Source organism: Drosophila guanche, unplaced genomic scaffold (assembly GCF_900245975.1).
Source record: "Drosophila guanche unplaced genomic scaffold, DGUA_6, whole genome shotgun sequence".
NCBI classification, from domain to species: Eukaryota; Metazoa; Arthropoda; class Insecta; order Diptera; family Drosophilidae; genus Drosophila; species Drosophila guanche.
Window position 1 is genome coordinate 2152090 of NW_022995745.1, and position 72089 is coordinate 2224178.

A 72089-nucleotide genomic window follows, 5' to 3' on the forward strand; every position below is an offset into this window, starting at 1 on the left:
GCCAAAAAGAAATGATACCGCCTTGCCGCCCTCATCGCCATGTCCACTGTTCTGTATATTAATTTGATTTTATACTCCCAGATGTTTCGCTTCGCCTAAAGGCCCAGCAGAACCCAAACCCCGCATGATCATGCCTTAGAATGATGCATTTTGAATTTCTATTTGTACGCCACGTAAACCACTATTGACAAACTCAACCCAACGTTGTTCTTGTTACTGGTGCAGCCAGGGATCGTCGTCGAACGAAGGATTTATAGCTTGTGGTACTTTCCGTAACTCATCGCCACACTGCGCACACGAGCATGTCGCAAATATCGCAAATTCTATTTTTAAACTGTTCTGATTTGATCTGTTAAAACGACCTTGATTGTCCGGGCGGGCAGGCAGATATTTTTGGTCATTAGCTATGGCATGATGACTCGGTCATGGCTCCTCGTGGAGCGTGCGAAAGTGTCTCCTGAGCTGTTAGAAATCTTGCAAATATTTGAAACTTTTGTAGAACATTTTCAACACAAAAGCTGTGGAAGTGTTTAAGCTGTGAGTTGCGATTGTAATTCAATGGTTTATGGACGAAATGATGTATATTTATATGAGATCCAGCCACAGGTTCAGTAGACCAATCGTTGGCCAGTGTTCGGGCATAGTTAATTTAGTTTTAGCCTCAATGTATCGCTTCCCATCATTAGCTGCTGTCAAAGGTGGCGGGCATTGACAATTTGGCGACTGAGGTTTCTGGACCTCAACTGAATGCAGGCTCTGCCTTTTCTTCTTAGAGGAAAACTTTTTAATCATCTTGCCACGGCGCTCACAAAGTTTTTGGATGGAACACCTGTGCAAAGAGCGCCGGCCAGCAGCAGTGCAAGCAGACAAGGCACAAAGGCAAAGGGCCAAAAGGGGAGAGCGTTGTGGAGCAGCTCTTTTTGCTGTGTAAATGCAGCTGCAAGACGCACACAAAGCGGCAAAAAGCGGGTGGTTGGTGGTTGTGGGTTGGGTGGGGCTGGGACTGGGACTGGGGCTTCGGTGGTTGTGTGGTTTCTCGCCCCATCACCGACTCTGGTCGCAGCGGCAAGTTCCTAAGCACATAATTTGGTTTACCGCATTGCCAAACATGCGCCTGGCAGCAACACGCACCAGGCTCCTTAGCGCCCTCCGACCACCACACTCCTTGCCCCAGTACTGGGCTCCGTCTCTGTTAATCTTTGCCGTAAGAAACTTTCCTTGTGCACTGTGGGACAGATGCTTGGCATTTCAACTTGGATCTCCAAAAAGGAATGAAATACTCAGCTTATTTATTTGATTAAACACAAACTGTTCAAATATTAATTACACTGTGCAACAAAATGGCAACTTTTGAATGTAAGAACTTAGGTTGTAGTACTTGATAAGCACATCATGAATAACTTAATTTAATTTAATTTTAGAAGAGAATTGCTTGGGTGTTTCCTTTTTCGGGTCAATAGAATGGAAACTTACTAGGATAAAGCCACAAATGGTTGAAGTTTTCTACAATTGTTAATGTTTTGAATGTTTTTTTGTAATATTTGTTTATGTTTATTTATTTTTGTAACTTTCTTATATTTGTTTGAGTCTGTACATAACTGAGAATGTATCAGAATTAACCAACCAAAAGAAATACAACGGCAGACTTAAAGCTAGGAAAATTCCTGCTTTAGCTTCAAGGGCTTGTTATTTATTTTAACTTTATTATGCATTTGGTTTTGTTAATTTAGTGCTTTGTTTTTAGACGAAACATTCCACAAATCTCGCATGTGATGCGTCCCACTGTGCGTGCCGTGCCGTTCTGCACTCTCCTGCATCCTTTTGGTTGGCCAAAAAGTTCCGGCGTGGCTGCCAACTTTTCATATGAAATGTGCAAAATTACACACTACCAGGACCAGTCCTTGCGACCCTCCCAAGAAACGAGCCGACAAAAATATTTGAAATGTTTTATTAGCTCAGAGAACGAGGAGCCAAAGGAGAGGTGGAGCGTAGAAGGGGAATGTAAATGCAATTGCAGTGGATTTGTAGTTAATTAAAGTTTAATGTCTGCCCATGTATGACTGTGTGCTCCCCTCTCTGCTGCACCTCCTCCTGCTTGGATGGCACCCCAAAACGTTGACAAGCCCCATCAGTGGGGCATGAATTATTGCCACTCTAAGCCCGGCAAAATGGCTCTGACTCTGACTCTGACTCTGACTCGGGCTGGGACTCGAACTCGGACTCGGACTCTGGCCATGGCCCGTCAACAAAGAGGCCAAACACAAATCATTCAGAGCTACAACAAGTCCGGCATGGCAGGAGTCCTCCAGTTATTGGGGATACCCTTTCGTTATTGCCAGATATAACTCCCGGGTACTGCCGTTACTGGCCTTTCTTCGTAGCCAAGAGACTCTTTCCAAAAACACATTTCCAGCCTGTTGGAGCAAAGGTTTTTTCCTGTCTTGTTTGTTAGCTTGCCATTTGTCAGGGTGACGGTGGCAGCGGCGGCATTCGTGCACTCAATTCAAAAATTCATTCAATTCAATTGAAAAATGGCGTTGAATATTTGACGCATGCAACGGCAGATGGGCGAAGGGATGGGTGTGGATGCTGCATCAACTGTCAGTGGCAGAAGCCTGTGGGGGCAGCCTGGCCAGCAAAGCGTTAAAAATGGCTGTCATAAATTAATGAGCGACGAGCCGTTCGTTCGAGTGACGCATCCAAATTGAATTGAATATATATTTTTTGCTGAATTGCATTCATTATTCATTTACAGCTGCCTTGCCGTGTCTTCAGCGTGAATAGAGTTTGCCACAGCCACATTCCTGTCGCCCTCCTGCTGCCGCTGCCCCATTATCCTATTCATCTTCTCTGGCGCCGTTTGTGTGCGTGTGTGTGTGTGTGTCCAATTGGATGGCCACTTTAATTGCTTGTAAAAAGTGCAATGCACCGCAAGCAGAAACGTCGTTCAATCGGCCACTCACCCACTGACCCAACTGGCCCGCGCGCCCACGATTAACGCATCTGCAGACGCCTCGGCAGCCAGCCCCCACACTGCCAGCCGAGGCTCGTCTCAATTTCAATCCCAATCTGGCCATAAACGTGACAATAATATAAATCAGCAGATTGTGCCGCTCGCTCTCTTGGTGCAGCAGCAGTGCCACAGGGCATCATCCTCGGGACTTTATCATCATAATCATACTCAGCAGCATACCCATCAGCATCCCCAGCATCATCATCATCGGCATCGGTAGCATCATCATTGCTCTTGTCGTCTACGTTGGCATTTAACTTAATGCCCACATGCGGCGGCAGCGTAAAACGATCTGAGTCCGGGATTAGAGCACACTCCCTCCAGCAGCAGAAGGAGGAGCAGCAAGAGGAGGAGCACTGGGGAGGCAGGCAACAGGGAGGTGCACTGCTGGCTGGCTACAGGATGTGGGCTGGCTGCAACTAAGGTAAAACGTGCCGTTCCTGGAAATAAAGCGTGTAATTGTTTTGGCAGCTGCCGAAACGTTTTAACAGCTAATTAAGGAGCCATCAGAGACGCAGAGAGAAAGAGAGAGAGAGAGCAGAGCGAAGGCACTACTACCTGTAGTAAATCCATTTGAAGTTCAGAATCCTGGCATACTTGAATGGGTAACTAATTAAATCGTATTATTTGAGTACTTTGATCACACTTTTCCAACACTCCTGCTGGGCCAGCAGGCTCTGAGTCGGCTCTGAGCCGGCTTTGAGTCTGACTCAGAGTCGAAGTAATTACTTTAGCGCTTCCTCCCAGCTGCAGTCTTGGCATCCCAGCCTGAGACCGCGACCGAGACTCTCGACTACTCGCAGCGTCATATTTGAGGCTTCGGGACCCTCTTACTGCACTTAACCATATGAATGTTTGCGGCAATTCCCCTACCAAGGCGGGGCTTTGTGTGCTCAAGTTGATGCCGCAACGCACGAGAGTCAGAGCAGAGCAGAGCAGAGCAGACCAATCTCATTAACACCTCCACCGTCCAGGTGCTCTGCTCTGGCACTCTGCATTCTCTCTCTCTCTCTCTCTTACGCGGTGGGAGCGTGCGATGAAAGTAATTAAATTCGCACGAGTAGCAGCAGCAGAAGCAGCAGCAGCAGCAGGAGCAGGGCCATGGACTCGCTCTCTGCCATAATCTCTTTCACTCACAACTAATAAGCGGGCAGATCAGAGCAAGTGGCCAGCCACGAAGAAAGGTATTTCTGGTCAAAGAGCGCTGAGAAAGTCAACGCGCTGGCAAACAATACATTAAGCGACTTTCAATCTCTCAGTGCTGCCTGCTGCCTGCTTCCATTTTCCCGTGAGCAAACAGACACACACGCACACACACACACGTACACACACGTGCCACGTATGCCACCGGAAAATGTGTTCATTTCCGGTGTCAGTGTCAGAGGCAACAATGGGGCAGTGGCAGTGGCAGTGGCAGCGGCAGCTTCTCGCCGCCAACTTTTGCCCGTCGTGACTTTGATGAAAAATCGCGAAGCTGACGCCAACAGGCGACCCCAGCAGATACGTGAGTCAGAGAGTGTGCGAGTGTGTGCATCTAGACATGGAAGCGTGAGCAGCTGCACGGAGTTTCTGTTGCACATTCCGCAATTCTGCCACTCACGACACGAGCTTCGTGCATCCCTAGAGAGCTCTCCCTCTCTCTCTCTCTCTCTCTCTCTCTTATGTGCGCTGCACTTCATTCAGGCGAAAAGCGAGGAGACATCATAATAATGTGGCCCATGTGGAAAACAATGCAAACAGTCAAACAAAACCCGGGCCAACAAGTGAGCGAAGAGCGAGAACCTCAAACAAAGGGACCAGGAGAATATGCCAAAAAGTAGGCAACAAACAGCCACACACCCACACACACACACGCACACAGATAGACTCTCGCCCAAATGCAGCATTTACTACATATAAATATTTTTAATTTCCTGTTATACATCTGGCACAAAGGGAAGGAGCTGAGAGAGAACAGAGAGAGGGAGAAAAAAACCGCATTCTATACAGGAGCATTCATATGCAGCGCTTTTCCACCTTTTCTAACTTTTTTCTAACTGGGCAACCTCTGGGTCAGGCAACCCATAAGCCAGACCCAAACCAGAACACACAATAATGCAACTTGCACACGGAATGTGCAGAGGGCAGCTGATTTAATTAACAGCAGAATTTGGTGTAATGGATCTGCCAGAATTCAATCTTAAAGTTTTAATTCGATTTGGCTTCACTTTTCGTTGGAATTAAATGCGAGTGTCGCTGTACGATCTCAGGCATGACTAATAAGGAGCCAAGTGGGGGCTTTTCATGCTTGACTGGGCCATCGATGAAGCAATTCCAGTTCCCAGTTCCCAGTTCCCAGTCCCCAACCCAGCCTCAGTTCCAGCCCAAGCCCAAGCCCCAGTCTCAGCTACAGCTTCAGCATCTGCCTGGCTCAATCCTCCACTGCATTCTCTCTCTCTCTTTATCCTCTCTCTCTCTCTCTCTCTCTGTTTCTCCGGTCGTGTGTGGCTGTAAAGTAATTTATGGCATGCTCCCTGGGCATCCATATGCCTGATTTATGGCTGTTATTGAAAAATTCTTGTTGCAGCTTTTAATTATGAGGCGAGGTGCAAACAAACACAAAAAAATAAAAATAAAAACCAAACAGAACAGTACAGAACGAGCAGGAGCAGATATAAAAGGTTAAATAAATACTCGAACAAGGGAAAAAGTGCAACAGGGGCGACAGACAGACGGACAGACAACCCATTGAGATGATGATGACTGCAAATCCCCCGAACAAACAGCTGAAACTGAAACCAGAAATAATGTCACTCCGGGGAGAGCCGAAAAAAAACTGCGCGGTATTGTGGACTTAAATTAGCTGAAAGCGATGCCAATACATGCCCCAAAGAGTGCGCTCTGTATGCCGTATACGTTTTAATTTGCCGGAAATGAAGCAGCAATGCCAAAAAAAGAGAATTCCATTCCCAAAAAGAGAAAAAAAGAGCAAGAGATGGAGCTGAAGCTGAAGTCGTTGCTGGTGGTGCTGCTGCTGCTGCAGGATGCCAGAGAAGAAGCTGAAGACAAAACGAGTTACATGTCAAAACACGCGCCATTGCACAAAGGGAGGTGGCGTGGTGGCATGGTGGCATGGTGGCATGGGGGGGTGGCAGGTGCCGTGTGACATGCATGGCGCAAGTGTTTTAACACAATTTAATATGGCCCGACGACGACAGGGCGAAGGACAGGGACGAGGTCCGGGTACGGGTACAGGGGGACCAGCACTGGTACAACGTTGGCCGACGATGACTACGGGAGATGACAGAGAGATGGCGGAGACAACTTTTCCCAGCGATGACATGCACCAGAGCCCAAAATGGCAACGAGTCCCACGTCTCCCACTCCAAAAGGACCAGGCGAGGAGCGGTGGCAACCAGCAGGAGCAGGCATAAAGGAGTAGGGAGCACAGACACACGCCTCTGCAACGTTATTAAATCATAAAGCGCAAGCTGCCGCCGTCTGAAGCTCTCCCCACACATTAGAGGTACGGCTCGTGGACCCATGGAGCAGGCGCTGGAGCTGGAGCTGAAGCAGGAGCTGTAGGTGGAGCCATGGCAGAAGCAGTCCCAGGATATGGGCTCAAAAATAACAAATAACTCTGATACGCGTATGCTTATGGAGTGTCAACTGCATGCGACTAAAGGAATACCCTATAAAAACAGAGGCAAAAGAAAGAAATAATTTCAGACAGCCAGAGCTAAGGATAAGGGAATACAGCCAGATAAGCATTTCAATTTGAATTGTGGTAAAGAAATAAAGTCTAAAAATATTAAATAAAATATCTGAGCTGAAGAACCAATCAAAAATGCTGGAAACCTCAGCCTTAAATTCATTTTTCTTAACTTATTCTTCACAGTTCATTTTACACATTTATCGAGCACTGCAAATGCCGCTTGAAAATTATGAGCCAAAGTTCTGAGAGGCTGTACAAACCGAACCCAACCCAGCATGGAAGTATACTTTGTATAGGGTATCAAATCAGTACTATCTACACCTAAATCTATACTATATCTATATCTATATCTAAATCCATACTTATCTGTAATTGTAGCCTCTTGCTTGTCGTAGTTGTTGCAGTTGACGCTCATCGTTCATCGTGTTGCCGCTGCTGTGTCCCAATGTCCTGGAATTCTGGAATGGCTTATTGCTTAAGCGCCCGTCGTTCCCCCAAGGCTGGACAAACGCACCTGTGCGTCACGTTGAAACGGAAATGGCCCTCTGGCTGGCAGGGAAGAGCAGAGCATTGCCATGGTAGGATTAACGAGCAGAAGTTGCGCTCCAATCTGAACTGAAACACACACAGGGAGAGAGAGAGAGCGAGAGGGAGGCATTACAATCTTAATTAATTTGTTTTGTCTTCGCATCAGCGATGTGTGGGTATGAAAGTAAACACATCTCTTGGCTGTTCGAAGCCGGTTCGAAGCCCCCATCCCTATCCCCTTTGCCATTCCGATGTGCAGTGCTGTTGTTGCATGATTTGTGGCAATGCCCCATGCCTGCATTCCGCAGGGTGCATCGAAGATTATTGAAGATCCGCCAGTACGCCAGTCTGTTCAACGCCGCCACAATGGTCGCACGGATCACGCTTGCTCTCGCCTCGATGCTGATGCTGATGCTGGCTCAGAGTTCGTTCGGGCTGCCGCTGGGAGAGGCCTCCTCAGAGAGCGTGTTGAGCGTGGACCAGGCCTTCCACGAATGCTGTCTGCAGGTGAGGCTGTCACATCCCAGGAGTGCATGTGCAGCATGCTTACATTTGGTGGCACTCGCGACAACTGCCCCACCGCCCGACGGAACAAAGAGCACCCTGGACAGTAAATGCGCCCGGGGCCATGCTCGCTGCGTACATATTATCAGCAATGAGAAGGAATCGAAGGAGTCCACTTCATAGACATTTAAGAAACTCTGTACAAGTAAAAGTTAAAGGAAGTACAGTGAAGATTCATCAATTTTCAAGCGAATATTTCAGAGAATGTTTTTGCCTGGAAAGCATTCAGTCTGAGAGCGCAATCACGTCTTGTGCATGAACCTTCGACAATAATAAAGCAAATAATTAAAATAAAATAAAATATATAAAGAAATGAATGCTGATAAGCGGATAAGCCTTCCTCTCCACTCTGCTCTCTGTCGCTTTCAGTATTTAATTTCAGTTGGCTCCCGGCTTTCAAAATGAGCGAATCGTCGTGTTCGGTTCACCCTCTGGGATCTCTGGTCGTGCTGCTCGTGCTCGTGCAGATGCTGGCCTTCGCGACGGCTTCCAGCGAGACTGGCAGAGTGGATGTCCAAGGAGCTGCGAATGGTACGACGGCAGTGGATGAAGGAGACACTGCACCCAATGCCACAACCATGGATAAACAAGCCACTGAGACTGGTTCTGATACTGTAGCACAGCCGGTCTTCGTGGATCTGAGCGCTTGCGAAGCGATTACAGGGAACATCACCTTGTGCCAGCAGGCGGTGCAGCGCATCGATGCCAGGTTTTCCGAATGCTGTCGCATACTGAGAAGGATCCACGCGTCGAACCTCTGCCAGTGGTGCCTGCAACGAGATAATATCGCGCGGTCGAAGGGTGACCATTCCAAAATCGCTTGGGGTAACCTCTACTGCAGTCACTCCCCCTGTCCAAGAAAAGGACTGCGGAGCATCAAAGCTTAAATCGCAGTTTGTGCCTGGATACCTTTTGAAACGAAATTCAAGAGCAAGATCATGGCCCTCCGCTGCAGCGGAGAATCAGGATCAGTATCAGGACAGAAGTCATCAGCCAGCAGCAGTAGGTGCAATGGCAGCCATGGGCAGCAGCAGCCCTACAAGGAACCCAAAGATTTATACACCAATTTGCCAAGTTGTATTGTAAAACTAATAAATTGTCGCCGCTTACTTGAATAATGTGTGTCTTTCTCTCTCAAGAGGTGGTGTGTGTGTGTGTGTGTGTGTGTCTGTGTATGAGGATGTGGCAAGTATCTCTGTCTGGCGTTGGAGGCGGCACAATTATTATCCCCAACGTCCGTGGCCGTGGCTGGATGGTTGGCTGCTTGGCTGCTTGGATGGGCTTTCCAGCCCGGCCCTGCCCTGCCCTGTCCTGGCAAAAGCAAAAGGCAAAGGCAGCCAAAAGAGCGGGCCGTGGCATAACTTTTAAATAAACTTTCATAATTTTGCATACTTGAGATAACAAATTGCATGTTGCAAGTCGTTTCCTCTTTCCACTTGCCCACTTGCCACTTTCCACTCTGCCTCTGCCTCTGCCTCTGCCTCTGCCTCTGCCTCTGCCAGCCTGCCTCACTCTGTGCGACTCGACTCGTAACTTGTAAACTTTAAATTAGATTGTTTTCTTCTGGCAGGGCAGTGTTTCCATTACGATGTCTCTCTCTAAGTTCTCCCTGTGTGGCTCTCGGAATTGCAACTCCATTTGTGCCGTTGGCATTGATTGATCTCTGATCTCTCAGATAAGATGCCTCTTAATCTCGCTCTCTCGTGTGTCTCTGTGTGGATACCCAGCCCTTGCCCAGGTGGAAGTCCACTGATTTCTTTTGCAATTCTTTACGGACTCTCTTTTCTACAGCGGCAATCTACTGGGTATATTTAGCTCCTTTAACTTAAAATCATCAGCATTATTGTTAATTGACCGTCTGTCAATGTTCTACTTTTCTTTTTGTGCGTGAACTTGTGGCCTGGGCTAAAGCTGTTTTGATGTCTCCGATATAATCCAGAGAACATTCTTGCTTAAATGGCTGCAAGTACCGCAGTTAACCGCAATTTTTAGTGAGTGCTGCCCATGAAGCAACTATATAAGGGGGTCTCGTCGGCGGCAGAGTTACTCGTTGCATTTCCTAATTTTCAGTGCTCGCTTGCTTGCCGACGCGGAAGGTTGGGCGCTCACTCCATTGTCGTTTCACTCACACTTACAGCTAGAGCCCTTGCACTCGCAGCATTGACAGCATTGTCAGCCTCCCTAACTTTTGCCGACGAGACCTCCTTACATAGTTTCTTCATGGTGCTGCCCAAATAACTGAGTTCCGACTCTCTGGCCCTGTCTCTCTGCCTTTGTCTCTTCCTCTCTGTCTTTGTCTCTTCCTCTCTGTCTTTGAATCAAGTGCTTTTGTGTGTCTGTGCATTTTGTGGGTGGCTAATTCATAGTTGCTGCTGCTGAAGAGTAATTAAATTTATCAAATAACAGTTTAGACACCATTCGATTGTATTAATTACGTATCATGCATCACAAACAGAGCGCACAATCGGAACAATTAGTAGCCTATGCAATCAGAGGCACACGCACACACATGGGCATGCCTTGAGGCCAGACAAAAAGGCAATTAACAAAGATTTTGTGGCCAATAGATGTCAACAGATTGTTTAATTTGCCGGGCAAACAAAACAGACAGAAGCACACACCCCACTGGCAAAACACACACACACAGAATATCATGTTACATTCTTATTCCACAAAAAGATTAGTCGCAGTGGCTGATTAGCCTCAATGCTGAGAAATACACGATCACTGAGTCATATGCCAGCATAGAAGTTTCCCATACACAAAGTACACTCATCGGAAGGTTCACTCAATCAATCGTCGCTTCTGGCATCAGTCGCACGCTTAAAGCTTAAAGCTTTTAGCAACTCTCTCGCACTGTTCCTGTCTGATCGAAAGCTTCGATCATCGCTGAGTGCTCTCTCAAAGCGCTCTCTCTCTCTCTCTCTCTCTCACCGACTCCCATCGGGAAGGTTAAATTGAATTCTAGTAAATTGACCCTACCGCCGATGCAGGGGCTGCGGGTGTGAGGGAATGCCGGCACAGGCCCCTTCAAATATTCGCCGTACTTGGCAAAGTTTTGGGGCCAAAAAACCGCAGCAAAAGTGGCAGCAGCGGCTTCAACTTTAGCTGCTATCCCTACAGTTCCCCGTCCCCTGCACCGTACACATCGAAGTGCATGTCAATACAGCAAGCGGGCTGTATGGGGGTAGTATGTACTGTGGGGCTGGGACACATGCATAACTGTATACCAGCCAAAGCTAAAGACTGTGTGGACCGGGGTCCCGTCTCGTCTCGTCTCATCTCGTCTCTTCTGTTTCAGTTTCAGTTTCAGTTTCAGCCTGTGAATATGTCTTAATTTTTGACCAAAGTTTTCCGGATACCCTCTTCAATCCTAGCTTCCTCTCCCCTCTCCCTCTCTCTGTAGTGCTTTCACTCAACCCTCCGTCCCGGACAAGCTGTTCCATTGCTTCCACTGATGCTTCTGCTGCTGCTGCTTCTGCTGCTGCTGCTGATGCTGCTGTTGTTGTTGGTGTTTGAAATAAACTTTAATGAGTTTTCTGCTTTTCAGCCACAAAAACCACTTAACCGGCACATATGCATGCCAGGGGTAGGGTGTGGCGCTAGCTGCAGAAAACTTTAGCCAGCATGGAGTATTTTTGGCCAAGTTAACATTGCATATACTCGCCGAGAGACAGGCAAGGCAATACCCTCCCATCACCATCGCCCCACCAAACACATACTCACACATATTTGGGGTTTTTAAAAATATAGTGCATATTCGTTCTCATTGGGGAAATACATATTGGAGGGCAGGGGCAAGGAATAGCCCATGAATAGACGGGGCAGAAGCTGGTGCTGAGCTGTGGAGAGATCCCAGGCAATGACCAGCGGCTGGCTGGCTGGCTGCCTGTCTACATGGAACAAAACTAAGTGAGAGCGAAACGTCACAAGTTGGAGTAGCAACTAACGGGATGTCCTACGCTGCTGCACAAATTTCAAGTGCCTGAGCAAAGAGAGCGGCAGAGAGAGAGAGCCGCAAGATGTAGCCTCTCACCGATCGAATGAGCTTTTCAAAGCTTATATCTCTCTCAGCCAAAGCCACAGGGCCACACAAACATAACAGTAATTCAGAGTACATATCATAAATATAAAATCGGATGTTTAAAAACGTTAACTGCCTATGTCATACAATACACCCCAGAGACGCCTCCACACATTGAAGGGTATTACAAATTGCAGCTAACAATTTGAGCGCATGTAAATTGTTGGTGAGGCGACGGCGAGAGAGACTGCAGAAAAGCGAAGAAGACGGTGATGGAGATGCAAAAGAGTTTGGGGTTGGTTTTGGGAAGACAGGAGGCAAGCAACCCGACATTTACGGCCGGCAAATTTTTCGCTTAGTGCTAACCAATCAACTGTGGCAAGTTTTGGCTACTGCCCCTGTGCACAAAAGTCTTGTCAAGTTCAGTATCCTCTGGTCCAGTACCACCTCCATTCCCTGTTCCTTGTGGCTTGCAATATTATTCTGACGTTGCCATTCCTTCGCTTGACTTTCGTACATTTAATTTCTGACTAACGATGGCATGTCATATGAGTTATGCATGCACTTTCAGGCCATTCTCTTTCGCCTGCTGCTGCTGTTGCTGCCTGCTGCTCTCTTTGTTTACATTTAAATGTCTCCTGACTGGACGGCACTCGCTAATAAAAGAGTCATTCACCGTACGTTCGGGATTCAAAATGGAATGGAACGGAACGGAACGAAAAGGAACGGGAGTTGGTCAGAGGGTAAGCACTGGAGCTTGTGCCAGTGCCGCTCGCTCGGCGTTGTCAAAGTTTTATGAGGGGTCAAGCTCGCGCATTTGAAACGTCTTTCGTTTAATTACATTTGCGGCACATTCAGCAGGGATACCCTGCGCTTAGCTGACACGATACAGCAGCGGCATATCAGGCCAAGAGAAGAGTATGCCAAAAGGGAGATGATTTCTGTGTATAACTTTATCCAAGCTCTCAGCACAGGGAGGGTACTCCCACAGTCGCTGCCACCTGACTCGTGTCCATACAAAATACTCGTACATATCTGTCGTTGGATATTCCCCAACCGCTGCCCCCTCCCCCAACTGCTTCTCATATATTTTTTGTTTGTTTTGTTTTTTTGTTTTGGCGTTTTTTTGTTGTCAGTGTTGGCCCTGCAATTACTTTGTGGCCAAAGCCAAAAACTAAATGTGGACGCGACGCAGCTGCCGTTAGCATAAAGTAATCAAAAAAGTTTTGCTTTATTGTGGGGCAGCACACTCATCATCATCATCATCATCATCATCATCATCACTGAAGCTGCAGAAGTGTTGCCTTGCCTTTCTATATCTAAGCTTAAAAAAATACTACTACTACTAAGTATGTAGTGTGGCTTCTTTTTTCTCCATTCTCCTGTTTGTACTTGCAACGCGGTGTTTGGTTGCGGCTGCAGCCGCGTGGCTGCGGAGACATCAACCTTGAGCCCCACCAAATGTCCAAATGCAATAAAAAATTGATAACTTTTCTTTTATCTCTCTCTTGCTCTGTCTTTTTTCTATCATTTTCATCTTCATCTTCTTGTTTCTTTTTTGTATTGTTTTGCGGGCAACAGTTACACAGTGGCTGCAAAAAGTTAATTGTACACTGACTGCCAGCAGGCAGGCAGGCAGTCAGCCAGTCAGCCAGCCAGCGGCAGTCACTGAATAGAAAAGAACAGAACAAACATCCTTATAAGACAAAGTATAGAGTGCTAAAGGCCATTTGGTATTATTCGCACGTAATTCGATGAAATTTTAATAATCCAGCTACGAAGGTAATAAAGAACTTTTGGACATGTGGGCTGAAGGCCGTTTCCTGTCTCCGTCTCTCGTTCTGGATCTTTCACGTGTGCTCCGTGTGCTTCGATTACACAGAGCGAGCGAGAAAGAATCATTTGGAAGGTATGCCAGACTATTGTTGGAGTTTGCTGCAAGCTCTGAATGGGTATTGAATGAAGGGATCGTAAGGAATCGTGGCTTGACGAATGTAAATACTGATAATTGCTTTAATTGCACTCCGGAAGGATGGGGCATCACCAGTTCGTTTCTTTCCACAGTTTCTTCTGGCTATATGTACACCTGTGCTTGACACCTGCAGCTCGCCACACCTCAGACGCAGCAGCAGTGTCAGCAACTCATTCAAACCCACACACACACACACATCCTGGCCCCGTACCCCCGGACTATTGAACAGCCCCTGATTGGGCTTTTGACTTGATTTCAAATTGATTGCAATTGCAATTTTAGCTTGACTGGAGAGGCAAATGCAGGCGGGAGGGGGGAAACGTATATGGCAGACCTAGAGAGCGTGGGAAATTAATTAAAATTACTTACTGACTCGCAAACATTTTACTTGATTTCTCTCTATTATTGTGGCGCCAATTAATTTGCTTAAATTTTCATACCAAACACAAAACAAGTGGCAGGAGCGGGGTGGAGAGGGGTGGGGCTGGGGCTGGGGTGGAGGCAAATGCTAAAAATTTAATTAAAATCGAGCAAACAAACATCGGCCGAGCGGGCTGGCACTCTGCTCTGATGGCTAGTTAGAGCCATAGACCCAAAGAGGAGTCCTGCCGCCCAGTCAGTCGTAAACTGTGATGTTCTTCAAAAACTTGCACCGCACCATGCCCCATGCCACATGCCCCATGCTGCACTCCTGCCACAAGTGCAGTGCAAACACATGACGCATACGCCGTGTGGGCACCACGACGATGGCGGGCCCAAAAAAGCGAATTTCATTTGTGGCAAATGGCAGTGGCAGTCGCAGTGGCAGTGGCAGCAAACTAAATTGCTCAAAAGAGCCAAACAAGAAGAACTTGAAAACGTTTCAGGCCAAGACCAATCTCGGCTCGGTCCGGCACAACTCCAATGCTCCATCGTCATCGCCGTTCCTCCCGCCTTGCCTTCTGAATCTCAGCATTCAACACTTTTTTTTTCTTTACGAACGACCCCCGTCCTGCGCTCTCTCCACGAGACGCTGCCAGGATCTGGCCCTGTTTGGCCAGTCCATTTCCTTAGTCTTATTAAAAGTTGCTGAGATTCTTGTGTTTACCTGGCACAAATGTCAAATCAGATGGAAAAATGTGCAAAGGAATGCAATGCGGAATGGCGAAATGGCGAAATGGCGAAATGGCGGGGGGTAGCAATCGCAGCAGCGGACTCTGTGCTGGCATCTGCATTTGCCAGATACTTTTATACCTTTAGAGCACGAGAATGTGACACTCCACGCTACAAGTTAGGCAGTTAATTAGTCAACAATGAATTATGGTCAAGTAAGTGCAATTAAATATAATTAATGAGCATTTATTTGCTTCATTCCTTGAATAAAATCTATCATTTGACTCCAAGCAAAAGGACTCCTTGTGTGTCAAATATAACTCCAGCCCCAAGTGGCAGTGGCAGTGGCAGTGGCAGCGGTAAGGGACGTCAGCCACGTGTTTCCACGACACTGGAAATTGGAATGTAAACAGAAAACGTAAACATACCGGCATATGGAATATATTCACCACATGGTGAAGACGACCAGCGACCAACGACCGTCGACCGACAACACACACGATGGCCACACGTCCAGCCGAGCAGCAGAACGAGGCAGCGACTCGACCGTGCTCCTTCGGCTGCCCCGAAACTGTTGCATGGGCGCAGGCGCCGATGGCAAATTGGCGGCACGGCAAAGCAAACAGGATGCGAGGCTCAATGCCGCCAAATTGTAACACAGCCAACGGCAGGCCATCAGGAGGCAGCACGAAGGACGCCGAGCAACGAGCACGCCAGCCGACTGCCGTTCGTGTCCTGGCGGTGTTGGCCGAGTTCGTTCGAATCCGGGCACGACTCGGCAGCTATTGTGCTGCGGCCGCAGCAACAGTTTTGTTTGAAACGTCAACACGTGCGGTAGTCCTGCTGGTCCTCTTGCTGCTCCTGGCAGGCTCCTTGGCAGTCCTCTTCGGCCAGTCGTAGAACCGCGTAGAACCGTCGCGTGTTGCTCAGAGTTTTAGCGCGAATTTTCGTTGCAAGTGCAAAGGCACGGGCACTGGCCAGCCCAGTCCCACTCAAGTGTTGTCCATCAAGAATTGTATACATTAAATTTAGCACTTGATTTTTGTTGTTTTTGTTTCGTGTTGCGCCGCACCTAATCCCCGCCAGAAATCCACAAAGAGAACAAACGAGCAGCGCCCACCGAACAGGCCATCAAATTAATCAAATTAAAAGGTAAAGCCAATGAAATACCACGGGAACGGGCACGGAAACTGGGAATGGGAAACCTAATGAGCGAGCGTTAGGGGGGGGTTTTGCAGGAGGGATTTTTGTCAAAATCAAATTGCAACCGCAGACGAAACTCGCTCCACAACGCGAATCAAAGCATAGCGAAGCCCCCAAATCAACGTAATTTGTTCTCATTATAATCTAACAAGCCAACAGAGTCAGAAGTAGAAGCAGAAGCAGAAGCAGAGTCAGAGTCAGAACCAGAGCGCACATTACACCCAGACCACACCACTAAACACCATTCCACACCACACCACACACACACATAGCAACACATTGGTGTTGCCTGGTAATTTTCATTAGCCAACTCCGCCAATAGCTTCCTTCCACCCACCCACAGAGGCTACAGCCACTCCAGTGCTCCAACTGGGGGAATGCGAACAGGAACCAAAGACAAAGCCAGCCAGTTTGTTGACTAATCGTTTCTCGATTGCATTTTAAATGCCAACTTCGAGCGCCGGAAACGGAAGTGCATTCAAGCAGGGGTGCAGGAGCAAAGTGGGGGAGCGGGAGAATGCCTTTTCGTCGAACAATCCAACAATCGTACAATCCAAATCCTTACACAGTAATACTTATGTCCTTACAGCACTGTGGCAGCTCCCAGTGATTTTTCCCTGACAATCAATATTTCATATTAACTTGCATTTTAAGTGGATGGGAAATTGGCAGCAAATCGCAGTAAAACTTTGATGCAAAACTCTGAAATGTGTGTGTGTGTGTGTGTGTGTGTGTGTGTGCAAGCGACAACAGAAAAATTAAACCCTACCCTTCGGATTTCCCCCCTTAAGATTTTGCCTTGGGAATGCCAAGAATTGATTTTGATCTCTGCGTGAGTTTCCACCTGAAGATTCCCTTGAAAAATTGTTGAAAATTAATTGTGTTATTGTGTCAATTGGTGAATACAAATATCCATCATTAGGTGCCTGCAATCAGCAGACGTTCAACCGGGAGGGGCGATAAGCCTTTAATTATAAAATAATAGTTTTAATCAAATATACTGCAAAAATAAAAATATACTGCGGACGGGACTCGGGACTTCCTCTGACAGTCCGTCGATAAGAGGCACTGGAAACAATTCCATTGACGGCAATTATTGTTTAATTGATGCGGATTAGTCCGCGAGGCGCAATTGTAATCATTTCCCCTGCGGCTCCCCCCCCCCCCCCCCCCCAAAACAAAAAAAAAAAAAAAAAAAGGAGAGGCAAAAAAAAAATTTATTTGAAAAAAAAAATATATAAAAATTTTTTTATAAAAAAAAACCNCAATTTTTGGACAAACAACAAACAGTTTTCCGTAGCCACCCACATGGTACTTCCTCGTATATAATATTTTTGTGGATGCAAAATGAAAAGTGGAAGGAGAAAATGGCACAAATATTTACCAGCAATTTTCCCTGAACGGCGACGCCATCAACATCATCAGGCAGGCGGCTGGCTGTCGACAATAAAATCATTCTGGCAATTTATTTGCCGAGTTTTTTCTGCTCTTGCTGTTTGCCATTTTTTTCGAGTAGCCAAAAAACAGCCAAACAAAACGAAATTAATAAAAAGATTTTTTCCATACGAAAAAAATCTCCAGCGCACATGTGGGAAAGAGTTTTCTGCCTGTCGGGACGCTCCGACTCAGGCTGCATTCGGGTCCTGGCACTGGCTCTGCTTGCTGGTGCTCCTTTTTGGCCGTCACCAATCAAGCTTCACTTCATTCATTTCCAATCCGTTTAATTGTATACAGATTAGACAGTTTAAAGTGTTCCCCCAGACTGGTTTCGTTTCGCCAAGTCCCGACCAAGTGTTCCATGAGCCAAACGAAATGCTTTTGGTTAGTTCTGGCTAAAATAATGATCGCTTTGAATAAACACCTTTACACTTTGAGTAATCTTTGTAAACAAAAGAGCCGAATGCCCGATAGATTACTTCTTTCATTAATTTCTAAGACTGAATTTATGGAATTTATTTTGGGCAAACAAATAATATTGGAAAGTGCTCAAAAAAGTTGATAAATTTATAAATTTGTATCAGAAAATATTCAAATAAAATCAAATTGTTTATTTCGTGCCTTAAACATTTCTAACAACTGGTTTCCTCTTGAATCTCTGACTGATATTCGGCAGTTTTAGGGGATTTATGGACTAAACTATGGGAATTTATGGGAAGAGAACATTTTTAATAAGCCTAAAAGGCTGGAATCCTGATCATAAGTAGCTTAAATGCAGCAACGGTTTTTCAGAAATGTTTTCCCTTTACATTTTACCTAAAATCTGCTCCAGAAATAGTTGGATAGTTTCTCTATTCTCTATTTGCTTCACAAATATTTATTGATTTATTATTTGAAATAAATCGAGTGTCAAACGTGCTAAACTGTGACCCAGCTTGGGCTCTACTGAGCATTACATTTCAAGGCCTTCAGTTTGCAAACTTTTTTATTTATTTATTGACTTAGAGAGTTGACTTCTGCTTTTCAAAACCAAAATATTTGAATTTTATTTAATTGATCGGTATTTGTTTGAATTTCCAATGGTGCCAGGAAAAATGTTTGTGAATTATTGAACTAAAAATAATTAAATATAAAATCGGATTTGATTAACTAAATTAAACTGAAATGTGTCAGTTTGTACTTTTATTTATGTATATATATTAATTAAAAAATGCATCAATTTCAAAGTTCTCTTTAACTCGAATTAATTCTCTAGTGAAATTCGTGTTAATGTTTAGCCTTTTGCTGTGAAAAATCTCTCAGCACCCAAAAGATTTCCATTGAATGGAAAGGCAAAACAATTGATTTGACAAACTCAAATGGGGAAGCCTGTACCTCAATTGGGGGGCGCAAATTGCAACGTGCCACGACCCAAAGCTCTGCTAGTTTGTTTCGCCCCCGTCTATTAACCATTTTATCCGCTCTCACTTCACTCCCTGCTCCCTTTCGTCCTGTGTCTTGTTCGCCCATTGCGTGTTCATGACGCAACATTTGCGGTTGTTTATGCTTTTGAGGTCGCATTTCGTGGTTAGCCAATTGTTATGCGCATTTTGTTTAATTGCACACACACGCACAGGCACGCACACAGTGTCGTGTGTGTCGGTGTGTCGGTGTGTCGGTGTGTCGTGTGTGTCGTATGGTGTGGTGACATCGCCCATCGTCCTGCTCCGTTTAGGTGTTAATATTTCAATTAGCAGCCGTTTATGTTTACGTAGCCCGCGCGTGGAATGTAATGCTCCCATGTAATGCTCCACGCAACTGTTACGCCGAAAGTCGTAACGAAACGTAATACGCCTGGACATGCCACAACAGCAGCATGTGTGGCAAGTTGCCTCGTGGCTTTGTGTGTGTCTAATGTTCCGACTAAGTTTTACAACTGATTGCGCGGCTGAGCAGGCACTTAACTGGGCTCAGATTGAAGCCAGATTTGTGTTATGATTGCGGGACACACGACCTTAAGTCTGATGAAAGGCAACGCCAGATGATACAAGGATTTCAGCTATCTTCCATGCACCTATCAATCCATTTTGGATGCCATTAAGTGGATGCCAAGCCTAGATCTAGCTGGGGGTCCACAACTCCCATTTCCCCTGGCAATGAAATGCAATTGAAAAATAATGCCAGGCCACAATGGTGTGAAGTGTGCACAAACAGTGAGAGAGAGAGAGAGAGAGAGAGAGTGAGAGTGAACGTAAATGTCAAAGGATAATAAATCAATTGGGGGCAATGCCTTAGGCCTGTCATCTGTATAGATTTAAAAACATTTGCTTATCATTTTTTTGGTGGTTGTTGATGAGTCGCAGTGGCAGCGGCGCTGCTGAAATGTTTCAATAATGAATATGCAACAGTAAATGGCCGACGACACAGCTGTGGGTGCACGGAGGGGTCGCTAACGCCATCGCTATCTCTCTCAGTCTCGATCTGCTTTTTTTGAACATTTTAATATGCATGGCAGGGCCCGACACATTGCAGAAATGAAAAGAACAAAGGGAAAGTGCAGGGGGGGAAAACGAAAAGAAAAACCGCCAGCGGCAAACGAAATAAATTTGTCAGCCATTGCAATATTCTTTTGGGCCGCAAATGAAACTCTGAAATGGCTCTGGACGTGGGCACTCCAGCAGCTCCAGCGTGGCTCTCTGGCTCTCTGGCTCTGTGGGATCTGGGATCTGGTCAATAAATAAATATGCAAAAGTAAGCATATACATATGCAAAATACATCAGGCAAAACCTACGAATACAGCTACAAATGTGTCTGTCTGTGTCTGTGGCCCTGTGTGTCGATTCGCTGGAAATTGTGCATGAAAAATATGAAAAGACATTTTCGGTTAACGTTGCCCCGCAACCAGGACAGCGGCGCTCCCTTGCTCACTTGCTCCCTTGCTGCCTTCCGTTCTTTCTCTCAACTGACAATAAATGGGAGGAGGAATGCGGGAATGGGGGTTGCGAGAGAGTCGGATGTGGCAGCGTGCTGGGAGCTGCAGGAACCCAAACAGCTGCAGCAATGCCAATAAAATTTATTTAAAGCAAATTAACAATTCAATGGCCTGCGAATGATTTGTGTGCTGGAAAGATCAGTCCAGTAGACGATCCTCACCATGCCCCATAAAGCCACCAACAATTTTGTACTGCTGTTCCTGCTGTTCCTGCTGCTCCTGCTGCTCCTTTTCCATTTGATCTGCAACTGATGATAGCTAAACATTCATTTAAAACTCCTTTGGACAGACAGGACAGTCTGCCTTCTCTGGCAATTAACTTTTAAGCATTGAGCTCAAAAAGCATTCGACAACAATGGCATGCAGATATGTATGTACTTGGATTATTCAATTCGAGAGGCGCCTTATCTGGAAATTCACTCTCGTCCTCTCCGCACTTGGGGCATTTGTCACACATTTTACTTGCCACATTTGCCACACACAACACTTTATTTTCTTTCCTTTCCTTTTATTTTACTTTATTTCACTTTATTTCATTTTGTTTCATTTGAAATATTAATAAGTCGATGCCAGGGTTTTATTTTGCCTACTGTCTGGCTCTCTGCTTCTGTACTTGTGGCTGCCACAGCAAAATGCATTTAAGATTGAAAGTCTTGGGCCCACTTTTTGCAGCATTTATTCATAAATAATTGAGCAATTGCTGCCGAGTGGCATGCCTCAAATGGGGGAGCCTAACTTCTCAAGGATCATCTTATTTGGCAAACTTTATTTCCATATCAAGTGCCGGAAATTCGTTCCTCCCCCGATGGCTTCATTAGCTTCGATCGAGTATTTGGTGCTTTAGGGGCATTGGGGGAAATTTTCAATTACGCTCATGACATGACATAAAACCTAAATTAAGGCAAAATGTCTAAAGCGAACACAAACAGATTCAGCGGTGTGTGTGGGGCCATGGGCCATGGGCCTGAGCCTGACTGGCGAGTGTAACGCTTGATTTGCTCTGACATAAGTGGCGGCGACTCCTGACTTCTGCCTGCTGCTCCCTTCTGCCGCTGCTGGTTGCCTTATTGTTACGCCTACAACGAAACCATTTCGAGGCATTACTGGCATTCAACATTCGCCATTTGCCATTTGGCTCGGCTGCTCCAGCTCCAGCTCCGGTTCCTGCTGCTGCTGCTGCTGCTGCTGCGGCTGTAGGATTTTATACCCCGTAGTCGTATACAGAAAGGGTATATGGAAGCAGCAGCAAGGGCAAGCATTTGCCGGGTCAATTAGTCACATTTTGCACTCCTTCTATAAGCCACAGGGTAGCCGCTGTATCCATATCATGCTGCAGCCCTTCCCTACTTATTCTGGCTCATTCCATTCATATGTGTGTGCCGCTCCCTTTCCCTGTTGCTCTCTGCCTGTCGTGAGTGTGTTGGACAACAGCGACGAGTGCATGTTAAGTGCCTTATTATCCTGTTTATGTAACCGTGCAGTTTTGTCCGGACATGGGACTCCAGAGGCAGAGCCTCCCTCCCCCTAACCCTCCCTCTCCCCCCTGGACACATGTTGTATGCTTCGCCCATGTGTTTGTGTTTCATGTTTTATTCAGGCCTAGTTTACAAATTGTCGCAACGTGGAACGTGGTACGTGGCGACAAAATGAATATTTTGAATACAAATAACTTAAAGTGGACTCAACAAATAATCAACAAAAAATTCGAACAAAAGAAAAATATCCCCACACACCACCCCAAACCGATGATGACGCTGATGAAGACTTGTTGCCGGGGCCTCCTTTTGTCCCCTGGCTGCTTATTGTGGAATGAGCAGCGTTACCAGAGCGCCAAATACTTCCATTGATTGACCAGACAGCATTTTCAAGTTCAGTGGCAGGGCCAAAAAGCACCAAAAAAAGACAGAATAGGCCAAAAGGCAGACCAGGGCCAAATGCACAAGAAGCCCCACAAGGAATGCAAATTTCATTGATTTTTTTCAAGGATCTTTCAGTTGATTTTTAGTTGATTTTTCTATGGATCCTTCAGTTGATTATTTAGTTGATTTTTCTATGCATCTGTATGGATCGAAATCGCCTCCCTTTCTCTTCGTTTCTTAAAGTAGAATTTCCTCTTTGAGTGGTGAAAAGTTTGGACTTGATGAAGTTCCAAGTGCCAGCTCCCATTCGCTTCGATTCGTTTGCATTCGGTTGGGTGTGTTCCACCTTCTGAGTGTATTTATCATTTTACTTGCACACACACACACACACACACACACACACAGAGAGCGGAGCCAGAGGCTAGAGGCCCCTTGGACAGGAGCTGCATTCCACTCCACTTCAGGCAGGACTCGCACTCGCCTGGCACTTTAGAGCGGGCTAATTACAAAAAGTGAAAACACAATTCATTTTGCTTGTGGTTTATGTGTTTTCTTTGCTGCCACCATCCACTCCCCCCTGCTGCAACTCCCCACCCACCTTGCAGCGTTATAAAAATGTTTATGGCTGACGTTTGTTGCCATAAAAATGCGAAGTTGCCCGTCCACTGGGATGGGTGGTGGGCAGTGGGGGAATGCGATTACTTGACGACCAAAAAGGTCACTCAGCCGTGGCCATCGCCTGCCATTGTTGTGCCGTGTCCTTGTACGGGGAGAGGGGGAAAAATACCACTACTCCAGCCAGTAGCCAGGACCTGGAGTGCCTCACCCTGCCTGCCTGAGTGTCCTGTGTGTGTGTGTGTGTGTGTGTGTGTGTGTGTGTTTGTTCCCGCCGTATTTATGGCATTGTGTTTGTTAATAACATTTGCAGCGTCGAGTGCATTCCATCTCTGACGTAATGCCCTCCCCCAAACGGGGGCCAAAAGGTCTCCGGCTGACTGGCTCCCAGCTGCTGGTATTGGTAATACAAATGTCCTAATACCCTGTAGCTGCATGTATGCCTAGCAGATGGATGCAGCAAGTCCGAGTCTAAGCCATTGGATTATTTTGATAGAAATAAGTGACTGAATTCTGATGATTGCTGGCTGCAGATAAAAGAGTGAATGTGGATTTATATTATATTATCCGAAATGTTAGCAGTCACTGGGTGTCCTGCCACAGGGTGTCCTGCAGGTGCTCGCCGAGCAACGGTGCAGCAACTTGACTTTGCTTTGTTTTTCTAATTAATTTAAATCTACCCCTTGGGGCACCGTTCCTCCGTATCTCTGGAGCAGCTTTATCCAGCGCTCACTCATGTTCTACTGCTCTCTCATCACCCCTCTCTCTCTCGCTCTCTCTCCCTGTTTGGTTTTCTTTTGCAGTACTTGGCCGTGCAATTACGCAGAATGCCGTTTGCCTTTTAAGTTTCAACGCTCGCATTGTTACCCGGCAACGGCTTGCAGACAGCAGGCAGCAGGCAGCAGGCACAGTGGAAAAACTGACGCTAAACAGGAGGCACACAGGAGAGTCTCCATCCTCAGCCTCATCCGCATCCACATCCACATCCACATACAGTTCGAGTTCCAGTTGCAATTGCAGTGGCAGTGCCAGTGCCACTGACAGTGGCAGTAAGTTACTGTGCAACTTTTGCCGGAATCCCGTTGGCGCTGTCGTTGTTGTCGCATAACTCAAAGCTGATGAAATATGGAGCTGCTTCAGGTACTCTGCTGCACGCTCCTCCTGCTCCTCGCCCGAATGCAAGGTAAGTCGAAATTGCCGCCAGCGGCAAAGCGGCAAGTGGCAGCCAGCAGCTGCCATCTGCCTGCATGAAACGAAACGGAAATTGTACACGATAGTTGTCCAATCGTTATGTTATTTTCAGCTTTAACCATATCGATAAGTTATCGATAAACATGCTAACCATCGATTAATGATCTTAAGTTTGTTTTGCATAAACATAAGTATTTCAGTTAATTTTTAAGATATTTAACAATTCAAATTAATCGGTCTGTTATCGACTTATTATCGAGTTCTTGTAATCGCTTTGTTTTCGATATTGAATCGTTTTTTATTGATTTTTTGCTGATTTTTTATGAGTTTTCCAAGAACTTCCTAATCGATTTGCCATCGATTTTGTTATCGATATTGTTATCGTCGATTTATCGCATTACATATTGCATTTTTGTCGCCAACACAAGCCTGAGCTGAGTCATGTACTTCGCTGTCATCGCTGGCTTTGATCTAGTCAAAAATTGAATAATTTCCTCCCCCGCCCCCTAACATGCACCTCGTAATACCATCAACCCCCGTGCCACCGTGCTACCTGCACTTTGGGGTCAGTGTCAACCGTGTCAACGATATGCGATATGCAAATTTCCTGCACATCAACGCGACACGAGAGCTTGCATAACTTTGCAACACCAATGGCAACACGGAACAACATGAACAACAACAGCAACAACAAAAACAAAAGCAACAGGAACAGGAACAACAGCAACAGCAACAGCAAGTTGAGCAAACAACAAGCGGAACAACAGCAACAACGTCCAGCTGCAACAACGACAGCCCAACGACAGTGCAACATCGAGTAGGAGGTTGCACCGTTGCCCATCTCTCACCCTGATAAGGGGCAAGTACCCTTGTGCTTTGCTGGGGCTACTTTGCTGACTGTCTTATCAATGCCACAGATCTGTCACCATAAATTTAACATTAATTACGAAATGGTAACCCTGGTGACCCTGGCCAGGTCCCTGTACAGCCACTGGCAACCCTGCACTGGAAGGCAGGCGCTGAGCTTCACTGCTAGATAATGAGCAACAGAATAAATAAATAAATTGCAGTCAAGAGAGAAAGAGAGAGAGAGAGAGAGAGAGAGAGAGAGAGTGAGTAGGGGAAGCAGAAGCAGCACCAGGAGAAGCCTCAAATTACCAGAAACGGATGCAAGTGACCAAAAAGTTTGCACATTAATCGGAGGCTACTTAGGCCCAACTTTAGTCCGGAATAAGCCAAGGAGATGAGATGGCAAGGGCTGGAGGTAAGGGCAGGCGAAGAGACAGGGAAAGGGGCAAAGCAGAGGCAGTGGCAGGGCCAGCGGCAGCGGCAGAGACAGAGGCGAGGAAAGTGCATGGGTAATGAGCCACAGCCCTGAGTCCTGTGCCCTGTGCCCTGTGCCCAGAGCCCTGAGCCGAAGCCAATGAAACGATGGCCAATCGATAGATGCAAATAGACAAAAGTTTTTCGGAATTTCCAGACATTTATTCCACTTCAAATTTGATCAAATTGTAATGAAATAAAACAGACTAAAACAGAAATGTGGAAACCAACATTTTTGTTGATTTTTGTTGCAATTTCAATTGAAAATCTCAGTCCAAAAGTGCTATGCGATAATTAATTGAAGAGTGTAGCAGCGTGCGAGCTATGAGATATGTTAGTTAGGTTTTTTTTTACTGGCACTGAAGACAATCCCCACAGCAGCACTTTCGCTGCCCGCAAGCACACACACACACACAACCACACACAGACAACCACACACACACTCATGAATGTTTCAACTTCTAAACATTTACTCGCAGCGCCATTTGGCAGAGGCATTTGGCTCCAGCGCCGCAAACTATGCAACGTCTGCGAGCACTCACAGCAGCACGACTTTAAAGACAGCCGCTTACATATGCCTGCGTGTATTTATATACATACATATATACATATATACATATGTATTTGTCCAAATATATAGCTGGAAACATTTCTAGCTGAGAGCTTCAGGGGCACAGAGAACAGGTCGAAAAAAAGGCACGAGAAATGCTCGAAAAACGAAAATATCATGAAGATGAAGCTGAAGCTGAGGAGTAGAAAAAAAGCGAGAGAGAGAGAGAGAGCGAGGAGAAAGAAATGTTCATGCAATAAATTCACGTTGAAATTTTGCAATAGTTGCGTCTAGGAGTTGCAGCAGTAAACGGTGGGGGCAGGGGCAGGGGCAGGGGCAGAGCAAGAAATAAAACAGGCAACAGTGCGGCAGGCCCACCCTGCCACCCCATTGAGTTGAGTGGCTTCTGCCACCGGTACCTGCTGCTGCTTAATTTTGCAGAGCCTCCTTCGCTTAAGTAAACTTTGCACCTAAAGGAGGTTGGGTAGGGAGAGGCTGCAACGTTGCCAGGTGGAGCTGGAGGCCCGGACCGGGCCTGGGCATGGGTCTGGCCAGCGATAAGCAGGCCGCCGCCGCCGCCGCTTGCTGCTCGCTGCACAATTTTTGTTTGCCCCATTCGATTAAACTAAACATAAATTTCATGGACGATAAATCAGCCGTGAGCGCTGGGACAGTTCCAGGTGCAGCTTGCAGCTTGCAACTTGCAACTTGCAACTTAGCCCTCCACCCCCTCGCGGCACGTGTGGGAAATCAAAAGAGTACGAGAGAAGGGCAAGAGCCGGAGTCCAGAGTCCAGAGTCTGTGTAGAAGCTACTCTCCATGGCTTAACAAATGAGTTTCCACTCACCGAAAAATGCACTAAGTAATCCTCTTCGTGGGGTCAAGATTTACATTCAGCCATCGCTCTCCCTGGCAAACGCGAAATTTAAAGAATCATTTCAGAAATATGATTTTGGACAGCTCTCAGGCTGCCAGGCTGCCAGGCTGTTGTTCGTGTTGGAAACAAATAACAAAAAATTCCAAACTGAAAATGGAATACAAATCGGGGGTAGGGTAGGTAGCTCATGCTCTTACAGTGCGTTTCGTGTGTATAGCAACGCCAACACCACTCCCCTTTTGATTAAGCGAAGTGATCAAATGAAGAACTTTCATCTAGCCATCGAGTTGTTTCGTTTCCTTTTTTTTGGCACGCTTTAAAAACGATTTTAGAGCCCGCTGAACATTTGGTGGTGGCATTTTCCATTTGTTTTGGGTTTTGGGTTTTGGGTTTGAGTTTCGTTGTTCGTTGGAGTTCCTGTTTTTATTTTTTCCACACATAAATATGGCCAAAAAATAGTTTTTGCTTTTAGTGTTTGCTTACCTTTTGTTACCCTCCTCTGTCCGCCGCGTCTCCGCCTTCGCTCTGTCTCTGTCTCTGGCCCACTCGTCGGCTACGTAATGTGGCACGTAGCTAACAAACATGGCTGCTTTTCGGAAGAGGTGTGTGTGTGTGTGTGTGTGTGTAGTTGTTGCAGCACACTTGCTGTGCTGTTGTTGCTTTTGTGTGCAGCTTCCGGTTGGAAATCTTCAGCTGTGGCTGCGGTGCTGGGGAGGCTGCACTGACCGTAAGAACAACACTGTGTGTGTGTCTGTGTTAATGCCAAATTAAGTTGCTGCACGTCGGAGCATGCATGAATGGCAGCCCAGCCCAGGCCAACCCACATCCAAGCCCACAAAAAAAGAGCGAGTCGAAGGAGCAGCCAAGTCAAGCCTCTACGCAGGCCTCTAATCCCAAAAACATTAAACTGCCCCGCGCGTTAGGGCATTGATTTTCGCTTTCCTATGCACACCACACACACCGCACACCCCTCTCTGGCACTCAGATACAGTGGCTACAGCTATAGAGAGAGAGAGAGAGACTGGCTACTGGCCACAGGATTTTGGGAAGACTTCCTGCCATCATCATCTGCTGTTGGCTCTTGGCTGTTGGCTCCTCGTTTATGCTTTTGTGCAAATGAAAATTCAATTTGAAATGGAAATTATATCTACTTTTTCTTCAGTTATTTTTTCATTGTTGTTTTGTCGGTTTGTTTGTCGTTTCAGAGAGCGAGGAAGGCTGGGAGAGTCGAGTGCTGCATTTTGGAAATCGTTTCGCATTCAAACAGCAGATGGAAATATGATTGCCAAACTGTTTTGCCCACACACACACACACACACACACTGGCAGTATTGTAAAATGAAGGCAACAGTGTGCTCGGTTTCAATTTCTGGGAATGCCTCAGAGTCAGGGCAAAGGCGAAAGCAAAGCGCCACAAGATACACATCGGCAGCAATTGGAGCGATGGCTTATTCATTGAGTTAATCAGACAGCGTGAAAGATAGAGCAGAATGATGGAGAGTGAACAGAGAGAGAGAGAGAGTGAGAGCTGGAGTGTCTGTGTGTGTTTGTGTGTTCTCATGCATGGCCAATAATCCTCAGCAAATGGAGACATAAAACAATGGAGGAGAGGCCAAAGGAGGAGTAAAATAAGAGGAGGGGCGTAGCTGGAGAAGGAGCAAGAGCAGAGCATAACATAATTTCCAGCACTTAACCATGGCCAACTGTTGTCCCATTTCCATTTCCTGTGCCCCATGCCCACATGCCATGCCCTGACCTACTCTGCTCCCAGCCGCCCTGCCTGTTGCCCCTTGGCTTGCCCTCCTCCCTGCTGCTCCTCCCGCCCGGAGCTGGGGTCATGCATTTTTCCGCTTCGCTTGTTTTCAAACTGATTTCAATCTGCTTCTGCTTCTGCTTCTGCTTCTGCTGTCTTTCGATCTTCCTTCCTGCCCTGCTCAGCCTTCGCCCTGGATGCCACACTTCACTTCACTTCATGCCACATCCGTTGCAGCCGCAGCAGCAACATTTTGGCCGTTTCATTGTTTCGCTGTTGCCAAAAGTCGTCAACGGATTTGCTGTTGTTTTTTTGTTTCTTCTGTTTTTGTTGTCATCAACATCACTGGCCACTGGCCACTGGCCACTTTCTCTCTCTTGTGGCATTTCGCTTTCGATTTGTGAAAAGAAAAAGGAGTGGGGCCACACCCTGCCACGTGCCGCTGATGAAGGGCGTCATTTCGAGTGCCGTTTGAATATTTTTTGATTTGTGCTGCTATTTGTGAGTGAATGTGAATGTGAATGTGAATGCATTCGACTGTCGATAGTGGGCACTCGCAGCATGCCACACAAATGTCACGATCCATGACCCCCAGTCCGCCCAGTCAGCTCCTCTAATTGCAATAATTGTTCATTTCAGCTGCGGTGCCCCTTGGCTCCTGTCTCCTGTCTCCTGTCTCCTGTCTTTCCCTCTCCGCCCATCAGCATTTCTTGGCCCTTTTTTTTTGTTCCTTAGTTGCTTTCTTCTTTTTTCGCCTTTTCTCTTTCTTTCTTCTCGGTTTGAACAATGAAAATTAGCAGTAGAAAATAATCAAGTGCAGTTTTAATTTTGCACAATGCCCCGCGCGCGCCATCTTCAAATGATTTGCCTCTCCCGCTGCTCCTGCCCCTGCCAGTGGCTCTGATCTGCACTCCCCACAGCCTCATTCCCCTCCCCTTCTCCTAGCTGCTTCATCATCTTCTCATTCCCATTCTCTCTCATTCCGCCGAAACAAAGGCAACTGCAGAGACAAAGGCTCGCCAGGACTGCCGCTGCCGATTCTTTCTTTCTCCTTTTTGTTATTTTCTTTTCTTTCTTTTCATGCCACTGAATCCTTTCTGCTTTGCCCCCCACCATTACCAGCTTCTACAATTTTTTTGTGTGTTTTTTAATGTTTTTTTTTAGGTTTTTATTGTGTCTCTGTGTGGGTCCAGTGCGGTCACAAATAATTGGCCCGATGCCGCTTTGACGTTTAAATTTTATTGAATGGCAGCTGCAATTGGCAGTTCAGAGTCTCCCTCTCTGTCTGTCTCTTCTCGCTCTCTTCTCTTTTTGCTCTGTCTAAGCTGATTTAATTGTTCCCAATGGCTGGAAAACAATGGGGCCCTGGCCTGCCAGCTAGGCTGCTGCTGCATAATTCTTTTGCGCCCCATCGATTTCAAGCACAAAAAAGAACTTTGCTAATAAATGATCCCGCGCCAGACATAATAATTTTCCTCACACACACACACACACGTATACAACATACACAGCACACACACACACACACACATGTGCATTATTTACGGCTCATTTGGCAGCCGCCTCTGGGGCCGCCCTTGGGCCTCCCCGGGCTTTGGGTCTAATTTGCCTTTAAAAGGGCGACAGCATTTTACGCTTAATTTGGCATTGATAACAGTACGTCCTACTCCCCCCCAAAAAAACACCTGTTGTTGTAGCTTTGTGTGTGTGTGTGGTGTGTGGCCTACACATTTTTCATCTCATGGCCGCCACCTTCCCCGAAGCACTCACTTCAGCCACCCAAACGACAACAATCATAACAATAATCATAACAAAATGCGAGTGCTACAAGCACGGCGTGGCAAGACTGAAGTGTCACTCAACCTGCCCCACACTGGCACCCAGAATGTGTCGTGGCGCGTGTGGTGCAAAGAGGCAAGAATCTGTTGGCGTTGCTTTTGGAATGCGCCCGACATTGATACGTAGTCGTCCTCTGTGCTGCGTGCTGCGTGCTGCTAAAATTTTATGATGTGAGTCCTTGGAGCCCTGCTCAAGTTGAGCACTTTATCCCCCCACCAAACTCCCCCGTGAAGCGGCAAATGGGCCGCCCAGGTGACGGCAAATTGATGCTGTTATTGTCATCAGGGCGTCGTAGTTCTCAGCCTCCTCCCCAGCCTCATCCTCATCCTCATACTCATCCTCAGCCTCGTCATCGTCGTCAGGGGGTGCCAAAATGCCAAACGCTGTCAACTGTCATTTGGGTGCGGGTTGTCGCTCACCATCTTTGCTGCCCCTGCCACTGTGGCAGTGTCATGTCAGGCGGCCATAATCATTGACATTCATACATAATGGACTCATTGATATTCGCTGGCAACAACAAAAGGTCAAGTGGCCTTTGACTTTCCACACCCCAACCCCAACCCCAGTCCATCCCCATTCCCATTCCCATCCCTGTCTCTGCCCGCCCGGACCAGCGTTTATTGTTTGCCCCAGCGTCGACGTTGTCCTGCTGCTGCTGCTGCTCGTTGGGGTCATAACAGTAATTGCCAACAAAACGAGTGATTAACCTGACAATACGCACGGCAGGACTCCCACATGTGTGTGTACTCTGCTGACCTTGCCCCCGGGCAGAGTACACTCTCCCACACTCCCACTCTGCCACTTTTGGGTGCACTCACATTCCACTAAGCGCGAGTGAATGACAGTCGGAATGGCCTGCCCCCCGAAGATGCTGCCTCGCAGTTTCCCTGTACGCTGATCAGCCTCAAAGTGGCTGCCACAGAGGAGTGTTCCTGCCGTGCCAGTGTCGATCCCTCAATTGATTGCTTTTGCCAGCAACGCCTTTTGCTGTGGCAATTACGCTTGGCCATGGCCATAATTTATGCAACATTATGCTGCATTATTAACTGATTCAATTATTGAGTGGGGTCAGAGGCAGGGCAGAGCCCGGCAAAGCGTTTTGCTGCAGTCCAGCTTTTGGCCATTAAGTATTCAGAGGCTGATAGGATGAGAGCCATGGAGCATGCGGCAGCCATTGCAATGCTCGACCATAAATTATTCCGAGTGTGTGTGTGTGTGTGCTAGTGTGTGTGTGTTTGTGTGATTTTGTGAAAACAAAAACCGATTTTCGCCTTAATTGCTGGGTTGTTGCTGGGGTTTTTGCCTCCGGGTGGGAGGATGGACTTTCCTCACCTGTCAGACGGAGCGGCGGCGCCTCCCTTTTTTCTGTCGGCTTCTGCTGGGTCAAATGTCCGTGGGGCAAACAAGCAAATCACTCAAAGGGGTTTAGCAAATGTTCGGCTTGATTTTTCAGTTGATTTTGAGTCGGGAAAATGGCAGGCAATGGAAATGCGCTGCCAGGAGCCAGGCAAACTCTCCAGAAAACATTCAGACTGTTCTTAAAGCTGTGAAAGCATTAATCCAAGGCATAAGCAAGGACTAACAGCATAAGTGGAGGGCTGAGACTAAGGCTGAGAGGGATGCCACTGCTGTTCCCATCAAAGGATATTTCTTGGCCCATTCTTTGGCTTCCTTTTGATTTGCTCAAAATTAATTTGGCCCTGGGGCCAGGCGGCACAAAAAAACCGAAGCATGCAAATGAAATTCGTTTATTTAATTTGTCTGCCTAATGCCCCCAGTCCGCTGCTGCCACTGTCGCTTCCTTGCACTTTTCTTGCTTGCCACACACACAGACAGAATGAAGTTTGCTGCAGCTGCAACGGCAACGGCAGGTGGCATGCGTGACGGGAGCAGCAGTCAAAGCACTCTTCCTTCCCTGTTGCACGTGCAACTTTGTGGCTTTTCAACGCCTTGGACCAGCCCCCCTGCGAGTCTCCAAGTCTCCAAGTCTCCGAGTCTCAGTCTGAGTGTGTTTGAGTGTGTGTGCCTTTTGAGGCAGTTAGAAGCTAAATTAAAATTACAACTTTTTGACTGCACGTTGACGATGCCATTGCAATGCCAATTGCTGGGCTCGTGGCTGGGCTTTGCGTGTGGCACCCAAAAAAAGGGCACTCAAGGTAGAAAAACTGCAAAAGAAAGAGAGAACAGAGAGCAGAGAGCACAGAGGCATCTGTCTTTCTCTTTGGCTAATAGAATTGGCCCCAAAGTACGTTTTGTAAAAATGCCAAAAATTCTGTGCAAGTTCCGGCACGAACGAGAGTTCAACTTGTGGTTGTTGTTGCTGTTTTTATACACTTTCAAGAAGGGAGTGGCATGTACGATTTTTCCAATCAGGGATCATTACACATGACACAAACCAAGCACAGATCGTTGGAACTCTGCGCTCCTTTAGGACATTCACCATTTGGCAGCTCTTTCTGCTGGGAAAGTTTTGTCGCAAGTTGTTCTGCTGTTCTGCTATTTGTTCGAAGGATTCGCATGCAAAGCATGTGTACAGCTGAAGCAAAGCATCAACTGACTGGGTCTCTTGGCTGGCACGTGACGACGTCATCGTCATTGGCCACTTTGGGGTCAATCTTTGGGCTAGCCCCCCCCCCTGGCCCGGGATATGCTTCGTTGGTCAAATGTAATGGCAAGTGCCTCTCGCTCTCTCTCCATTGAGATGAAAAGTGATGCCGCCGAGATGTAGCAACTACTCGCTTGCAACCTGCCACAGACGTTCCCGCTGTGCCTCCACTTCGCTGATTTAAGCAAAACCAAAAATTGTGCACAACTTTAAAGCGACTTTGACACACTTGCCACGCAATCCTTTTGTGCCACAACGGGTGAAGGCAAGGCAGACCCAACTACATGTGGGGCACGTTGCTGGACCCAACGGAATGCCAGCACAAAAAATTGGCATAATTTCCTGGGGAGCGGTAACAAATCAAGAGCATTCAAGGTGCTTCCAGGCACATTAGCGCCACCTGTGTGCGCTTAGATGAACTAGCTAGATGCCAGCTCATGTGTGTGTGTGTGTGTGTGTGTGTGTGTGGGGGGGGGAGTCGGATGAGTGGGGCTGTGTGTGTGTAATGTGATTTTCAGCAGTCAGGTCTGAGAAATCAGCAGACATCGATTTCTGTTGCCACGAAACGAAACACGAAACGAAATGAAACTGAAACGAAAAACGAAAAACGAAAATAAATGCCAATGGCTCTCATTTATCATGGCACACAGACAAACAACACACACAGTCACACAGTGGGGTAAAGGCTTTTGCTTTAGCTGTAGGCCAACAAGGAGAAACAACAAGTGTAGCACACTTTCCAGCGCAAAAAGAATAATGTGTGCCACACGCGGCTGGCTAATGAAGAATGTGTGTTCGATGCACAAAACTTTTGCAGCAACAGCAGCAGCAGCAGCAGCACCCAACCGAGACCTCACATTCCCCGCCCAGTCCCCTTCCAGTCCTCGCCGCTTCCACCATAATGATGATGCCCAAAGAATGGCAAATGTTTGGCCAACATTTTGGGGGATGTCGCGGCACGAAATATTCAAGGTCCCTGCCCCGCAGGCAGCAGACTATAATGAGTGTGGCACGCTGGCGGCTTTAAGTGTCACAAAGTGAAAGAGAAAATCCAACTGGAGCCTGTCAGCTCCGTGGAAATACGCTGAAAATGCAAGTGGAAAACGTTTGCCAAAGCTGCCAATATGTGATTGATAAATGATTCAATTGAATATCGTCGGGATATCGTCTGGGTATCCGATCTTGGCAGCATTTTGGTCAGTCCTCAGTCAGTCCTCAGTGCTAAAGAGTCTCACGGGAGTCTCTGCCCCGTTACGGTCACTCACTTTCAAGGCGAATCTAATGAATACAAATGAATACATTCAACTTGACCCCTTCGCTGGCATCCTCGGCTCTCCTTCGGCTCCACTCAGCGGTTGAGACTCACTTGAGATGCACTCGAGCTCGCTCGCCTGGCTGCCGACTCGTCTAACTCGACGAACAGAGCAACGAAAAAATGTGCACAAAAATAGACGGGATCAAATGGAGTCAGGAATACCCTAGAACTGGCGTTTAAGGATCCCCTTAAACCCCCTGGGAGCTGCACTGTCCGGGAGACACGAGGGAAACGGCAAGTCGCAACACGAAAAGAGAACAGCAGTTGGCAGCTGCAGCAGACCAGCGCACAGGGAAGCACCGAAAAGAGAGAGCAGGACAGGTCCGGACAGGCCAGATGGCCAAGTGAAAGTAGCAATTGGTGGCAACACAATGAAGGGCGAGGGAGAGGGCTGGGGCGGTACTCGAAGTTTGTGCACCCATTTCCACTTAGACTAATTAACGGCGCCGTCACTTGGATACTCTGCCATGTCCTGCCTGCTTCTCTCTCTCTCTTTCTCTCTCTCCTTTCAATCCTTCGACAAGCCAAGAGTGCAGCAACAATTCCGACTCCGCTTGCTCCTGCTCCTGACTCTGCGGTCATCCGGTCACTCAGCATTCTGAAGACAGTTGTGCAACATCATTAAAACTCTTGAGAGGGGGTTGGTCGGGGACTGGGGGCTGTGTGTTCGAGTCCCTGGAAGTGACACCAAAAATGGGCACGCTTAACTTTTCACTGTTTGCTCTTTTGCAGGCAGCATTTGGCAGCAACAATTTGAGTGCTTGCAGCCGCCGCCTTCCCCCTGCAAGCAAAGAAAGGAAGGGTACACACACACACACACCTGCAGCATGGGACTGGATGTGGTCTCCTGGTGCTTGTTTGGCTGCAGCCGCTCCGAAAATGTGCTTTAGAATATTTGTTTCTTCCTAATGAAAGGAGATCCAGACTGTGTGTGTGTTCCCATATGGTGGCAGTCAGACCTGACTCAATAGTTGCCCATGCCCTGTAAAGGGTATACACATACAGGTATAGGTATGCCATGTGCCGTAGCCCAAATGAGTCTAGAATGGTGTAAGAGGCAACTTGACAATAATGAGTGCAGCAGCAGCAACAACTTGCCAAAGTTTAAGTGCAAAGCGGGTGAGGTGGGGTTGGGGGCTGGGATTGGGGGATTGTGGTGCTCTCGGAAACAAACAAGCACTGTCACTCAGTTGTTGGCTCTCACTCCTCGCCTCGTGGGCTCTCTTACACCTGTGCGCCACTCACACCCAGAGCTCACGCCACTCTTCGCTCACTCTTCTCCTACTCCATCACTCTCCACCTGGCAAAGGTAACAAATCAGTGTCAGTGCAAAATTTACGCTTAAACCTGACATTCCTAGTTCTCTCTTTCTCTCTCTGTCTCTCGCCCTTTCTATTTTCGCAGCGGGCGACATAAAAACTTTTGCTAATATTTAAGTGCAAGCTTTTTTCTCTCATTCGGTTCGTTGGCTTTGTTTGAAATTAGTTTTTTCGTTGGCTTTGCGTGAATGAAAGAAGAAAGAAAACTGGACTTATAGAAGGTAAAGGGAGAGCAAGAGCGATCGGCTGGAGTGGGCTGGTAAAAAGAGAAGAGAGTCACCTGAATGCTGAATAACTGACACTCCAACATGAGAAGAAGAGTTCCCGGAGATCGCAGAAGAGACAGGGATACAGATAGGGACTGATGAGGGGTCGGCCATGCCTGCACGCCACGCACTTACACTCAGCGCCCTTGCCCTTGCGCTCTCTCTCTTAATCTTTTACCATTTGTCTAATCCAAAAGCTGCTTACAAAAAATGCAAAGCCAAAGTGACTGCGGTTCCTCACTCCACTCTTACTTATCCACGCAGGCATCAGTGAGTTACAGTTACAACTGCATATGTCGGCGCTGAGTGCATGGCAAGCTCAGCTTTCAGCTATCTCTCTCTCCCTTTTCCTTTTCCTTCGCCTGCTCATTCGTTTTGCATTGACAACGCTGCTCTGACTGTCCGACGCGCCTATTGGCAGTTTGACTAGTGACGAAAGCAACAGCAACGAAATGAGCCAACAAAAGTTTAACCCTTCTCCACATACTTTCCATGCACTTTCTGCTGCTGTTCTTGTTTTTGTCTCGGTTTTGTTTTTTAGTTATTTCTATTTTTGTCTTTGACAGGTGTGGGTGAGTCACAGCCAGAGCCAGTGCTTTGCATCACGACCGCAAAATTACTAACACAAAAAGTGAAAAATGCAAGCAGACGGATTTTTTATTGGCTTGAGAGCGTGTTTTTTTCTTGGTTTCTTTGCCTCTAACTCCTTCTTTCTCTTGCACTCTTCCATTTCTTCGCTTTCCACTGACTGTGCTTTACTGCAGCCGATCGATGTCAGCCCTAGGTGAATTTCTGTCTCTTGCCAGCGCTTGTACCTCTCTCTCTCTCTCTCTTTGGGAGAAGAGAGAGCGAGCTGGAACAGTGGTCCCCACCTCAGCTGAAAGCGTCAATAGAGCGATTGAACTCTACAACCAGCTTGGCCGCTCTGCTGCATGAGTCATGATAGAAAGTACTTGAAGGGATATCTTGGGTTAACCTTTGTGGCTCCAGCAAATTGATTACCATATGCATAGGTGGACCACAATCAGCGGCACATCTTATGGGTCACTCCTCTCCGCTCGCACTTCCGGTACATTTCATGTAGAATATTCGCACTATACCCCTACACATGGATGGACATGGATATGGAAATGGATATGGATGGATGGAGCGAACCTATCGGATTGATGTTTGATTATGGCCGCACCCTGTGCTCCCTGCCTGCCACACCATCGTCCGTCCGTCCGACTTCTAGTCTGCCTCCTCCATTGTGCAAATGCACTTAAAGCGCAAATGGAAATCGACAAAGCAAAAACACAGAGAGGACGAAGTCGAGGCATAAAATTTTAGTACTGTGTACGTAATTGAAATGGCATTTACCATTAGCTCAAACGGAGGGCAAAGGGCGTGCCAAGGCAGGGTAGGAGAAGGGGGACAAAGGCGTGGCTGGCCGGACGGGCCGGACACAATGGCGGACACGGACGCGGACGCGGACGCGGAGGCAGACGCGGATTCAGACTCGTTGTGGCGGACACACGAAAGCAAAAACCGAGTCGACAAAACTTAATAAAAATCAAAGAACGAGGTGTGGCCCAGAGCCATAGTGGCAGTCCGTGGCCAGAGGGTTATAGGAAGGGGACAAATACGGGAAATGGAAATGGTTACTTCAAACCAGACCTGACCAAGGAGAACCGTCTCGAACCGCACCGAGCTGAACCGAACAAAGCGTGGCAGAACTAAAAAATGAAATCGTAGCAATAGAAATTAAAAGCCAAAACCAGAGGCGTGTGTGGCCCCAGGCAGGGGCAGGTCCGATGGGGGGCTGACGAGCGAGCGACATTGATTGAAAGCTTTCACTTGCTTGCGCTTTTAAAACGAATTGGAACGGAACCCACCCACACCATGAATTCCTGGAACACTCCTTGAGCTATTTGCATATTACCCTCACCAGTCCGCCGCCCATGAATTAGCAGTGGATAAAGATGACAGGGGGGGACAGGGGATGAATGATTAAAGCGGAAGAAATCAGATAAGTCTTCTTCTTGGGTTCAAAGGGAGTGCAGCCTGAAATTAAATTTCAATCTGTCGCATATAAATCCCTCTCAATTTCCGGCAGCACTTGTCATTGCTCTGAACAAATGAAGCGAGCAAATGTTCCATAAGTGAATTGATACACGCAACTGAGTGTTGGGCAGTCGCTGAAGAACTAATCCAATGGCAGCTCACTCTCCATGAGCTTCCAGAGTACATCTTCTTCAGTACATCTTGAACACACACTTTACCCCTTGGGACCATATTATTCTTCTCAGTAGTTGCCCTATCGTGTCCTTGCATGAGCAAATTTGCATATGGTTGCCAATGGGCGTGGATACGGACGTGGAAGTGGAAGTGGAAGTGGCCGGGGTGTATGTATATTATGATAGTGATAGATATAATCAAGTTGGGCAAACATCAACAAAGTATTATGTTACCCGCTGGTGTCTCCCATATCGTCCTGATTTGGTGTCTCCTCTGCCAGCACATGGCGTGTGTGAGCTGCCTGCTCTCCATGCCCCACCAACCAGCTGCTAGGAGTGCGGGGAAACAACAAAAACAATCAGCTAAAATGGCAAAAAGGCAAAAAGCCGCGACAGCGTGACTAAAATGCGCACGTCAATCCTTTTTTCGCCACCCACCCCCCCTCCAAAACCTCGAAAACCCCCACCTAATACCCACCATGACACTGTGCCTCCTGCTTTAGTACCCGGTAATCGCAAGGAACAAAAGTATATTGAATTGTGAAACATCTAACCAAAATGGGATAAACAAAAAACTTTAGCTGATGTTTTGTTAAGAAAATAAATGCGCTTGGCTCGTCACGTGGCAGCAAATCTCCATTGCCACTGGACGCTGCAACATTCCCCACACTGCAGTGCACTGGGTGGGCCGAGCATAGGGTATCTCCTGGTCGGTTCATCGTAGTAAGGCTCTCGCGGCATGGGTTTTTTTGTTTTGGGCGCGCCAGGAGTCAGCCATGTTTACGGTGCCTTTTAAATGGACAGGAGACGTCGACGACAGCAAACAAATATCAGCAGAGAGAGAGAGAGAGAGAGAGCGAGAGAGAGGGCACGCGAGAAGTGAAGGAAAACCAATGGCAAGAAGAGCGAAGAAAACGGGCAGGGAGCGGTGAAGGTCGAGCAGAAGAGATTGGGAATAAGGCAAAAAGCAGACAAAATTGAACGCAACTAAAGTGTCACCGTTAATTTGCCGAGCGAAACGAACACGAAATAAAACTGCGACATCGAAATTGAAATTGAAAAGAATGAAACTAAGAGCCAGATGAAAAAGAACAATAAGCAGTGGCAGCAGAGCCGCGAAGGAGAGCCAAAGGGAGGCGGACAATTAGCACGCATTGCCCATAACCATAAACGACAAAACAACAATTAGCAGCAACTATTTTCGCTTATTGGCCCTAAACAAGAGCAAGACCGAGCCCAGGCAGGGATACACCCAAGGCAACAGAGAGAGAGAGAGAGAGAGAGGGAGGAGAGGCACTGACCTAGACGACCCTGCAGACAGAGAGTTGTCAAATGATAAGGAAATTTCATTTGTAATTAATACTAAAGGCGCGACAGGCACGGGACAGCAGTGAACGGTGTGTGGGCAACAGTAGCGAAAGAGAAAGAAAGCAAGCAAGAGGCAGCCACAAAAGCGACAACCACAAACCGAAGCCAAGACAAGAAAACAGAGAGAGAGTGGCAAAGAGTAGCGGGGGGGAGGGAGGTAGCGCAAGCGGATGCGGATGCGGACAAGAGCGCTGCCATGATACTGCTGGCCAGGAGCTACTCACTGCTTTGGGGAGCTGTGTGGGCAGCCATACAAATTTGTTCAACATTTTGTTGCCTTTTATGATTGCGATTGCGATTGCGATTGGCAGTGCAAGAGCGGGGAGCAGGGAGCGAGAAGAGAGTCAAATCAAATATATTTATGGCTACCATATTTATTTTTATAATGCACAAAAAGATCGTTCGATAGCAGCTGCCAAGTTTCTTTGCTCTTTAAAATGTAAGTAATTCTTTAAAAAATGTTTGATGTAGAGTTATTCAATTGAATCCGAGTGTTGCCACTGCCCCTGCTTGCCTCAATCTAATTATAATTGCTATAATTATTATTTAGCTATTACCTTTGCACTGGTTGCAGTTTAAGCGCTTAAACCAAAACCCCAAACTTTGGCCCTGGTAGGTCATTAATTTTCGCTTAAATTGTAAATAAACACACACACACACACACACACAGAAGTTGCAGTAAAAGTACGAAAAATAAAAAGCAACAAACTGCTGGTTGTGGGGCAGGGGCAAGGATAAGAGAATGTGGGAAAATAGTTTAGCCTGAATTCGGATTCGGAATCTGTATCAGGATCAGGGCTGCCGCAGCTGCGGTTACCGCTCAAGTTTTTGTCCCACTTTCAGATTCAGATTCAGCTTTGGTTTCGGTTTCGGTTTCGGTTTCGGCTTCTGTTTCGGTTTGAGGGTTATTCCGGGTCTCGGTCTCGGCTTTGAGTTCAAGCTGCAGAGCTACAGAGCTGCCGAGCTGCGGGGCTGCAGAAAAACATTAAAATGGAATTAAGCTTCAAGTGTGCCACAAGAGGCAGCAGCATTCGAGGCCATGTAAATCGCAGGGCGCAACATTCTGCCACAGCAACAATTTGTCGACAAGCGACAAAGAGCCTGGGTTGCCCCAGGCCACCAGCACTCCACAGTCGCCATTCCATCCTTTCGTTTGGTCGCTGCCAGGGGCACTGCAATGACGCAGAGCATTTAGAAATCCATTAATTTCAATCATTGCCCATGACATTGCATTATTATTATTATTATTATTATTATTATTGTTATTACTCTCGTTGATGTTGCCGTTGCTCTTGTCGTTGCCTTTTACTCTTCACTCGCTTACGTTTTTTTTTTTAATACTTTTTCACCCCTTTTCACACTTTTTACAATTTTTCTGCCCTCTCACGTTCATTGCAAACTTTCAAGGTTTTTTTTGTGCTCGTTTCTTTCCGCTGGTCTTTTTTTAGTAAAATGTTTCAGAGTGTAGTCCGTGCGGCCGTTACTCTCGCAGAACTTTCGAGTTCGCTCTTCATTTTATTTTTAAATATTTTGCTAGCTGATCCATTCTTTAACTTCATTATTTATATGATATATTATGATGATCAGCTCACCTGTTCATGGCGAATCGAATTCTTATACGATAGTATTGCCTTTTCATGTTTGATATCCTCCAAGGATATGTTTCATCTAGCCCTGCTTGCCGACTTGCCGACTTGCCGGCCACAAAGATATCTCGAGTGTTGGAACTCGAGTTTCAGTTCCCCAAGGTGTTCCCTGGAGCGCACAGCCGGCACCACCGTCGGAAAAGTGCCACCCTTCCGGGAACTGCAGTGCATTCCACACTGCACTTTGTGGGGGAAGCCGCTGCCTTAGGAATGGGCAACGCGTTTTAATGACTCAACATTTCTTGACTTTGATTCAAGTCGCGGAAGGAAGGAAAGTAAAAAGTGCAGGTTGCCGCGTCTGAAGCAGCAGGGAAGGGGCGGGCGTTTTGGCCAAAGGCATTGGCCCGCTTTTTTGTCGGCTGTCAAAATAACAAAGTGCTTCAGCTGCGGGGCCAGAAAAACACAGAGAGCGTGAGTGAGAGTGCAGGGGTAGGAAGGGGGCCAAATGGCAAAAAGTGTCGATGAATGTTAAAGTTAACAAGTGACGGAAGTGAATTTACAGGACGGGCAAAAAGGCAGCCACAAAACAAAGGCAAAGGCAATGGAAAAAACGAAACGAAACGAAACGAACGAGAAACAAGAACGAACACGAAAAAATTAAAAGGCAAGTAAGCAAAAATCATTTGCCCAGAGTGCAGGACGAAAAGCACAACACGAAGGAGCAGCAGCAGCACCCAAAAAAATGGAAAGAGGGCAGAGCGAAAAAAAAGTCCAGCTCGGACAGCCATGACATGAGATGGATGGAACTGAAGTTTCCGAATCGATGGGTTGCTACGTGCTTGGTGTGGAGGTGCCGGCAGCAGTGATTTGGGAAATGTGATTGCAATGAAGATGGGATCCTCAAGCTGAAAGATCTAGACAGAACCTCATCTAAATTCGCTCTCGCTCGTTCTTGCTTTTTCATTAAAGAGAACTCGTCCTTGGCTGCACAAATGGCACTATAATTGTTGCAGCCTGATGGCATACATATTAAGATATGCCTACATTCATATTAAGGCACAGTACCCTGATGAAATCTCTCCGAGTGTGCCAGCTGTTGGATTCCACTGTTGATCCGCGTGTTTGTCTCTCTCTCTTGTCGGTGTCGCATTATTTTGTATTACTTTAGGCCAAATGTGGCCACATCTACCGCATTGTTGCCGACTTATGAATCAGCTCTCTGACTGCCGTTTCTCGTTTTCTCGTTGCAGTGCTGCTCGCCGTCAGCTGGGAGGATTGGTGGACATACGATGGAATCTCAGGTAAGCTGAAACCTTTACCCCTACCCTGGCTTTCCTTCATCCAACAGCATCAGGGTTTAAGTTTCATAAATACCAACAACAAAGTAAATTTTAATCAAAGCTCAGAGAGAGAGGGAAAGCACTAGGAGCTGTCGGCGGACAACAATAACCACGACGGACGGACGTACGGAAGCGGAAAGTAAAATTTTCTGCCAACGAGCAGCACGCGTCGCTTAAGCAACAAAGTAAAGAGAAAAGAGCGCCGCCGTCCCACTCTCTTCACAGTGCAGGTAGGGGAATACCGTACTGTTTCGAAAGAGAGAGAGAGGGAGCGAGGGGGGGGTGACCGAACTGCACAGCACTGCACCTGTGTGTTGGAGAGCGCGCGCGGTAATACTGCATTTATGTGTGAGAGAGGGTGAGTGTAAGAGAGGCTAAACCCATGGCATGGCATTGTTGTTGCTGTCGGTGTAAAAACGATTTTCCCAGCGACTGAAGCTGCACGCGTGAACTGCATGGAAAAAGACATGCCGCTGGTGTATGGAAAAAGGAGCTTTGGGTATCGGGGGTATGGGAATGGCTCCCGCAGGGCCAGCACCATCGAGAGACGAAGCCGATTTGCAGCTGTCAAATGGAAAGGCAGACAAAGTAGAGTAGGGCGACAGAGGAGAGAGAAGAGAGAGAGTGCAGTAGCTGGAGCAACTTTCCTTTTTTGTTTGCTGCCATTGTCTGGGGCATATCCCCTGGAACGTGATAAGCAAGGACTCCAGCACTACAACGGGGACTCCCAACTGAGACTGAGACTGAGACTGTCGACAGGGAGAGACCAATCCCAGCCCGAATTGGAGGCGGCGTACATTTCGCCATGTGTCACACGGTGCGAAAGCAGAGCTGGGCTGGGGATAAGGTCCGTGGAGATTATGTCCAGACAGAAAGGCAGACAGCCGATAAGCATGGCTCTCTTTCCCACACATAGCCACTCTGCCCAGCACTCTCTATCGCTCTCTCTCTCTCTCTGTCTGTGCTCTCTGTGTGAAAGCATCCTTCTTAATCTTATTAGAGAGCGACGCCATTTGCACAAGACAAATGCATAAATAAGTTCAAGTGCTTTGAATTTTGAATTGGATTTCGGAACATCCCAAGTGCCCCAGCGGGGGAGGGAAACTTCCGGAGACCGAGGGGGGAGTTGGAAAAATGGGCATTGGAAAAAAATCAAACACTAAGAGAGAGCAGCGTAAAAAGCCAAAACGAATGCCAGATGATCTCCTGCAAGAAAGTCCCTTCCCGGCCTTGAATGGAAATGGGGAAGTGGGGTGGGGTGTCGGAGTAAGGTCTGGGGGGACGGGACATAGTAACACGTGTTGTCAACAAATTGCAACCGAAATCCAGGCGAACTTTGTGTCTCTTTGGCATAAATAAATTTGCATAAGCATTGCATACATGGCAGGAACAGCAGCAGGAGGAGCCAGGAGAAGGAGCAGCAGCAGCAGGAACCAGGACTCGCGACCAGTAAAATCCTTAGCTGGCGGAGTGTGAGGACACCCAGCTGCAACGTGCCACTTGTTTAACGTGATTTGCACTCGCAACGAGCCAAATAAAGGCAACCCAAACGAAATCAAACGAAGCGTGCTGCATACCTCAAGGCCCACCAGCTACCGGCTACAATTTTAGGTCCTGCTGCAACTCTTTCCAACCAGCCACACGAACGGGATGAGAACGAGCAGTAGCCCAGGAATACCAAGGAGCCAGGGAGCCAGGGAGCCAGCTAGCGAGTCAGCCAAGCCACTAATGTTGTTAATGGCTGCTAAAATCGTTTGGCAATTGCCTCATTGACTCGAAGCAAGCCCCTGCCCCGGCCCCCAACTCTTCAACGCTCGGAAACACGACGCCAGACCGCAATTTAATAGACTCGAGACTGCAATATCCTCCAGCGCTATCTGCTGCTTTTCATGCAACTCCGACATCGCGTGCTGCAACGCGGTGCATCGGTGCTGCTGACGTGACACGAGAAAACCCACAAACAAACTTATTCCAAGCAATAAAACACGTCAAGATGGCAAAGCTTCCACTTTTGTTTGTTGAGGTTTTTTACTCTATTACTTTCTTAGGGTTACTTTCTTTGCCTTGCCGCTGGGAGATATTTTCAGAGATCCTACGAATCGTAGCATCACGCAATCATCTCTAGTCAGCATCTGGGGGCTAGCACTTTTTCCTCTTGTTCTCCCCATGGGTTTAGTGTTATTTTTGCCGTACTTTTCATTGGGTTTGCCCCGCGTTCCTTTCCTTTCCTTTCTTTTCGACGAAAGCTAATGCGATGGCATCGTTGAGGTCAACAATCGCTTAAACGCGTGTACGTGGCATATCTATGATAGAAGCTTTTGATTGCTGCGGCCTCTGCCTTTGCCGCTGCCACTTCCACTGCCTCTCTCTCGATATGGCGGCTGACGTGAACGTGTTGATTCTCAGGCACACTCCTGTCCTGTTCTGTCCTCTCCTGGCTATTCCCCGTGCTGCACTACGTGTCGCATACGCAATGCTCCCTCAGGCGAATCATTTCTATGGATGGATGAGGCGGCTCCGGCTCCAGCTCTACATCGCTGCAGCTGCACATGGGCAGGAGGTGCAAGTGGCTCTGTGGGAATGTGTGCCATAAATGGGATTACAAGTAGATGAACTTGATGAGGATGCGATGAACGGTTTTTTCTGCAATGGAACAGTCTAAGCCGCTAGAGAGAGTAGCATAATCGGTTTATTTTAAGAGAAAAGTGGATGTACATACCTCGTATTTGTGGAGAGGAATATGGTATATAAAATCACTAAGTAGGATAGAACTGAAGATGGCATGGACAAAAGGCTTACACTGGGCTATGAAGGAATTCCGATGGATTCTTATCGGTCATAAAGGAATGCCGAATAATGGATTTGCAAATGGATGGGACATGGGCAATGGCGGAATATTGAAACTATTCATCATATCGTGTAGGATCTCCATGAATGATGAAACTGTGCAAATGAAATGAAACACGTAATAAAGAAGCTTTCACAGTGCTCCCCCCAGTGACTATCCTCCTGCTCGTCCTGCACCGTGATTCGTACTGCGACAATTGTTTAGACCAGCTCGACTTGATTTCATATTGCCATAAATTAAGCTCCCAGCCAGGATAAAGTTGGCCAACCCCATGACTAAAGCCAAAGCCAACGACAGACAGAACCGAATATAAACCTGCAATTTTACTGTTTGCCGCCCCATGGTCAAACCCCCCCCCCCCGACAAGGGGGAGCAAAACTAAGCAAACCGCACGAAATTAAAGCAGTAGAGGTGGGGGGCTAAAAAAGGAGCGCAAGGACATCGACATGGACATGGACATGGACATGGTTGGGAGACCAGAATCAAGCACAGAGAGCGACGGGGCAAAAAAACCAAAAAGACGAAACCGACGCAGGCCAACACCTATGCGGATGCAGACAAATATTGTAATGGAGGTCAGGTTAGGTCTCCCCAACCTCTTTCTCCTTTCCCTATCTCAGTCTGTCTGTCTGTTTGGCCATTATACAATTTGTGGCAAGTTCTTGCTGCCCCATAGCCCCCTGCCCTGATTGAGTCAAAAGGCAAAATACAACTTTTTGGGCACTGTTTGAGGCAAAGTGGGTTCATAAATCTCGCCGGCGCATCGATTTGACAATTTACGAAAACGAAAAGATGGACCCTCCCGCTTTCCTTCATTGCAGGTCCTGCCTTTTGGGGCCTCATCAATCCGGAGTGGTCGTTGTGCAACAAGGGCCGACGTCAGTCACCGGTAAATCTGGAGCCGCAGCGCCTGCTCTTCGATCCCAACTTGAGGCCGATGCATATCGACAAACATAGGGTGAGTATGGATGGAGAAGGGAGTACCAGGATTAGCTTGAAAATCAATTGAATATCCCCTCTTTCCTTGGATCTCTGCAGATATCCGGACTAATCACCAATACCGGACACAGTGTCATCTTTACGGCCGGCAACGATACGGTGGCCAACTACGACGGTATGCAGACGCCCGTGAACATCTCAGGGGGACCGCTGTCGTACCGCTATCGCTTCCATGAGATTCACATGCACTACGGCCTGAACGATCAGTTCGGATCGGAGCATAGCGTGGAGGGGTACACATTCCCAGCGGAGGTAAGTCCACACAAGACATGTGTCAATTTCAATTTTCTCTGCTACAAAGGGTGCAGACACCTGCCCTGTGCTCCCCCCAATGCCCACATCGTGTGCGGAGCGCCTAAATTTGGCATGGGACACTTTGACACTCGGGCCTTAGATTCTATTTCGGTGCTGTCTGCCTGTCAACAGATTTCCTTTAGGTTCCAGCCCTCTTTAACAATTCAATTGTGTGTGATAAGAGGTGGCTGGGGATGGAGGCTGTCGTTGGCGCTGGGGGTTGAGTGTTGGGTGCTCATTGAGTCAAGTTTTTCAACTTTTCTTGCGTCATTTCTTTTCCATTCTGTCTCATTGCTCGCCCCATTGTGCTCCGTGTCCTGCCTGTAAACTTGTTACCAACTTCAGCTCCCCTAGCCCCCTCGTTCGCGAGCGTGCCACAAGCCTGCTCAAATATTTACACAGATAAACGAGCGGAAGTGTATTTGATCAGCATTTAACGTAGCAAATGTCGATTTGTCGCTGACAAAAAAATAAGGCAGCCAGCGAGGGAGAATGCGAGTAAAGTCAAGGAGCAAAGTCGAACAAAAACAAATGTTCAGGAAACGCAAGAGTAAAGTAACGAAGCTGGTTATACACTCACATATACATTGCTAATATATATGTATGTTTATGATATACCTACTCACCCGATCTAGATCAAATTTTTAAATGTAATATTTTCCATGGGCACTCTAATGTTTCTCCGCGCTGTCACAAATCATAGTACCCCAGGAAAAGGGTATTCAAGAAGTCTTTGTCTGTCTCTGCTTGTTGAGCGGGATTAGGTGTGGGGCACAAAGTTCATAACTTCAGTCCTCAATGTTATCATCAACGCTCTGACAGGCTCAAGATTTTTTTCGAGAGAAAGAGAATGTGCTGGGTGGGTGCTCTCTCTCTCTCTCTTAACTTGAGCTTTGATTTGCCTTGCTTTGTTACCGCTGCCGCTGCCAGTGCCCCTGTCCATGCCCATGCCGATTTGATTTCCGGACAAATCATTCACACTTGTAAGAGCAGGTAGAAAATCTTCCAAGCCGATTAGGCATACAAACACAAGTTCGCATATACTTATGTACTTTTCACTTTTGTGAAAAAGCTTGTTCAAGCTGCATCGATCTAGGTTCAGCTTTTGGACTACCGATCCGAAGCGCGTGAGAGAGCATGTCTCTGCTTAGGCGGCTGCGAGTCGATCCCGTTAGGCGTTGCTCTTTGGTTGTTGTCGGACTACCTGCACTTTCTGCAGCCAGAAGTGGAGGTGAATGAGTTGAGACAGATACGTTGTGAATACAGCTTAAGCGGAGGCTTTTTATTTTTAGATTTCTCTTCTGCTTGTGTTTTTGATTTCTGCACATACAAAGAGACGAGATCTACATATGATATTATCATATACCTTACACTGTGAATGATTTCACTTTGCCGTCAACTCCAGCCGTTGAGGTCTGCTGCTGTTCTCTGATGATTTTGTTGGAGTATTGTTTTATTTGTACACATTGTTTTAGGGCACAAGCGGGGTAGCATATTTATGTGTCATATGGCTGAACAGCAGACGGGTAGGTTGGGGCGAGGACCTCTCCCCCTTGCAGACGTCGACGCAGACACCTTGTCTGCCGGCCGCACAGCCCCGTCCCTTTCACGGCATCCACCGCCTGACGGATGAACACATGCGTGCTTCCTTCTGCTTGCCTCCCTCCTCCCCTTGCATTCCCGTCCTCACGAACGGTTCCTTATGATATTCCCGTTCCGCCTGTTTCTTTCTGTTTGCCCCTCTTCCACTGCTTCCTACTCTTTTCTTTGTTGTTTGTCAAATATGATTTAACCTTTCTCATAATGCTTCTCTTGCTGATGTTGTTCTTGTTCTTGTTGCTCTTGTTCATTTTGATGTCAAGTTCATGCGCTCACACATGCTCTCTCGCTTCAGTTGATTTTGCGAGCAGTTTATTAAAAATATGCAAATACGCGACTTTTAAAGGGCAGACGCTGGGCTGGAAGAGCTTGGTGGGCGGGATAGAATGAACAAAGCTTTTCTGATTACGGATTTGTGTAAGGTCTCCGCGTGTCTCTCCCTGCAATGCATATTTCATAGTGGGTACAGCCATTCTGCATGTAAAAGGCTGACCTCTTTGGACTGCTCTACTGCCTATTTAGTGTACCTTGTGCCTCTCTCTCTCTCTCTACTTTCAGCACTCTTCACTAATTTGTCGCTTTCGTGCAGCTGTCCAAGATGGACCCTAATGATACCCATTGACATGCTGTGGCAAAATTGTTGGACAAATTTCAATTAATTGCAACACTTTGACCATTTGTCACGCTTTCTGCTCTCGCCATAATCTGCAGCTGCTGCTGCCAATAGGCCAAGTTCTGCTTCGACTGCAACTCCAATTAGTCAATGGCCATGTTAATAAAAACATAAATTCCAGATGCTGCTGAACGAAAGGGAAAGTGCGTGGCATATCTAGGAGGTTGTTGTTCAAAGGATTCAATGATTCCAATCATCTTTGTTTTGCATACAGCATATCTCTACTCCAACAAATTTCGGAAAACTTACGAGCAGTTGCCGTTTCTGAGAACTCTTTTATGGAGTCGAGAAGGTCCTCGGAGCTTAGCCCTGTGTCCTCGGATGGGATGCTGTCATCTGACTGGCGGTTCTTAGCCACTTGACTTGACTCGAGTCGAGTCGAGCTGAGTTTTGTTGAGTTGGGATTGGGTTGAGTGATGGGCGACACAGTTTTCATTTTCATTTTCATTCCCATTAGCATTTCGTTTTCGCTTCGTTGTCGTCATGCTGCGGCGCCTTTGTCTCCACTCGACAGCCAGCGAACAGGCAATCAAAAGTGAGCCCCCCCCCGGCTGCAGTTGCAGCGATGGGCTGCCACAACAGGCTGGCTGCCTGCCACAGCAGTCTGGAGCGGCGGCAGACAGCAAACAAATAACGTTATAAATCTGTTGCATGTCAGCAGTTGGTGACTGTCTCCGGCGGTAGAGTAGAATGGAGTGGAGCACAGTGGAGTGAAGCAGTGGCACCCACTGCCGCCAATGTCAGCGCAAATTAATTAGAAATCCGGCAAGAGGCCATGCCACGTACTTCCCGTAATCATCTGTCTCCGACCGACCAACCGACCACCGACTGCCACCTGCCACCTGCCACCTGCCACCTGCCGACAATGAGACGATGATGAAGTATGCGGCGTATTATTTTTGTTAATTTAGGACTACGAATACCGCCTGGTTGGGCTTCTACTTGCACAGTTACAGTTTTCGCACTTAAAGCCAAAATTGGGGATCGACAGCTTTGAATGGCCCTTCTCCCATTGCCCCATTTGATTTTAATCCGTTCGATGCCTGCCATGGGGTAGGGAATTAAAATGCATTGTTCGGCCAAGTGCCTCGGCGGAGGGAGTACGCCCCTCTGCAGTTGAAGGTTCTCCTCAAAGAGTTCCAAATCTGAGCTCAAACTAAAAGTGAAACATTTTGGTGGCTTTAAAATGCAAATTCTACTGTAGATTTAATTTAATATAAATAAAATCACGCTTTAATTCACATGTCACTTGAAACTAAGAAAAAATTATAAAAACTATATATATATAATAAATTCCATGCACAAATTCAAGACACAATTACATCGAACGATTCCTGGAGAAATGCTTGATGAAGCGGTTCATGGGTTGCTCGGATGAGCATCCTGTCTGGCTGTCTGCCCGCCTGGCAGACCGTAACGAAAGCCTCCTTAATGGCTCAGGCCAGAATTTGATCAGCCTTAATGAATACGTAATTGGCAATTTTAATTAATCCCCACGAAATCCTCACAAGATTGCAGCCGTGTCTTGGATTTCGTTGGGATGCCGTTGTCATAGAATGCCACCAGGTGGGCTGACGGCAGTGGGGAGGGATGGATGTTGGCGGGTAGTAATCAGAGGATGCGTTATTTCAATATCCAATGCACAGTTGCTGGATTTTGATTTGTTTTTGGGGGGGGCTTAGCACTTGTCCTATGGCTACAATATAATTATTTAAGCGGTCAGGAGAGAGATGAGATATCATGGAGATGAGAGCGTGCGATCCAAATCTCTGTTGGGATTAGAGAGGAGATTAGAGTATTTCAGAACTTCAGATCTACTTCGTTCGTAATGGCACAATGGCATACCTCAACGACTTTTTACAGATGGACATACTGCTATGGAAAGTCCTGGAGTATCAAAAACCATTCCAATCACGCGCTCATCTCTGGTTCCATATAATAGACTGCCCCCCCACTAAACCCCTTCTTTTGGGGTCAGACAGAGTCAGACGGCCTGCCCAGCCTGCCCACGGCCGCCCTGTGGTTGGCAACCTACGGCAACGGCAACCCCTCAGCCCCAACCACCCCGAACGTCCGACCGACCGACCGACCGACGGACCGAACCGCTACCGACAACGACGATGGCTTAACCATTAATTTACGCGCTAACCATGAAAGTACTTAAATATACAAATGTATCTCTATCTCTATCTCATCTATCTGTGCACTGCACTCACACGGCGAGGGGGCTCTCGCGGAGGGAGGATAGCGACAGAGACGAACAGACAACGACAGAGTGAGCGAGGGAGTGAGTGAGTGGCACCGAGAAACGCCAAAATATTTGCTGCTAATGAGGTCGTGTTGTAATTTCGACAACCCCGAACAGCCCCTCCACGGTGGCGTCACCCCATCCCTCCCATCAACAACCCTTCACTCCCACTAAGCACCACAAAGCCACCCTGCCCCACCATGCTTCCCCGCCACACAGCCACACAGCCACCCCTTTCTAGCAATCCGTTAAAGGCCAACCAGCAATTAAAGCGATTTTCGTGCGCGTTTTTTCTCTCTTCCCCCCATGTTTCGTTCGTTGGCTCTGTTCGCGCGTTTTAAAACGCTACTAAGTCGTTAATGTGGTCTGAGTGGATTTGTGCTGGTTTCCCCTTGCTTTGAATCCAGCCGGAACAAACTCCTGAAACACCTGGCTGGCGGGGTAATGAGTCTGGTAAAGTTTTTGATTGGATTATGAGGCTAAGAAAGTCAGGTGTTAGAGCGTTACGGATTGCTTGTTGGCGTTTTAAACCGCCTGAAAGTTTGCTTTTTGTAGGGGTCTAAAGTCGGTGGGAAATCAATTTTTGGTAGGTAGCCAGCAGTCTCATGGGAAAAAGGGTTGGCAGCACAGATTGAAGCGTTTCGCGTTGCTCTTTCGTTGATCCGTTTTAAGACGCGCATAAAAAACGTGCCTTAAAACCGCGCAAGTTGCTCTCAGATATTTTGTAGTCTTATCATTACTTAGGGATAGTTCTTCAGGACTCTTCTGGCAGGAGCACACAAAAACACACACGACTGCCATCCGTGTGTGGGATCTCAGTGCAGCTTCAGCATTTCCATTTGGGTGCGTTTTAAAACGCAGGCAAAACGCTAGTGGTGGGAGGGGACTTCTGCTGCTCATTTTTGGTTTTTGCATATTTACCGCTCCCATCTCCCGCACATCATCCTTAACCGCATCTTCATCTGAATGTTTGGGGCAGGGGATAATTAGCAGAAAGTGCTACAAGTGCATCAGCCAGAGTGGCAGGCAGGCAGGGGGCAGGGCACGGGTGGTGAGCCGCTGTGGCAGAGTGGCTGTGGCAAAAATAGAGCGATCTAAGTCCGGCAAAGTACCACAAACTGCTTCGTCCCTCCCCACGCCCATAGTTCTCCTCTGTCTCCTGTCTCTGTGTCTGTGTTTTGGGAGCGTGTTTGACAATGTCCCCAGTGCGTTGTTAAGCTAATTTGCTTCATTTGTCTAGAAAACTGACACACAGACCCAAGTGGAAGGAACTACGGGGCGCCAAAGTGTTGACATGAGGCCATGTTCTCGGGCCTAGAACCAGCAGACACTGCTGTTTAGGCCTGCTGCTAGGCTCGTTCTCTGTGCACTGGGCACTGGCATGCCATGGCCAACATTAACGGGGCGCCCGCCTGGTCATTGCAACACGAAAGCCAAGCCAACCAGCTGGCAACACACAGACACAGGCACAGCCACAGAAGCCAAGAATGCCACTAGCACCGCCCCGCCCCGCCCCACCCCGTTTCATCCTTCGCCTTCGGTTTTGCTACCACTTCAAATTGGTTCAGGCACACAGTGGAGCAGAATATAATATTATTGTCTACAAGGATTGCAATTATTAGTGGCACATACCAGAAAATAACCGCAAAATATTTGAATAAATACCAAATTAGTCCAGCAAAATACTAGAAACAAAAACAGGAATTCCTATTAATAATAATATAAAAATCATAGAAAAAGTCTAGCAAAAGCATTTTCTTTGCATTCATATTTAGGCGTAACAAAATACGTAATTATTTCGTAGGCTTCATTTGGTGAACCAAATCTATCCTCAATTCAGTTGAATGCAATTCTGTTGCTCTCTTCAACCCATGTTTAACCCAGGGATTTTTCAGTATTTGTGTACCACTGTGCAGTGCGGCTTTTCGACTCTGCGGAGTACCAGGTGAAGGGTGGGCTGGGCTCGGCCTAGGCAAAAGTTTCAGCAGCTGGCGTCGCGCTGGTCGCTGTGGCTGTTCTGTGCTGGGCTGTTCGGTTTCTCGTTGTCAGCTCGTTTACTCGGGGCCCTAGTCCTGAGTCCTGGGCTCCTAGAGTCCGATGTCTGGGCCTGCCTGGCTGTGGAATCCATGCAGTGAAAACATGTGTAATTGATCTGATTAAGTTGCCTTTGCCTCTGCGTGTGTGTTTGTTTGTGTGTGTGTGTGTGTGTGGAGGGTGGGGGGGAAGAAATATGCCAGGAGCTTTTGCGGACTTCTCCTTCTCAAACAAACACACACACACAGACACACACAGACACACACACACAGGGTAGGGCAGACAGACGGGCATCCCGTAACACCGCTTAGGCTTTGGGTCTTTGGTTTGGTCGGTCGGCTGGCTGGCTGGAGAGGGGCTTGTTGTCCGGCTATTTGCTGGTACTTACACTATTTGTTGGCCTTGTCCTTGTTGTTGCCACTCCTTGTATCTATTTGCTTGGGCCAGAGGCTTTTGCTGTTTAATGAAACGGAAATATAACATTTTAGTTTGTGGTCAAATATTGTATCACTTTTTTGTTGTTTCATTTTGTTTTGTATTTGTTGTGCCACAGTCTGGGTGTTTGGGCTTTGGTTTGGCTGTGAATAGAATGTGGATATCCTTTATGATCCAATTGGAATTTATCTGAACAGCAAGTGTGAAGTCTGCAGCCCATCAACGAGCTGCAGCTGGCAAAAAGTATATTTCAAAATAATTTATTTATTTTTATCAAATGTGTTTAAATGCTTTTCCCCATTACTATTATTGATTTTTCAACATTTATGGCTTAAGAACTCCCCATCCAAAGTTAGGAATTAAAACTTAATGCTTGCTACTCTCATCTGAGTTTCGTTCTTTCGTTTCAAAATAAATTTACTGAAACATTTTATTAATTTCATTGAATTTCCATCATTTGCCCAAGCCCAAGCATCTTCATTTTGCATCATTCTCATCAAAATTTCGTTTGCATTTGCCACAAAAATAAGTCTTAAGCATATGTGGACAGTGCGTTTCAAAAGTGTTTCACTTACTCTCGTTTTGTGGTGGCAATTATTTAAGTAGTTCCCTCCTTGCCTTTAGCTTTCACTATAAAGATGCTTCCACTTTATTACAGCATTTTAGGGACACTGACAGATGTCGACTCCATTTCATTTGCGAAACGCACTGTTCCTTTTATTTTTGAACTGCAACTTCTGTTCTATTTGCTCGAGTTGCCTCACTCCACCCTCTCCCTTCCTCCCGCACACAGTTGGTGGCGACTCTCCAAACTCTCCACTCCATCGAAAGCATTTCGAGAGCAACTTTGAGAAATTTTAATTTAATTTAATTTTTATTTGCCTTGCTGGGCACACATTACAATTGCAGCTTGTAGTTTTTTAATATTTAAATGCATATGCCTCAGTCTCCTCAAAGGGCTCTCGGCCGAGCTTCCTTCTGCTGTCTATTTTTTCCCCTGCGAAATTCCCAAAAAAATAAAACAGAGAGCAAGACATGTGGGACCGGACAACTATTAACTGCTCTGCGCCTACAGTCAGGGGGCGGTGGGTTTTTGCTCTGCTATTATTATTATTATTTTCCCCATTGTCTGGAGCATTTCCTTCCGCTCGGTGCGTCTGGCCTGGTCATGCCAGACCGAAAATCCCCAACGAAAATCCTTGTACACATGTTACACAAACACCACAAGCAGTGAGAAAGAGCGAGAGAGAGAGAGAGAGAGCCAGAGGGTTGCCAGAAGATTCATGCCAGTGTGGGCAGCAGCAGTTTTACAGCACATTAAAGCAGCCGCAGGTCGCAGGAGATCTGCATGAGCCTCTCAAACACACCCGAGGCGATGCCAAAATGCTTGCAGCCACCTCATGAAGCTGCACCACAAAAATATGTGGAGCAAAGGTACAATCGTTTTCAGGTTTGTGTTTCGCTATCGAATCGGGTAGCTGGGGGCATTCTCTCGGGCAACCCTCGGCATTTGGGCATTTGCTTTGCATTTAAATTGTGGCGTCGCCTGCTCATGCTGCTTCGTGTTCCTCTCTTCCTCCTCTGCTTCGTTTCCCTCTTCGTATGCTGCTGCTTATGTCTCTTCTCTTCCTGGTGCTGCACCAATTTTGCTGCTCCTTCTGCATCTTGTTTAGGCGTTTTGTTGTCCACGTGAAACAAAAGTGCAATTGCATATGTATAAGTGCTGGTGTGTGTGGGTGAGGGCAGAAGGCAGAGATGTGCCCCCCTCCAGCACTTCTTGCACGTTTCTCCCAAAAAACTGTTGGCTAAAAGCAAAATATGTGTTGTCCTGCCGTGATCTTCTCGCTCTCGCTCTCCCTTTCCCTTTCCCTCCCCCTCCACTCACTGCTCCATGTGTGTGTGTTTGTCCCCACGTGTGCTTGTATTTGTGTTTGTGTTTCTATTTGTGTGCATTTTGTTGATAGTTGGGATTATTTTTGGGGCAATTTATGCGAAACAAGGCGTGGAGCTGCACTGCCGCCTCCGCCGCTGCCTCTGCTGCTGCAGCTGAACCCGGGGCCACGCCCCCTTCTGTCACCGGTTTTGTATGCATTTGGGCTTAAATTGAGCAACAATAAAGTTTTCCCATTTTTTGTTGTTGTCCACACTGGCCACAACCCAAACAAAGTCCAGTTCAGCAACAACCAAAAGGCAGCAAAAAAAGTGTACACCCACCCGCCCATGCCTCCTACTAACGCTCTCTCTCTCTCTCTCTCCCTCGCTTTGTGTGTGTCTCTTTCCATTTCTCACTGGCACTTTTTTCCGCTTTTGGGGTTTTTCCTTTCAGATACAAATATTTGGCTACAATTCGCAGTTATATGCAAATTTCTCCGACGCCCTGAATCGTGCCCAGGGCATTGTGGGTGTCTCCATTTTGCTGCAGGTAAGTCCAAATCCATGTGACTCGATACTTGTCGTTTGCTTATCGCTGTCTATTCGATTGTACTCCAGCTGGGTGATCTGTCCAATCCGGAGCTGCGCATGCTCACCGATCAATTGGAACGCATCCGCTATGGCGGCGACGAGGCGTTCGTGAAGCGTTTGTCCATACGCGGCCTGCTGCCGGACACGGATCATTACATGACCTACGATGGCTCAACCACGGCCCCAGCCTGCCACGAAACGGTCACCTGGGTGGTGCTCAACAAGCCCATCTACATAACAAAGCAACAGGTGAGTTAAATATCAAATAAGAACTCGGCGAAGGGTGACACTCAAGGCAAAGAGTGACAAAAATCGCACTCAAACAGGGATTATTGGCCAAGTTATAGGTTGTTGGTAGCTCTGCGAATTGGCAGTGGAAAATGAAGTAAAATTTTCTGAATTTATGGAGCTGTCTTGGTCACAGCTTTGGCTCCTCTGCCACCTGCTGCGGCACCTTCTTTGCCTTCTTTGGTTGGACTGCTTGAGCGCTGCCTCGTGGCTCCCAGCGCCTTCTGTGAACATTTTGAGTGATGACCACCTTAATGTTTGTTAATTAGTATACAGTACTCTGTGCTGTCCGCATGCTGTCCGCGTGTCCGCGTGTCCGCCTGTCGTTGTTGTTTGTCTCGTCTGTTTTATTAGCTAATTTCATTTAAGTTTTAAATTAAGTTGCTGCTGGAGCAGCATCAAGAGCGGCAGAGGCAACAAAGTGGATAGTGACCATAACTCAAAGGAATGGCGGAAAGCACACACACACACTCAAGGAAATGGCGGAAAGCACACACACACACAGACAGAGAGGGGAGAAAAAATGTAACACAAATGTTTATTAAGTGCAGCGCTGTAATAAAGACGCCAACATGCATGCGCCACGAGAGAGAGAGAGAGAGAGAGCGAAAGCGGAATGAAGCGGTTGAATGGTGGCCAGCGGCATACGTGTAAACAATGTAACAGCCGAGGGAGAGAGAGAGAGAAAGGTGAAGAGCTGAAACGAGAGAACGAGACACAGACACACACACATGGTTGCATCCACTGGCAGCAGCAGCAGCAGCAGCAGACTCATAAAAACTTCAACAAGCTCAATGGGACCCATGGGCACATGATTACAACTTGTGGCAGCCATGGAGGACCCATGGAGGATGCCCAGACACCGCCAAGCGACGGGGCAATGTAATTTAGTGGCACGGCCAAACAGAGACAGAGAGAGAGAGAAAGGCAAAGAGAGAAGACTGCACCTTGCTGGCAAAACATAATTTACCAAATTAAAGTAACACCAGCGCAGGAAAGGAGCAGTGGCAGTGGCAGTGGTAGGATGTCCTGCGGCAGGAAGCTGCGCGACATGAGCTAAAAATTGCAATTAACCCATTAACTTGCAAAGCAGAGAACGATGGACGATGGAAGAGGGAGATGAAAGGGCAACAAAAGGAATTATAGGAGGAAAATGCCCGATCTTTGTGGATCATGACCAGAGAGCGATGGGAGAAGCTGCAAGATTGATAGGTGCCTGTGTGTGTGTGCGTATTTTCATGGTTTAATTGCCGAGCTGTCAATCAGCGTGGCACACACAGTCGAGTCGCGTTGCGACATGAATCCCAAAACGTCCATGCGGCGATTCCATTGTAGATGCCTTGAGTGCCATTTGGTGTTGCATACTTTCGGGCGCCTCGCCACCCCCCAAACACACACATTCAAACACCTCCTACTTAATTCACACTTGAACGGGCACTCGGGGGAGTGGCAGTATGCCCTGCATCAGCATCCCCTGCAGCACACTCCTCAATCAACATCAAGCCCACGACAACCCACGTTTGTCGTGAAAAGCGATTTTGACGGAAGTCAATTGATAAACAGATTGAGTAGATTAAGTGTTATTGACTCGATGCTGTCGTTGTCGCTGGCTGTCTCATCGCTGCTGTAGAGGGTGTCCTGGCTGTCCTGGCTGTCCTGGCTGTGGGTCTTACTTTGATACGATTTTTATACTCGTACGAGTATTAAACTTTTTGTTGCTGCTGCTGCTGCTGCTGCTCAGCGAGCGCTTATTTTTAGGATTAGCAATTTATGTCAAGCAGCGGGGTGTGTGTGTGTGTGTGTGTGTGTGTGCGAAAAGGTTTATAATTATGAACGTTAAACGCTTAAAAGAAACGATGCCCGGTCCTATCTACATCTACGAGTAGACCCAAGCGTGGGTCTCCATTGTCTCTATGGCAATGATTGTTCCACTTCCGCATCTGGCACTTGAGACGACACAAAATGTGTACAGCTTATAAATAAATAAGGAAAACAATTTAAAATCCACTGAAAAAGTGAATATAAATACCAGACTTAGAGTCATTGAAATATAACAAAATGTACACTAGCGAATCAAAATAATTCCTTGTTTATATGCATTATAATGTCTATTTGCTCTTTGTTTATTCTCAGTTGCATGCTCTGCGCCGTCTCATGCAGGGCAGCCCCGACCACCCAAAGGCACCGCTGGGCAACAATTATCGGCCGCCGCAGCCGCTGCTGCATCGAGCCATTCGCACCAACATTGACTTCAAAACGACGAAAACGAACGGCAAGGCCGCCTGTCCCACCATGTATCGTGAGGTCTACTACAAAGGTATGCCATAAATGTAAAACGGTAGAAGGGAAACGTTACATTAGGAAACTCAAGGAATAAATTGTTTAATGCACTTTGCACGAGACAGGATTTAGATTCAATTGGCAGAGTTCTAACGAAAATATCAGATGCTTTGCGCTGAACAGTCATCCGTAATCAAAAGAGAAAATGTACTCATTTTGCCTACGGATAATTGTCAATGGTTAAAGTTTAGGTTGAGGGATATAGACATTTTGTAACACTTTTAAAGTTAACATACAACACTTTTGTCTTTGTCAATTCTTTTACAGCGACCAGTTGGAAACAGAACTAAGACGTAACTAATGGCCGTTCTGACGTAATGACGCAGTGACGTAACGTAAGCGCCAGACGTAATTAGCGTGCGGCGTGCAACAGGAGCTTCCACTAAACATACATATACAACCCGGCGATGCTGCTGAGGAAAGATCAATCGAGGATGCTGTGCCCAGCAGCTATAACGAACGAGGAGCGAGTAACGAGCAATGAGGAGCGAGTAACGAGTAACGAGTAACGAGGAAGAGCAAAAGAAGAGCGTGGGCGTAAATGAAATCCATGCACGCATACATACTCGTGCATACATATACATAAATACATATATAGGAGGTGCATCAAGTGAAGCCGAATAATATTGATAGCGATAACGATAACTAGCATTAAATGTGCAATTTTTTTTGGGTCACCCGCCCCATGCCCCCCACGAAATCAATCAGACTCCTTTGATTGCAGCTGTCAGAGATGCTCGGGGTGTGCGTGTGTGTGTGTTTTTTTTTAGGTCAATGTGTGTGTAGGGCTCTGAATGCAATACAGCGTAAGTACGATAACGATAACGATAACGAGAACGATAGCCATAGCGATGACTAGTAAGCAGAATTACCAGCATAATCATAAATAATCATAATAATAATAACACTAAGAATAATAAATGCTGTATATTTAATGCAAGGCAAAAAAGTTGCAAGTAAGAAATCAAAATAATAGTAATAATAATAATACAAACACACACCACAAATACATACACACATAGCGGTATTTGTATATGTTTGTGTGGGTCTATCGATAGCCGTAGGCAAATGATGGAGAAGAGCGAGAGAGAGCATTATGCTAAACCCACCCCCAAAACACCGACCATTCCGTTGCTGGCTCTCTTTGTGCGTGTGATTTAGGCGCTGTTCCAGTAATAGTCGTAACAATAAAACTCCGTACCGAAACCAATTTAAATATGATAATCTCCTGTAGACATACCCATGCATAAATAGAGCAAAAAGAAAACATACTCTGGCTGCAGCTTCAAAATTCACTGCAAAACAATACACTTCAAGGCAATCGCAAACAACTTTCTCCAAAACAATTTCAATGAAGCAGGGCCAGGGCGGGGTTTCGGTCTGCACTTACCGCTGCCACACATTTAATTCCAATTTTGAAATTATGAATTGGTTATATGTATGCGCATTCTTTTCAATCCATAATCCCGATATGCACGCCGCGCACTGGCATGTTGCCGGGCACCACACAAATGCGTGCATTTTGCATTTTAAATGGACTTGACCACAGCATCGCTGCCCCCAATACGGGGGGAACCGGTGTAACCGGTGGGCGGGGGGGCAGAGACCTTATCAAACCCAGTTACCAAATGTCCAGTGACCATTGCCCAGTGCCCAATGCTCAGGGCCTCGCTGGCGGCTGGCAGTCAGGCGGCTGTCGCTTATCGAACAGCAAATGCAACATGAAACCACAAAATCTGTTGCGGTTATTTAAAATCACGTTTAAATACGAAAGTGCACAGCCAGAGTCCAGTGTCCGGAGTCCGGAGTCCAGAGCCCGCATAAAAATCAACTTTTTAATGGCCGAAAGGAAAATGATTACGTATACGGCGCGCTGCGTTGCGCCGCACCGCACCGCACCACACCGTACTGGCCCCAAATGCTGCATAACTTGTTCCCTAAATGGCAGCCAGACAGCCTGGGCACTGGGGAAAGGGCAGAGGTTTCGGTCTGGGGCTTCTCTCTCTCTCTCTCTCTACAAAATCACATAATAATTTGTATAAATATTTGCATTATTTGCACAAGTTGACATTTTTGTTGCTGCTTTTTGTTTTCGCATTCTGCTCTACACTCGTATTTTTCGCATTCTGTTGGAACTCTTGCAGTTTTTCATTCGAGTTTTTGTGTGCTCTGTTTTGTTTCTGTTTCTGTTTCTGTTTTTGTTTTGTTGTTGTGTTGTGCATCGAGGGATTTGCCAATGGAAAATTATGACTTAAATTAATACATTTCAAATGTAATTTATTTGAGTGAATGAAGCAGGAGGAAGCTACAACCAGCAGCAGCTGGATGAATGCTTTCCCATTCGGTGCCTCATAGATGTCCTGTAAGTGTAGCAAAGAGGAAAATATACCCGACATGGCACACTGGAGTCTCTGCTGGAGAGTGTATACAATAGTTACATTCTGTTGCCCTCCTCGGCTGACTGCTGACTGCTGACTGCTGCCTGCTGACTAATTAGCCAGGTCAGTGGCCAGTGGCCAGCGGCAGGGCAAGGCCCAGTCCATCAGCAAACCCAATTCCAACTTTGGCTGACTTTCAATCAATCAAATGATATGGTGTGGTGCGGTGCGGGGGCTGCACTCTGGCCGCTCTGGCCAAACTGATTTGCGGTGAGTTCTGCACGAAGTTATCCTGCTTTCACGAGGAGCCGAGGGCACTGCCAGTTGACCACTGCATCAGAACGGGGCTAACCTGACAGAAATTGGCAGGCGGGCAGAAGGCCCGACAGTCCAGCTGGCAGCGAGCCACCACAGAGCTTCTGAGTCGGCACTCCGCATCGGCCGGAAAGCCTATATTAACCCATACACATATGTACATATAAATGTTTCTTTTTATAGATATATCGCACGGGCAATCCTTTAATTCAGCATCCACGAGTACTCGTATTTGCTTGCCACCAGGTGGCACGGCGCTCTGCACTCCACAGAAGCACACACACAGCCTCACTCCCCCCAATGGCAAATGAATTTCCCCATCACTGCCAGCCATATGGTGCAGGGTATCAGCTAGTCTGTCTTCTTGGGGAGCTCCGGCCACAGGAAGTGGCATTTTATCGATGCCATAAAAACTGCGGCTACTTTTTTACACCAGATTCCATTTTTTCGCATTCATATGCAGATGCAGTTTCGGCTGCAGATTGCAGTTGGCCATTTGGCGCACGTTTTTCCCTTTTTTATTTTTACCATTTTACCATTTCGACTATTGGTCATTTCGGTGATTATTTTTAATATATTGGCCATTGGCCACTGTAGACATGGACAAAAGACAACCATCGATCATGGGAGTGGGAGTGTGAGGCGGAGGCGGAGGCGTTGCTGGAATGGGCGTGAAAAATATTCCAATTTGACAAACAGACAAATTCGTTTTCCATTCATTTGCTGATAAGTCAGAGTCGTACCGTGCAATACCCTGTTATCAGAGTGATGAATGTTAATTCAATTGACACAAATGGAGTTGAATAAATAATTATCTAGCTTAAGCATGATTTTTTGATGAATTGTGAAAAGATTCTCCATTCATTGCCAGAATTATTTAGGGTATTCCATGGCAAACAAACAAAAAAATACCCACAGCTCAGCTCGCTGGCAGTGCGGACTTTTATGGTAGATTATCATATCTAGTTCTATACAAAACCAGAAACAGAAGCGGCAGCGGCAGCGGTAGCAGATGCAGAACCGGCAGCAGATGAGCGCAGCCAAACACAGCCTTTGGGCTTATGCAACGCAGATTCCATTACTGGTTATGCTAATTCTCTGCCCTGCCACGCCACCCCCTCCCAAACAGTGCCACATGCAGGGAGGCTGGGGGCTGGGGGCTGGGGTTGGGTTATCGCTGTTGTCCACACAAGACTAATTAAATTATGGAAATTAAATTGAATTGAGCATATTTGTTGTTTGCAGTTCATAAATTGTACCCATCCCGCACCGCGCAACTAACTAAAATGTCCAAAGCAGGGCCAGCCCCAGCCCCAACCCGAGCCCCAATGCCTGCATGCATGTAAATCATTTTACAATAAAATGCATAGCACAGCAGCAGCAGCAGCAGCAGCAGCACACACTTAATTATGACATCATTAATTTTTAATAATGACAATTTTGCGACAATAAATCACTTAACTAACACTACTGCACAGCGGCGTGTGGCGTGTGGCGAGTGGCGAGTGGCGAGTGGCGAGTGGCGGAATGGCGAGTAGGGGTTAGAGTGCCGAGTGAGTGTGTGTTCTGGGAGGGCTTTGCCAGCGATATGCATGAAATTAGTAAACTTTAAACAATGCACACCGCACAGACGCAGACAATGCCATGGCAAATGGGTTGGCAGAGGGTTAAGGGTTGAGGGCTTGGTGGAGCGGCATAAGCAAATAAACAGATTGACTGTCCCCACAGCCTTGTCCTGGCATTGAGTGATGGCAGCCAGCACACGAGAGCAGGAGCATGTTGTCCATGGTCCATGGCTGTTGCTGTGTGTGAGTGGGAGGACTGGCTTGCCTGGGATGAATTTAATTAATCTCGCTACCGTCAGTTGCACACAATTGCAATTAACTTGCAACACTCGCATAATTACAGGCGACCTCATGTTTTGCTACTTATCAGCATCAACATTGACCCAACGACAGCAGCAGCAGCAGCAGCAACAGCCAGGAGCAACATTGCAGCTGCACTTATGGACGCATTAGGTACCCTGAGTGCAGGATCATCTATGACTATCTATGAACGAGACTCTGCTGCTGCGACTGCTGCTAATTAACGACAACGCGCAGTGGCGAGTAGAGCGATTAGCGAGCTACGAGTAAGCTGCTGGAATAGCAACGAGTGAAACGAATAAGTGGCGATCTTTCCGTTCAAAATTGTATCCCAAGCTTAGCTTTTGTTGCCTGCATGCCTGCAGTCGCTTCAAGTTAATGGGTAATACCTGCGACAAGCATGCCCTGACACATGCAAGTTCTCACTCTCTCTCTCTCGCTGTGTGTGTGCGTGTGTGTGTGTGTAGTGGTTGGCTCATTGGTCATTTGGTTGCAGCTCGGTCGGTGTTAGCGGTTGCTCGTCATCGTCATCATCAACGTTGTTGGTGCCAGTGTTGGTCAGCGACTGATTGCAAATGTTGTTGCAGCATCAGAGACCTTTGGGTGGCAGGGGGGGGGGAGGTCAGCTGTCGACTGTCCACTGTCGTTGTTGTTGTTTGTTAATGCCTGTAAAGCACAAATCTGCCGCTGCCGCCGCTGCTGCTGCTGCTGCTGCTCCTGCTTCTGCCCTGTGGTTGAGTGAGGCACCTGCCGCAGAGTTTCCACCTCCACATGCCGCATGCCGCATGCCGCATGCCTTCACGCCCCCACCGAACCCCTCCCCCTTGCTGATGTCGCTGCAAATTAACATTTTGTAACGCGTTTCGGTTGCTGCCGTGTTTTCATTTCACACTTTCCCTCCACATACGGAGGCTCGTGCGGGGAGTGTGTCTGTGTGTGTGTGTTTGTTGTGACATGCATTTGACACAGGAACAGGACACGGCAATTGCCTAACCCACTCGCTCTTCCCTTTTCCCTTTTCCCTTTTCCCTTTTCCCCTTTCCCTTTTCCAATCCCACAATTCCGAGCCAACCACAGACAGAGTCCTGTGGCAAATTTGTTGTATTTGCGCTTGATTGCCAAATCAAATATTTGCTGTACTCCAAGTCCGACCCAGCAGTGGACGTTTTGGATTTGAATTTTGGGATTGGCTTCCCTATCCACACAAGCAAACATAAATATATTTTTAGGATTTTAATTTGCCCGAAAAACTGTTTAAATCGCATGTGAAACGCCGCTGATTGCTGGCTACAATTTGAGTTTGATTTATTGACACACACACACACACAACACACAGGGAAAACGCTGAGAAAATATGGAGGAAATCTGCCAGAAATTATGGTGGATTTATGGCCAGGAATACCTAAGCAAAACTAGATACAAAATCTCCATAAGTTGCACATAGCCAGAGTACTTAAGAGAGAGAGTTAATGGTGTTTTTTTTTTTGAGGAACCCCGTTGGAGGAACTCCACCGAATAATCCTACACATAGCGTACATATTAGCGTAATTAACTATAAAGGGTATTGAAATACATTTATCACATAGTGAAAACCAAAACTAAATGCTTTCTATGTTTAACGATTTAAGTAGCAAAACAACCAAAAAACAACAAAGAAACAAACAAAAACCCAAGGCAAACACCAAGTGTGTAGTGTAATAAAAAGCATAAATACAAATACAAATACAAATACAAATACCAATAATTAGAGCAAGCTCCCAAATTGCATTGCATAAAGGATATATCGTACATGTATTTACTGTAAATCCCCATCAGCTTGCCCCCTCCTACCTTGTTGTATGCCCCCCACCCTCGAATATATAGTGTATAAAATGAGATTTGCAAGCCACAAATTATATATATAAATAAATATTATTATTACATATGTATATCCATAGAAATGTATTCTATTGTATATGAGAACAACAAATATACGAGAATTATATATATAAATATATATAGAGTATATACAAGCGAACAAAGTGTCTCTCTGCTTTCTTCAGGTTTTCAGAGAGAGTTTTCCTGCCCGAGGCTAATCCCCGGGCCCGAGAGGAAATTACCTGTAACAGCATAACAATTACTTATTTCCGAAAGCCTTCTCCGCTACAATTTTAATGACAATGCCCAAGGAGGGGCCACAGCCACGGCACACAAGGACGCCACTGTAAGGGGGGAGAGCAAAAAGAAAAAAAAAACTAATTTCCGCCACGCCCACCATGGAACAATAAAGCTGCCGTCATAAGAGTGTCGTCTCCCCCCAGGTCTCCCCACGCGACGCAGTCAACACACAAAAAAGAATATCAAACAAAATTAGAAGTGAAACCAAACACAAAAAGGAAAACCGAACCGCGAAGGCGACTGACTTTTTGTATACCCTGGAAAAGCCACTAGAATGTGTCCCCCAACGGCCATAGGTTATAACAATTGAATAACAGATGGGCATAAGTACGGGTAGTTATGGGCAGGACCTTAGCTGAGAGCAGAGACTATCCAAAATTAATTAGAGAATCGAATGATCGGATTTGATGGGCAATTTCCGTGGTGGGGACTCTCACCTGTTCGGCAACTGAATGTAATCAAAGCCAAACAGCAATTTTATTTAATAGTTTTGCTCCTCACAGTGGGCGAGGGGTAGTCCGAATAAATAAATATAATAATAATAAGATGATAAAATGGATTTTCGTTGTTGGCCGTTGGCCGTTGGCCGTTGGCCATTGTTGTGCTCCGATAAAAATCTCTTTCATTTCCCATTTGAATTTGCGCTGTGCCGTTCCGGGGCGGCACGGGCATATGTTCCGGCATCCACGAACGCATCTTATCGAGGCATAAAAAAAGAAGCGGCAGAGCAACGAAATAAATGCCGGATATCCTGGCTCTGGTTCGCAGCTTCCCCCCCTGCAGCAGGGCAGTGTTAATAGGCGGGCGACAACAGCAACAAATTTGTTAAACAAACGACGGGGCAGAGCCTGCACCCGGCACCCTGAGAGCACAGCCTGAGCTCCTTTGCTCTGTGTCTTGGCTTTAATAGATTTGGAGGATTCTTTTTCGGGCCTGGGTTCAATGGCCATTCCACTTGGCTATTGATTATTTTTGCTTGTTGCTTTTTTTCTTTCGTTGTTGTTGCTGTTGCTGTTGTTGTTGTTGATTTCGATGGGGCTTGCTGCGTTCCGGTTTCTTCTAATTTGTGGCCGCGACTGGTGCCGTTTTCAATTTCATGGGCAAACACAAAGAGGCAGCCTGCAGCAGGCAGATGGGCAGATGGGTAGACGAGCATCCAACGGCAGTGCCTGATGATGACGTTCGCAGACATTTCACTTCTCCTCCGCCGCAATCGGATTACACATGCAAAACCCCAAAAAAGGATGGGATGGCGGAGAAGGAAAACCAACAAACAAACAAACCAACAAACAAACAAACACAAACGAAACGTGGCCGGGCCGGGCCGGGCCGGGCCGTGCGACTGCATTTTCAATTTCGATACTAAAAAGCGCCACAGAATCAAATCGAAACAGGAAAAGAAAATGGACAAGCGACGGACAAAAGGGAAAACGCTTGACATGGAAAATGCACAACTATGGAATACCCTGGAACAGGGTAGAGCTTTTGATGATGATCTCTGCCACCTGTAGAGCTGATCGCAGCACAAACAGGGCGGAGTCTGCTGTCCTCACTCCCAAAATTCAAATTTATTTACAGGCAAATTTCTGGCAACCAAAAATGCATGCACCCCACTGTGGCCAAGGGCTTCTGTTGGCTGTCAGAAGCGTGGCCAGCAAATTGGAAATATGAAAACTGCAAACTGGGAAACGAACCAACAAACCGATCGGCCGGACAAGCGCATGCGACAAGGCAGCAGCCCTTCCTCCTTCCGCTCCCCCTCTCTGTCTCGCACTGTGTGGTGGACTTTTGGTAGCCGGATGCTAACGGGCAGCAGCTGCAGGTGCAGCAGGATGCCAGCACAGGAGTACTGGCACAGGGACAGCAGCCGAGTGGCGAGTGGCCAGAACCCCATAACAAAAGAGGAAATTAAAATATGCAGACCCCAAAAACCGCGCGTTTTGAATTTTCGCGCGATTTTTAGGGGTAACGATTTTGCATAAAATCATACGATGGGCCACCACATGCCCCATGCCCCATGCCTCATGCCCTCCCGCTGCAGCATCAGCCGTCATCGAAGCGAGAGAGTCATGTATCATCAAAATATGCAAATCTCCAACTCCGAATCCTAGTCCAACTCCAACTCGGACATTCACGGATACCACACGGCCACTCGGACCTTCGTACTCCCTCGGATGCTCTGCTCTCGATTTCGATTTGGGGTTACGTGGGGCAAACAGTAAATAAGGTTGTGTCAGAGGAACAGCAGCAGCAGCCAGTTGTTCCTTGGTCTGAAGTCATTGCCACCGGGGGGCTGAGACTGGGAATTTATAGATACTTATGCATCGGTCGCAACAGTCACGTTCCCAGCTAATCAGTGGCGTAAGCTGGATTTAATGGTGGAAAAAGGGATTAGACACACACAACCCTAAAGCTAACAATAATCCCTGACAAAGGGTTGTAGGTGCCAAGGTGCATATTATTCATTTGAAAAGTGTTCGAGACGCTACTTGCATTCGATTTGTATTCAAAATCATTCAGTTCGATTCGTTTCGATTCGATTGTCTGTTGTTTTTGTATAATTTCACAGTCGGTGCTTGAAACTATTGTGTCGATTTGAACCACAAATACAATTTCCCATTGCCCTGCAGTGTCCTGTCCTGTGCTGCACCGCCTTGCACTGCCCTGCCCTATCCTCGGCCCTGCTGTGGCCCTCTCTATGCATTTATGGATTGTCCCACGATTTATGCACATGTTCGATGCAGTCGTTTCGATACAGTGGAGGCGCCCAGGGTTAAGGCAACCAAGGGGCATGTGGCAAAACGATTTATGCGCTGCCAGATAGAAATCGATTGAACTCGCTCTCTCCCTGGCTCCCTGGCTCCTTGGCTACTGGCTCCTGCCTGGATGCCTGGTGGTGGCAGGGGGCAGGCGGTGAGTGTTTAGATTGAATGTAAACTGCACTTATGACAATGAACAGGTGACCCAAGCACCACCCACTTGCCACGCCGTGGGGCAAGACAGAAACTGCTGCACAATACTCGAACAGTGGCCAAATCACTGAATCGAATGGCATTAGCAGATGAAGTTGCAACTATGATTGCAAGAACCCACGGAGTTGCATCTGGAGATCCTTTACTCAGTTTTATTCACAGCTTTATCCTTGCTTATACAGCCCACTGTGCACGATGGGCACCTGTTTTGGCTCGCAAAGTGGGTTCCGACCTTCCCACCTTTGGCGAAATATTCTACACGCTTCACTTTTAGCCCCTTGCCACCACTGACCCCTGCCACTGACACCACCATGCCCCTACTGGAACACTGCCGCCACCATTCAGGAGCTGGTGGAGCTGGAGCACAAGAAGTCCATGGGGCTGCAGCAATTTCTATTTCTTTTTATGATTTATGGCGTTGAAATATTAGTTTTGCTTATTTCATACAGACGATGGCCCAGGTCTCAGTCGCTGTCGCTGTCGCTGTCGCTGTCTCTGCAGAGGGTTGGGGCGGGGTAGCTACCCAAAGACCTCGAGGCAGGAACCAGGAACCTGCAACCTGCAACCTGCAACCTGGAAGCAGTAACCAGAACCGCTCGATTCGTGTAGCCACGTCTAAGTTGCATAGCTCATTTTGTGCTCGTCAGGCGGAGCGTTTATAATAATCGTAGACGGTGCACTTGCCACCTGCCACCTGCCACAAGCCACATGCTGGCTGCTGCATGCTGCATGCTGCAAGCTGTATGTGGTTCGCTTGCTTCGGCTCTCTTCGTTTTCTCTCTCGCTCTCGGATGCCAAATGAAATTGTTTCGATCGAAGCTCGTTTGCCATTTCCATCTTGCAACTGTTGCAAAAATCAATCCTTCATGTGTGTCCTTCGAGTGTGTCCTTTGCGTGTGTCCATGTGTGTTGGAGTCCCTGTGTCGAATGTGTTAATAAATTGCCACTTGCAGCTATTTTGCAGCCATGGCAAATTGGCTTTTATGCAATTGGCAGTCGATGCCAAAGTCTCACTCCATTGCGGGTGGCATTGCATGCCACGATCTGCCCCACACTTCGGATGGTTCAAGTGTTAGCCATAAAATTTGATTATGACCTTTGCTAGCAGAAGTGTTGTCTATGTGGGTTTCATATGTGGAAAGAAATGCCCACAAAAGCTGGCACACCGATGGAGTGGCGAGTGATGGCAGCGTGATCACGACACGTTGTGATTGCTAGGACTACTAGGATCTACAAAATGTCTGCAGACTCTGCTCCCTTCAATCTTTAGAGCTCAAATATTTTAAAGTCTTTCTTTTTGCTTTCTATTTAACATATTTTTGGGCTGTTTCAGCTGCTTCATCCACACCACTCTGTGGTATAACCCTTGGAAGTTTGTTGGCCTCGTGATTGCAACGAACTCCGCTGGAACTTTCATCTCTATGCCATTGTCTTCAGCGGCTTTGCTGCTCCTTGCTCCCCCTCAAGTTGCATGACAAATGTCGCTTTGAGCATTTCTTTGGCATGCGAAAATGTTCTTCTTTTTCGTTTTCGTTTTCCTTTTCGCTTTTAGCTTGTTGTTGTTGTTCGTTCCGTGTTTTGTGTGGCGGCTCATTAAAAACGCCAAAAGTTTAAGGCCTACTAAACACCTCATCCCCATTCCACAATGTCAACACGCACAAAGGAGAGGACGAGACGTTCGGTTGGGGGTTCGGGTTGGGGGTGCTCTGTGGGGTTGTTATGCGTTGGCTGGAGCAGTTAACATATTCATTTTGTCACACCTCGAAATATGAGCAAAGACAAAGACAAAGGAAAGGAACAGAACGAAACGAAACGAAACGAAAAGGAACGGGGGGCAAGCCTAAGAAGTGCGAACCCCACCTCGAAAGGAGTGGGTGGGTGCGTGTCAATAGGTTGATGTGTTTATTTACCTGCTCCTGCTTCTGCCGCCCCCACATAATCAATGAGTTTTTGGGCCTGGCACTGGCATTGGCACAGGGCTGCATCTCGTATTAACGATGGGCATGTCTGAGTCTCTCGAGGGAGATCTTTCTCCTTAAGACTTGCTCTGGGGACTTGCTGTTAAAGCAAATCGAACTTAAGCCCTGATCGCGTTGAGAATGAAATTTAATTTTATGACTCATTATTTGACACACGCAGAGGCAGCGTGAGCGGTGGCGGAGGTGAGAATACGGAACAAAGGCAAGGTTAACGTAGCACATAAATATCGCTGGAGGGGTGTTGGGCGCTCCCTTTCTCTCTCTGCGTCTCTCTTGCCGTTAAATGAGCTCCGTGAGACATTCGACGTTTCGCCTAGTTAGCCAGCACCCCACGCGCCGCCCTAACCCCTCCTGTCGTCTGGCTGTTTATTTGGCTTATTTATTTGGCTCTTGCTGCCTGTCGTTTTATGCACACTTTTACTTTTACTTGCCATACAATTTTCGAATGGCCCTGGTACCGTGTGCGTCTCGTATGTGTCCCCAGGTCTACCCCATAGAATCAGCGGGGAGTCATGTCTATTTAAATCGAAGCGAAATCAATTTCGGGACTCTCGAGTTTTATGCACAAAGCACACATAAAATGTTCGCATGAAGAGAGAGACTTAACTGTGCCCGTGCCCGTGCCCCTGTCTCTACCTGCTCCCCTTGCCAGACCTTACCGTTCATTCCAGCGAGCAAAGAAATGGGAAGGAGAGCGCGGAGTGGTTTCAGTGGCTGCTGATGCATTCACATTTGAGCACATTGTTGACAATTGAAGTGTTTTGTGTTCCCGCCCCCTCTTCCTCTTTGTTAAACTGTGGACAGAGGCGTAGACTTGGGGTCGGCGCGCACAAAACAGACACGAAGACAAGACCGTTCTCTTATTTATCCGCCGCATCTGTGCATATGACATACTCAGCACGGTAGTAACGGATCTTCTCCATGCATTCACCTCTCAGAGCGTTTCGCAGAGGAAGGGTAAGCGAAAGAGAGAGAGAGAGATCGATTGCATTGTTTGGCACCATTGCTCTCGGCTCTCTCGGCTCGAGGCCGAAAACGTTGCTTGCTTCTCCGCTGCTGCGGAGGTTCGTTCTCTGTGCATGGGCCGAATTCACACAAAGCTTTACCGCTGAGCGTCTGTGCCGACTGCGCTGCCCGAGATCTTTTCATATGCACATGCATAGCATTAACTCAATGGACAAGCCATCTGTAAAAATTCGTGGTAAGTATGTGCGGCATTTTTGTTATAAATTTAATCTTAAACTTGACCTTCTGCCTTCATTTTGGTTCAACTGCCTTTGCCTTCATTTCAGCTGATTTTTTCATTCCAACTGTGCTGCAAATAAGTTACCCATATATTTATCTCCTTAAAATGATTTTATTCAACTCTGAGACTGTTGGAGCACCTCGATATCCCTCTCGGACTAAGCCACTGATGCTCCACCTGCCTGGATTCACGTGTGGAAGCTTCCGTGTGCGTTTGTATGCTCTGTGCAAAAAAAAAAGAAGAAAAATAATCGTATTTCCGATTTGATATTTGTGATTAGCGTGCGATAAACATTCAGCGCCTTCCTTCGCCTTTGTTCGCATTCTTTATGCCGCTACCGATTCCCCAACCCCTCACGAAACGGTTGTACATATCCTCTCAGGGCGGCATATTTGGTGGCTTATCCCGCGGGCAGGGCTTCCCCGACGCGCACTC

At 47.1% G+C, this 72089-nt stretch overlaps 2 protein-coding genes across 2 annotated transcripts in view; both read left to right on the forward strand.

Annotated features, from left to right (window-relative positions):
• LOC117580783 (obg-like ATPase 1) overlaps positions 1-197 on the forward strand; it is a 2360-nt gene extending 2163 nt beyond the window's left edge. The window contains exon 6 of the mRNA XM_034267478.1: positions 1-197. This exon is cut by the window's left edge and continues 555 nt beyond it. Coding sequence (XP_034123369.1) covers positions 1-15 — 15 coding nt within the window. The 3' untranslated portion in view covers positions 16-197.
• A 15540-nt stretch (positions 198-15737) lies between these two features.
• On the forward strand, positions 15738-59658 carry LOC117580784 (carbonic anhydrase-related protein 10). Its single transcript, XM_034267479.1, has 9 exons — positions 15738-16039; positions 23777-24156; positions 42432-42482; positions 46191-46327; positions 46408-46620; positions 55978-56073; positions 56142-56363; positions 58536-58719; positions 59010-59658. The coding sequence occupies exons 2-9, from the start codon at positions 24099-24101 to the stop codon at positions 59030-59032; spliced, it is 984 nt and encodes a 327-aa protein (XP_034123370.1). The 5' UTR covers positions 15738-16039; positions 23777-24098; the 3' UTR covers positions 59033-59658.
• The last annotated feature ends 12431 nt before the right edge of the window (positions 59659-72089 follow it).

What these genes read in the sequence shown, in the direction of transcription:
- LOC117580784 (XM_034267479.1), top strand. Translation starts at nt 24,099, where the DNA reads ATGGAGCTGCTTCAGGTACTCTGCTGCACGCTCCTCCTGCTCCTCGCC. An exon ending in TCTACATAACAAAGCAACAG is followed by an intron (nt 56,364 to 58,535) that starts GTGAGTTAAATA and finishes GTTTATTCTCAG; the next exon opens with TTGCATGCTCTGCGCCGTCT. An exon ending in TCGTGAGGTCTACTACAAAG is followed by an intron (nt 58,720 to 59,009) that starts GTATGCCATAAA and finishes ATTCTTTTACAG; the next exon opens with CGACCAGTTGGAAACAGAAC.